Genomic DNA, 72089 nt, shown 5'->3' on the forward strand with positions numbered 1-72089 from the left:
CGAAAAACCTTGTTAATTTGAGTAGGGAAAGAGAAAAAAAAAATAAAAAAATAAAAAATATATATATATAGAATAATATGATTTTTCACTTATGGCCTTATCTTAAATTAAAGTTTTTTTTTGTTGGAGAAAAAGGTGACAAGTGCCTTTTTTTTATAGCATATGAATGCATATCAAAGACTTATTTTTAGTACCATTAACTATTTGAGCCAAGTATTTTTGGATAAATTAAGATTATATAATTAATTAAAAAATTAAGAATATTATAGTTTTTTAAAATGATATAATTTTTTTAGAGCTTCTCTCATTTCCCCGCACCTCAAATAAGGCAAAAAAAAAGTGATTTTTTCATAGGGATCAAAATTATTATTTTTTTATTTTTATTAAAATTAGAAATTTATTCAAATAAGGGAAGGATTTATCTGGACCTTCATTAACCCTTTCTTTATTTTACTCTCACTCTAAACACAATGTTAAGTAATAGTTACTTATAAATAAATTTATTATTATTATTATTATTATTATTATTATTATGATGTATGATGACAAAGTAATGGCTAACAAAGGAGTTTCAAAGGAACATGCAGGTACAATAATGCACTAGTTGTTAGGAACTAAGAATGTTATAATAAAATAAAAGAAAAAACACAAAGATTTACGTGGTTCACCCAAAACTAGGGCTATGTCCACGGTCGTCAGCTGATTTCATTATTTTTTTTTTAAAAAAACACTTTTTACAAGGATGAGTATATATGTATAGGAATATATATATATATATATATATATATATATATATAAGAGAAAAACCTAGTACAGTGGTTGAAAAAAACCCCTTCAAAATTTTCAAAAACACGACTCGGTGTTCAATATGATCAGGCTCCACACAACTCGACACTAGTTATGGTGGGTTGATTTATCATGTGAGACAGATTAATACACTTATCAATTAGGCTCTGTCATGTACGCTTAAAATAGTAACTATACAATGGTAAATCTCTCATGTCTTTGCATGGAGGAGTGAAGAATGCAATTCTTCCCACGGAGATCTAATAAACAGTAGATGAATGATACCGATGCAATATTTTTACAATATGCCTACAATATTTTTTATTTTGGGGTCAAAGAACCCCTTATAATCCCATGAGGGTAGGGATAGAAAATTTTGAATCCCTGTAATCACACGAGGAGAGGGATAGAAATTTTTTTTTCATGGTTCGAGGTTGGTGTTAAGGATGGTTCCATAATGTCAATGTCGTCACCAAAGAATAAACCTCCATCCAGTGAATCCCCATCTTGACATCGGATATTCTTACAAGTGAATTAGATGAGGTGTGTGTGTGAACTCTTTAATTATTAGATATGGGACTATCTGGGCCAATTTTTTGTTTTTTTATAAATTTGGATTTCATTGTAATAGAGTCTAGATTAAAAAAAAATAGATTAATATGACAGAGCACAAACATAATAAAAAAAAATTTAAATTTAAATTTAATTTAAATTTAAAATTAATTTTTTTTTTAAAATTCTAAGGTCTCCATTATCTCAACGTAACGTGTTTGTTAATGAAAATTACTTTTGTGGCCACGAGAAACTTGCCGTTATGCAACTCTTAGGATTAATTTTCATATAATAAATTTATTTGAAAACATTCATCAATGTAATACTTAATCAAAACAAAACAGTTTGAATCAGAGAATCCATTGGATAAAAATATATATATAAAAACCTTTTACCGATTTTAATCTATTTGTAATTTACGTACTCTTTTTTTTTAAAAAAAAAAAAACACAAAACAAAATCTCTTCAACATTAAAGACAGCCCAACCATAACTTCAAAGGATAATTAATTGATGATTTTTAATTTTACATATAAATCAATATTATTGCATTTATTTTGGTTTTATTTGCAACAATAAATTTAAACTCTAATGCCTAAACTAATATCCAATTATATATATAATTGTTTTTTTTAATAAACTATATACCTGACTAATAAATGCAAAGAAAAGAAGAAGAGAACGCGTTTCCCAAAGCAGATTGGAAACGGGAATCCCACACGAATGATCATCACGTCTGGGTTCAATCCATGCAAGCCCATGAACGGAGGCAACGTGTGCCACGTTGGTCCGTGGTTTGGGCCCCCACGACTCCCGTAGTTAAAAAGACCAAATTACCCCTCCAATGAAACTGCCATTTATATATCTCTGTCTTCAAGAACATGTATATTTCTATATTTAATCTTCTCCAAAATTCCCAATTTCTCATCTTTTTGCCTGTTTTCATCCTTTGGAATTCACACATTTCCTCCCAATCATCTTCTCATCTTTGAAATTCAATTCCTATTTCTTCTTCTCCTTCTCATTTTGCATCAAAGGTTGCATCTTTCTCTGTTTCTCTGAAAGAAAAAAAAAGTTCTCATTTTCTTCATCTGAATTCACAGAGGTTTCTCTTCAACCATATTATAAGAAATCTAGACAGAGATCAGAGTACCTTGTTTTATTTGCAAAGGTGGTATCTTCCGAAGAAGAAGAAGAAGAAGAAGAAGACCAATGGTGTCATTGATTTGGTTAATGGTGATGTGTTGTTCCTGTTGCTCTTCTTTGGTTGAAGGGCTTGGAGTGAACTGGGGAACAATGGCGACACGTAAATTGCCTCCACACACCATTGTGAAAATGCTGCAAGACAATGGGATTAAGAAAGTTAAGCTCTTTGATACTGACTATAATACCATGAGTGCGCTTGCCGGATCAGGGATTGAAGTCATGGTTGCTATCCCAAATGATATGCTCGCTACAATGAATGACTATGATTCTGCCAAGCTCTGGGTCAAGAAAAATGTCACAAGATTTAACTTTGAAGGTGGTGTCAATATAACGTGAGTTTTCAAACATTCTCAAATTGTTTCGAGTTTTGAATTAGAATCAGATGCTGTGCTCACAAAGCATTTCAGTTTGTCAGACAATCTCAAACTGTTTTCTTTTCAGTCAATGCAAATAGAGTTCTTAATTCTAGGAATGATTTTCAACCAATTCATGACATTATTCTAGGTTCTCAATTCTGTAATGTTTTCTTAATCTATGATTTCTGCAAACAAAGAAGACAATTTTGGATTCACATACCTTTTGCTGATGTTAATGCATTTGTCCTGCAAAAATTGCAGTTATGTAGCTGTTGGCAATGAACCCTTTCTCAAGTCCTACAATGGTTCCTTCCTGAAGACCACCTTGCCTGCTTTGAAGAACATACAAAGTGCCCTCAGTGATGCAGGCTATGCAGACACAATTAAGGTCACAGTTCCTCTCAATGCTGATGTCTATGAATCCCCGGCAAACAACCCAGTTCCTTCAGCTGGTAGATTCCGAGAAGACATCAGAGATCTCATGACTCAGATGGTCGAGTTCTTTCACCAGACTGGTGCTCCATTCACTGTCAACATATACCCTTTCCTCAGCCTCTATGGAAACCCCGATTTCCCTGTGGACTTTGCCTTCTTTGATGGTGCTAGTCCTCCAGTAATCGATGGAAATATTCAGTACACCAATGTGTTTGATGCCAACTTTGACACGCTAGTATCAGCCCTGAATAGCATCGGCTTTGGTGACTTACCAATCATTATAGGTGAAGTTGGCTGGCCAACTGACGGCGATATCAATGCCAACACAAACTTTGCTCAGAGGTTTTACAATGGCCTTCTGAAGCGGCTCGCTGCCAACCAAGGAACTCCTCTCCGGCCCAACACATACATTGAAACCTACCTCTTTGGTCTCATTGATGAGGATGCCAAGAGCATTGCCCCAGGTGCATTCGAGCGACATTGGGGGATCTTCGCCTTTGATGGCCAACCAAAGTACCCGCTCGACCTCTCCGGCAGCCCTACACTCACTGCGGCGAAGGATGTCCAGTATTTGCCACAGCAGTGGTGTGTGTACAATCCAAACACAAAGGCAGATGTCGGCAGTAAACTCATTGACAACATGAACTTTGCGTGCACCTACGCAGACTGCACGGCACTCGGCTATGGGTCTAGTTGCAATGGCCTAGATGAGAAGGGCAACGCTTCGTATGCCTTCAATTCATACTTCCAGACACAAGGGCAGAAGGATGGGAGCTGCGACTTCCAGGGGCTGGCAATGGTGACCACACAAAACAATTCGCAGGGTAAATGCAACTTTCTTGTCCAGATTGTCGGTTTTGATTATTCTAGTGCTTCATCCGCATCCTTGTCATTGTTGGAAATGTCTGTTCTGTTATATGTATCAGTGATGCTTCTCTTCTTCTAGTTTTAAACCCTTCTCATGTAGCTCTGATCAGATGCTTATATATATATAGTTGTTGTTTGTTTGGTCTGCACATGTTTAATGATTGTCATCAGACGAATGTTCGGTGTCACTGACAGAAGATTTCAGGCCTTTTACTCTTTCAATATTTCATGAAATTAGAAAACCTCCAAACAAATTTTTCCATGGAATCAGAATCTCCCACCATTTCTATAATTTGCAAGCAAAACAGACACTTTCCCAAGATGGAATCTCTTCATTTTTTTAATAAGCAACTCAGCAAGATCAAATTTTGACAACAAAAATGTGTCTACCAACTAGAATCAAAGCAATAACACAATTCATTTTCTTTTATGGAAGGACGTGAAATATTCCTACTATTTTCTATCATTTGCAAACAAAATAGCTATGAAATTCTTCATTTCTTCATGAGAATGAGAAAGCATAGACAACACACATCTGTATCAGCAATCATCAAGGCTGAAAAATAAATGGAATGCCAATGTTTGTTTCATCATTTTTCAGCAAAAATAAGAAAAAAATAAAAAATTTGCCAACACATCTATACCAACAAGAATCAAAAGTTTAGATTCATTAACACTTCTTCAGTATTTCAGAAGAAAAGAACAAACATAGAAATCTTTTCATCATTTCAGGCAAATTTACCAAAATTTTGACAGAATATATGTCAACTACCTAAAAAGACTTCAACCACATGATATCACAAGCAAAACAGACATGCAATTTTTCCATCTTTTCAGAACAAACATCAGATTTCAACACATGTCTCTGTTTTTACCAGTTTTCATTTCCCAAAATTTTCAATCAACATGAAACTTCAATCCATTACTCATACAAAGAAAAAAAAGTATTGTTTGATCTTACAAAAGGGACGATCTCGCCTCCAGCACTCCCCGTTGCCCTTATTCTCCGACGAGAAGCTCTCTCTCTCTCTCTCTCTCTCTCGCTGTAGCAGCCAGATGATCTAAAGACAAAGTGTTTATTTTATTTTATTTTGTTTTATTTTTATTTAATTTTAAATCACAGATTTCCATATAACTCAAGTAAATAAAGTATTTACTTTAAAATGAAGTATTTATCCACCTTTTAGTAAATAAAGTATTTGTGTCCCGGATTATGAAATTTAAAATGAAGCCCATACGAGATAAAAGTATAGGTGTTTGTTGAATTTTTTCCGCTTTTGTGAATATCTTAACACATGTTTGTTACTTTTGGTTATAAAAAAAAATTTATAGATCAATTAATATATTTTTTAAAAAAAAATTAATAAAATAATTTGAATTTATAATTAATAATAATAAAATAACCCTTATTTTTTTCAATACATTTCAATATATCGTATTTATTACTGTATGTATAATCTACTCCTAGAACGTTTCAAAGAACAATTTTAGTTTTTCTTTTAATAATATTTAAGTTTTTATTTATATTACTTATAATATTAATAATTAAAAAACATTAATTACACATAATTATTTATGTAATAAATATTCATAAGACCTTTGAAATCCAAGGTATAAAATACTCCCTCCATTAGTTGTCACATTTTAAAGCTCTTTTTTTTGTTCCTTTTTACTTGTTACATTAGAAACTTTGTGCATCATTAAATAATTTGTTCCAAATTTACCCTTTAATTTAATATACTTGTACAATTTTTAATAAAATAAAATCAACTAAGCATTAAACTATATTCTGAGTTTTAAATAGTGGTAATTTTGGAAAGTAATAAATTTTTTTATAAAATATAGATAATTAACCAATTTTAACCAACTTTTCTTAATATGTGAATTTATTAAATGTGACAACTAAAAAGGAATGGAGAAAGTAGTTTTTATGGTAGGACTGTAGGAGTTGTTTAATTATATTATTTTATATATGATATTGCCTCAATACTCACAAAATTTTAAAAATTTCAATGCGAAATAGGGAAAAATTCCTAGTTAAATATAAAGTTAGGTGTATAAAGTGAATATCAATAATTTACAAAATTAAAATTTAAAATTAATTGGGGCAAGTCTAAAGTGTCAATTATTAAGATGTCTAGCTTTCCCTTTGGTATTTTTTTTTTTTTGCCTAATTTAGAGCTGACACCTAAATAAAAATAAAAAAAATTAAATTAAAAAAACCTTTGCTGTTTAATTTACATTTGTATATTAACCATGGAGTACTTATTTCAAGATTATAATAACAACTAATTGATCTCAATTTTTTATATAAAATTAATTTTCATAATTCTTTTCCTTATTATATTGCAAGCCATAATCTTTAAGGGGAAAAACATATTACGCTTCCACTCTCATATTATAAAAACCTATTACTATTAATCATCCAAACAATTGCATTGTCATAGAAATCCGCAACATTGTGATGAAAGAAAAAAATCTAGAATTGGCAAAATAGCATGGATGAACAAGAAAGAGGAAGGAGAAGAATTATCGTCAATATTAATTTTTTTAAGGATCAAATACACATACATTTTATACTTATATTTACAAGATTACAAAAATACATCAAATATAAAACTATTGAAACTAAATAATAGAATCAATCTCTTACAATAAAGATAAGGAGAAGCGGAAACCAAAACAAGAATACAAAAAAGAAAAAGAAGTTCACCATAAAGTTCTTGTTATTTCGCTTCAAGAATCAATGGTCTAAATTACATCTTACAACACTGGTATTTAGTTGTATAAAGTGGAAATATCATATTCGCATGATGTGATAATTTGGACAATATTACCTGGAATGTCATTACCAACTCAATAGGTGGTAATCTCATATTTTCAATATAATATAATTTTTTCCCTATTATACCCTTCAAATTCAATAGAATCTCAAAATATCAATTTTTTAAAATTTCAAAAACAAGTAAAAATTAATATTTGTTTTAAATAGCTAAGTTTGGCTTAATTAATATTAATAAAAAATAACTATATTAAAATTAATTTTTTTAAAATAAAATAATTATTAAATAATTTTAATATTTACTCCAAAATATTATTAACTTTTATATATTTTACTAAAAATACAATTTGTCATAAAAGATTTCCAACTACCCAAATATTACATCTTGTTGCCCATATTTTCTTTAATATAATTTGGGAATTATATTCTTAGCAATCTTAATTTTCAGAGGTAATATAATATTTTGTGAACCAAATGGTCCTTTGGGTTAGTTTTGATATTTCTTTAATTGTTAGGTTGTATGCCTCTTCATCTGACGTCTTTTATTATATTTAATAACTTGCATTCAATACTATAAATAATATTTTTAAAAATAAATATATATAATAATATGCAGTAATTATTTTTTCCTTCTAGTTTAAAATTATGTTAATAATCAACTGACGTTACTTCCGATTTCCTTCAATATCTTATAGATTTTCATCATTTTTTTTATTTTATTATCATGTTGAAATAAGTAAACACCTAGAACTCTCATATCTATATAAGAAGTTTTATTGGTTAGATTAAATGAGTTTTTTGAGATTATGTACATTATGAATGATTCAATGTATTTTTCTTGTGACTACCTCAATTATGTTTTAGTCCAATGAAGCCGTAATAAACTAATAATATGGAAGCCACCGATCATTTTTTTTTATAATTTTATTCCTTAAAAAAATTTAGGTTACGTCAATCTCCTTCAATATCTAAAGCTTTTAACGAATACTATTTTTATTAAAATGTTTTAACAAGTGATACACTTTAGCAATTTTATCATTATAAATGTTGAAATGATATGATGTTAGCAGGGATTGCTTTGGCAAGCAGGTAAAAAAAATAGGATTCTATAAGTCATTTGGTGATTTTTAGGGATTTTTTTTTGTCACTTTGAAACTAATGAGGGTCCGTATGGTCATTTTCTCTATGTATAATAGTTTATGTATGGAAATTATATTTGTTATTGTATAAATTAGTAAAATATAAATTATTTTTATCTTACTCTTAATAAGGAAGTATAAGTGAGTCTAAATGTTGTACAATATATTTATAATTCAAGATCAATGGGTGTTGGATTGGTTCGTTCAAGTACATGATTTTGAATTCAAATTTGTATATATATTAAAAAAAAAAGTTGGACAAGGTGTGCCTACTTATAAAGCTTTCAGTATTTCGTTTAAACTAGTTTAGAACATGTGATTGTTAGAAACTAATGGATCAAAAATATAAAAATAAAAACCAATAAATCTTCATAGTGACAAGTCTCTAGTTAGTTAAAGAGCATGCATGGAATTAACGTCACTTGCGTCCTCATCTTAGGTTATTGGGATCCATATAGGGAATCCAAATTATCACACGGAGTTATTTTCTCCAATATGAATTTTGAACCCTCTACTGCTTTCTCCCTCTCCCAAGGAAGCTAGGATAGTACCACTAATCATTCGAATAGGTTGGCTTTGGAAAATCAATAAATTTTAGATATTTTTTCATGCAAAAATAAATCAATCAATCAATTTTGATTTTTTTAATTTATATTTTTCTAACATGTAACACTTATTTGAAGATCATAACAATAACTAATTGATCTCATTTTTTTTATTTTAATGAAATTAAACTTCATTATATATATATATATATTTATTTATTTATTACAGTCTCCTTTTCGTTAAAAAAAAACCCAATTGGAGGGGAAGATTTCTTCAAACATCAAGGAGTTGAGGCAATTATTTAATAAAATGATAATGAGCATGTTTTCCATTTTTTTTTGGACAAAGAGTACATGTGCCGCGTCACAAGAGTTGTCAAAGGACATGCATGTATGATGATGCACTAATTACGGTGATTTTTTTATATATAACAAAGCTATGCAGTAGCTAGCAAAAACAAATTACGGTGATTTATTAACTTTTTATGGATTTATTAACTCAACTAGATGTCATATAAGGCGATTAGAGTATACTATAAGAACCAAACCAAGGTAATAAATCCCTCAGCGATGCAATCTTGGAGGGGAAAAAATGACATCCTCCTACAAGGGATCCAATAAATAATGAATGAACAATACTATTACAGTGTTTCTACAGTATGTACAATATTACAATAATACTACAAATCCAGAGATTTGACCCCTGGTCTATCATTTACCATTCAAATAACAATCAACTTTACTAAGTAGTGATTTCCATCTAGAAAGTCGTATGCTGTAGAAGAAGCTTCTACAATTTGGGAAGGGTTTCTCTTAATAAAAAAAAAATTTATACTTCAACTCATATTCATTTCATACTTATGAATAAAATAAATGTATGGAATTGGCTAAAAATTTATGTGATTTAGTAAATAAAATATGTGTTTCATCATTTCTAGATCGATTCATATGGCTTGATGAAGAGTGAGGAATTTTTCAATAAAGATGAAACTTAAGATTAAGATGATTTGTGACACAATACCAAGATTTAATCAGATCCAATTTAAGGAATTTTGTGAGTTCATTTATTAAGGCTTGATAAAAGAATTTCATAACTTTTCAAATATTAAAGATACAGATCAAAAATTTAATTTCAATAATTTGTGAAAATATATCAATTGGTAGAACCTTGATAAAAGAAAAAAAATTAAACATCCCCATTCTGTTTGAACATATGAGCACTCAAAGCTCTCAGTTAACCTGGATATAAAATATTTTTAATCATTTCCATAACTTCGCAGTGGACCCAAACAAAAGTTTTGGTAATTTTCTAAAATCCCTTAAGGGGAAAAAAGGTAGATTGTTAGTGTGAAAGATTTAGAAACTATAATTTGGGGATATATGCTCTGTATGTTTACTGGGTGGAATTTGACATATCATAATAAAAACCTTTGCATGGCCATCCTTAAAGGAGTAGTTATTTTATAACAACCAAGAAATAAAAATTCAATGTAAAAAAAAAAAAAGGTAAGAATTAAGATATATATAATTCTTGAGGGAAAAAAACTACTATTACCTATTAATTAATAATCCAGCATCATCAAACTATACAAGATCTGGGGATTGTATCTCATCTCATATTGTGATAGTCATGATTTTAATTTTCTTAATGAGAACATTCATAATTTTGATTATCATCATCCCTACTTTTGCTGTAGGTCATTTCATTTCTTTAGTTTGAAAAATTTAGTAATTCATTTGCCTTTCTTTTACCCGTGGATGAACATTTGTCGTCTTTTATGATATTTTATAACCTAAATTCAATATACTAAATGCCATTTTTTAAAATAAATAAATATATAATAATATATAATGATTACTTTTTAATTTCATCCTCAAGTTTAAAATTATATTATGAAGTTTCAACAATCACCGAACACTACTTTCAATTTCCATCAATATCTTAAATATTTCATCATTAATGATTGAAATTATTATCAAGTTTCAATAAATAATAAACATGTAGAACTCTCATATATATATATATATATATATATATATATATTTGAAGTTTTATTGATTAGATTAAACATGAGGAATTGGCTTTATAATAAATAGGTTTCTTGAGGTTATGTACATTATGCATGATTCAATGCATTTTTCTTGTGACACCTCAATGATGTTATGATCTAATATAAAATTTCATTGTAAAATTTAGTATATATTACTATTATTATTATATTTATAAAATTAAGTAATCTCTACGCATTGTTGTTATAAAAAGAAAAGAAAATAAAATTAAGTAATCTCTACGCATTGTTGCACTAATATTGAAAACTATAGATATACAAAGTTTTTTATTAATACTATTTTTATTATAATGTTTCAACAAATAATGATTTACCTAACAAATTAATTTGTTATCATTATTATTTTTAAAAAATTATGGAAAAAACAATTCAAACATTCTCAAATTGTTATAGTTAATTTTGAATTACAATTAGACACTGTGCTCACAAATCAATTCAGTTTGTCAAACAATCTCAAACTCTTTTCTTTCAGTCAATGCAAAATGAGTTCTTTATCCTGTAATGGTTTCTTAATCAATAATTTCTGCAAACAAAGAAGGCAATTTCAGATTCATGGCATAATTCACATACCTTTCGTTGATGTTAATGCATTTATCTTGCAAAAAGAAATTACAGTTATGTAACTGTCTGCAATGAACCCTTCCTCAAGTCCTACAATGGCTCCTTCCTTGACTATGTATTGATCAGCCATGCATGTTCAATGAATGACCCTGATTTCCCTATTGACTATGCCTTCTTTGATGTTGGTATTCCTCCTATGATCGACGGAAATATTTAGCATACCAATGTGTTTGATGCCAACTTAATTTGACACCCTAATATCAGCTTTGAAGAGCATCGGCGTCGGTGACTTACCAAACATTATAGGCGAAGTTGGCTGGCCAACTGATGGTGATATCACTGCCAACACAAACTTGGGCAACACAGCCTTGATCACAGGAAATATTCAGTACTTATTTTCCTTTTATTGAGAAGTGAAATAAAAAAAAGGAGGTCATATAATCCTCTTTTCTCCGAACTTTCCTAAATTCAAAATCCTTTCTTTTCAGCGAGTTAAGTTCATAACAATTATGAAATAAGTCCTAAATTTTCAATAAAAAAAATTACTTAAAACTAGGATTTCTAGATCATCCCTGTAGTTCGATCGTATAACTAGTTATTTTAGTTTTCTGCTGGCTGCTTTAACTATAACCCTGGCTCTATTAATTAGTTTGAACATGATACAACTAATTTGAAATGAATTGAATAGCCAATTCATAAAAATAAATATTTCTCCAAAATTGTGGTTACTGTAAGATTCCTTTCTGTATAAATTTTCATTATTGAGATTCATGAGTTTTGCCACAAAATTAGAATCACCTACAACTTTTCATTTCTCGATGGAGTTGCTTCATTTTTTTTTAAAGCAACTCAGCAAGATCAAATTTTGAAAACAAAAATGTGTCTACAACTAGAATCAAAGAAAAGAATTCAATCACACTCCTTCATTTTCTTTTAATGGAACGAGGTGAAATATTCTGATTATGTTTTATCATTTGCAAGCAGAACATATACGAAATTCTTCATTTTTTTCATAAAAATCAGAAAGCATAGGCAATATATATCTATATCACATATCATCAAAGCTCAAACTCCTATCGATATCATTTGCAAAACAAATAAATAGAATGCCCATGTTTTTTTTTCTCCATTTTTCAGCAGAAATAAGGAAAAAAAAAAATCAAAATCAATATTTGCCAATACATATATACCAAATAGAATCAAAACGTCAGATTCATCAACACTCCATTATGCCAAAAAAAAAGCACAAACATATATACCAACTAGAATCTTTTCAAATTACCAAAATTTTGACAACATATATCTCAACTTTCCTATATCACAGTGTTTAGGTAAAGATGATAGTAACTCGTCATAGGATACTTTATCATTTGCTAACAAAACAGAAATGCAATTTCTCCATCTTTTCAAAGCAAACATCAAATTTCAACACATTTTCTCTGTTTTTACAAGTTTTCACTGCCCAAATTTTCCAATCAAGCTGAAATTCTACTGCATTAAAAATTAAAAAACAAAACCAAATCAATAACTTTCACTATACAAAATAAAATAAAATAAAAAATCATTAAAAAAAGGTGAAGGACTTAGTGAATTAGGGGGTTCATTTGTCATTCATTTACCTGTCAGAAAACCAAATGCGCTCTTTTAACTCAGCCAGTTCCTATTCCTCAACAGATATGGGAGGATATAGCCATGGACTTTATTTGTGGGTTGCCTATAGCAAGAGGTTATTCAGTGATATTTGTCGTGGTGGACAGGCTTTCCAAGTATGGACATTTTATTCCTCTTAAGGAGGATTTTACAAGCCAATCTGTTGCTCAGGTTTTTATTGCAAACATTGTCAGGTTACATGGAGTTCCTAAATCCACTGTAAGCGATCGAGATAAGGCTTTCACAAGTAAATTTTGGCAAGCACTTTTTCATCAAATGGGTACAACTTTGGCCATGTCTTCTTCTTATCATCCGAAAACTGATGGCCAAACAGAGAACTTAAACAAGGCAGTTGAGCATTTCTTAGGTTGTTTTATAGCCGATAATCCTAAATCTTGGGTTGATCTCCTTCCTTGGGCAGAGTTGTCATACAATGCTGCTTTCCATACAAGTTTGGGAATGACTCCTTTTAAAGCTGTTTATGGATGAGACCCTCCTGTCATGGTACCCTATCAACTTAAGTCTGAAGATCCAGTTACTGTGATGGATCTACTACAACAAAGGGATAAACTATTACAACAAATGAAGGCAAATTTGTTGAAGGCACAAACTCGAATGAAACACTTTGCTGATAAGAAGAGAAGTGAGGTATCCTACAATGTTGGAGATTGGGTGCTTGTAAAACTACAACCATACAGGCAACATTCCCTTTTTTTGTGAAAGAATCACAAACTCAGTATGAGATACTTTGGTCCATATCAAATTGTGTAGCAAGTTGGCAAAGTTGCCTATAAATTAGACCTGCCAGAGAGAGCTCGTATTCATCCTATTTTTCATGTATCAGTCCTTAAACCTTACAATGCAGGGGTGCCTGGTAGTATCTTATCTCTTCCTTGTTTAACTGATGAACGAGGTCCTATCATACATCCTAAATTTCTATTGTAAACAAAGAACAATCCTCAGGAATTCTAGACCAATTCAACAGATACTAGTATCTTGGTTGGGATTGCCGGTTACTGAAAATTCTTGGGAAGATCTCAGCTTATTCAAGAAATAATATCCTCATTTGATTACAGACCTTGAGGACAAGGTCTATTTTGATGGGAGGGCAAATGTCATGTTACCTTACAGGTTCAAAGCCAGATCATTAGAAGAAAGCCACATGGCAGTCAATTCACAGGTGGCGGTCAAAAAGAAAGGTTGTGAAAAGGGCTTAGTGGGAGGCAATGCAAGGTTGGTTACTGACAATGATATAAATCAGGGAGACATCTCAAGGATTGGTGATCGAATGAGGAAGAGGCCGTTGGGTGGAGCACTCGAGCGAGAATCGTCATCTAAGTATGCATCGCCAATGACAGCTGGGGAAGTTAGTGGCCACGTGGACGGCCAGAATAAAATACAAGAAAGCAATTCAACGGTGCTAGGGGTATGGGACAGGAAACGAAGGCAGAGGAGAGCAAATACTCGTTCCCGAGGTTACTTTTGGGGATAAAAGGAGCTGGAAGAGCAGAGGGAGGGGGTATTAGAGAAGAAGAGTGAAGGCCTTTCTCAGAGGAGATCGGAGAGGAATTCGGCGGAGGTTCTCTACTGGGTTTGTTTACCTTACTGTGTTGATTGTTCATGCTTTAGAGTTGATGTTGATGAATGAATTTCTGTAGAACTGTTAATCAGTCTATTTGTTGTTTGTTGATCTGTGAAAACCCTAGATCTGAGCATAATCTGCTGAATTGCTTGAATGTATTTCAGAGATTAGGATCTATGAATTTCCGAGAAATATAGAGAAAAACTCTGGTTATAAAGATCTGATTTAGAGCTTAATTCTCTGCGAATTTCTTGAATTTACTTGGAGTGTTGAATTTGGAGCTAGATTTCATTGGTTTAAGTAAGGATCATTACATTATGCTCCTTTGTCCACCTAGCCATTAATCATCCCTTTTATTGGTTAGGATAGCATCTTTAACCCTTGCTGACTCACTAGATGTGCTTCCTCGCTTGTGCTGTGCTTGAAAATTAATTGAATTTGGCTTGAATGCCTTCCTTGCCATCATATTACTCCCCCCATTAACATCCACCTTGTCCTCAAGGTGTAGGTGTGGAAAAGAATGTTGAAGATGGTCTATATCTTCCCATGAATTCTCATTATACTGCATTCCCTCCCATTGGACCAGCACTTGTTGAACTGGCACTTGTTGTCTGAGAATTGTTCTATGTTGTAAGATAGCAGTTGGTTGTAATGTTGGTCCCAACTCAGTTGTAATTAGTGGTAATGGAACTTGATTTGCCATAATGTCGGGATCCCCTTCACATTTTTTAAGCAATGATACGTGGAACACTGAATGGATGCATGTTTCTTCCGGTAATGCTAATTGATAAGCAACCTTGCCAATTCTCTTCACAATTTGAAATGGCCCAAAGTAACGCATGCCAAGCTTTTGATTTTTTCTTAGAGCCACAGAGTGTTGTTGGTAGGGTTGCAGTTTCACAAATACCCTCTTCATTCTTTCCTGTGCTCTAAGCAAATTCTGTTTCAATTTTTGCAAAACTTGATCCCTTTGTTGTAACATAAGAGTAATGTTTGGAGGATCATGTTCCATTGAAGAATAAGTGATCAGTGATGGAGGTTCTCTTCCATAGATGATCTGAAAAGGAGTCATACCTGCATTACAATGATATGTAGTGTTATACCAGAACTGAGCCTAGGGAAGAAAGTCCTGCCAAGTCTTAGGATTTTCAGAGACAAAACACCTAAGGTACATCTCCAAACATTTGTTCAATGCTTCAGTTTGGCCATCCGTTTGTGGAAGATAAGCGGAGAACATTTGCAAGGTAGTTCCCATGGCATGAAAGAGGGCTTTCCAAAATCTACTGAAGAACACCTTATCTCTATCAGTGACAATAGACTTAGGCATTCCATGAAGTTTAACAATGTTCTGTATGAATATAGCAGCAACTGTTGAGCTAGAAAAGTCAACCCTAAGTGGAATGAAGTGTCCAAACTTGGATAATCTGTCAACAACCACTAAAATTACTGTGAATCCCTTAGCATTTGGAAGACAATAAAGTCCATGGCAATGTCCTCCCAAATTCTTTGAGGAATTGGGAGGGGTTGTAACAATCCTCCAGGGTTAATATTCACAATCTTTGCCTGTTGACAGATGAGACATTGCTTCACAGATTCAATAACATCTCTACGCAATTTTTTCCAATAAAACTAAGCAGCTATCCTCGCAAATGTTCTAAGTGATGCTGCATGACCTCAGCACTTTGTGGCATGATACTCCTATAAAAGCTGCTTTTTAAGATTGTCATCTTCAGGAACCAAAACTCTCCCATTATAGCATAATATCTATTGTCTTAAAGAATATTTTGGATCAACAGATTGGCCCTGACACATTGCTGTGAGGATGCTGATACATTGAACATCTGCTTGTTATAATTTTTGAATCTCATCAATCAATGAACACGACATGAAAGATAAAGCCATCATAAAACATCTTGAGAGAGCATCTGCTGGTATATTTTCTCTGCTTGGCTTATACTCACTAGAGAAATCATACCCCACTAGTTTAGGAAGGCATCACTGCTGTTCAGGTGTCTGAATAGTCTGTTGGCACATGTGTTTTAGAGATTCCTGATCAGTTCTAATAATAAACTTCTGGCTTACGAAGTAGTGTCTGAATTTACTAACAGCCTCAGTTACAGCATACATCTCCCTTACATAAGTTGATTGTTTTTGCATTGCTTGGGTTAGTTTTTTTGAGAAGAAGGTAATTGGATGTTTTTCTTGACTCAACACAGCTCCAATTCCTACCCTTGATGCATCAGTCTCTAAAACAAATGTCTTGGAAAAATCTGGCAATCTCAAAACTGGAGCAGATACAATTTTATTCTTCAAATTCTGAAAAGATACTTGTGCTGTCTCAGACCATTGGAAACTATCTTTTTTAATAGTTATGTAAGTGGATGAGCTATAGAAGCATAATGAAGTATGAACCTCCTATAATATCCACTAAACCCGAGGAACCCTCTCAATTGTTTAATGTTGCTTGGTGTAGACCACTGTAGAATTGCTTCAATTTTGGACTGTTCCATCTTCACCCTTGCTGTAGAAACAACATGTCCAAGATATTCAATCTCCATCAACCCAAAACTACACTTAGATAATTTTGCATAAAGCTTGTTTGCTGATAGTGTAGATAATACTGCCTCTAAATGTTTCATGTGATTGTCCCAATCCCCACTGAAGATTAATATGTCATCAAAGACAATTAATACAAACTTTCTCATAGCAAATTGGAATATGCCATTCATAAGTGCTTAGAAGGTTGCTGGTGCATTAGAGAGGCCAAATGGCATTACTAGCCATTGATAGTGACCCTGATGGGTCCTAAATGCAATTTTGAACCTGTCTTCTTGATGAATTAAGACCTAATGATATCCTGACCTCAAATCCAGTTTTGAGAGAAATTTTGCTCCATTCAACTCATCAAGTAACTCATCTACTGCTGGGATAGGGTAAGCATCTTTGACAGTAATAGCATTTAAAGCCCTATAATCAGTATAAAATCTCCAGGTTCCATCTTTATTTTTGACAAGTATCATAGGAGAGCTAAAAGGGCTATTGCTTGGTTCAATTAAACCCTCTGTCAACATCTACTGAACTATATTCTCAATTTTTGATTTTTGACTGTGTGGATACCTATAGGGTTTAACTTTTCCAGGAGCTGAGTTTGGTTGTAGGGGAATCCTATGGTCACACAATCTTGATGGTGGCATCCCTCTGGGAAGTGCAAACACCTGTTGATACTTTAACCAAAAATGTCTTAAAGTATCAGGCAATATAGTTGGAATTTCTATAGATGAATCTGTATCCACTGCAATTGTTTTCACTGCTATTTCTGATCTGGAATTATTCTCAAGTGATGTTATGGTCATCTGATAGCATTCTGCAATGGATTTAACAGAACTAAGTCTGTGCAATTGATGTACAATAGCAGCTTGAGGTCCATTTCCTTTTTCTCCATGCAATGTCACAAATTTTCCCTCAAAAAAAATTGCAGAGATAAGGAACTATAGTCCATGATATGAGCTCCTAAAGTGGACAACCAAGCAGCTCCAATAATAATTTCAGCTCCAGCAATTGGTAACAAATAAGCAGTAAAGGTTAATATGCAATCTTGAATTTTAATTTGCAATGACTCTACCTTTCCCTCCACTTGCAAAGAGTTTCCATCTCCCACTAACACTTTAAATGGCATGGTTGGTTGGATGTCTAATTGGAAAAATTTGGCTACTCTTGGTTGTATAAAATTGTCATCGCTTCCCCCATCTAATAATACCTTCACTGCCTGTCCCTTGATACTCCCCATAAATCTCATAGTTCTTGAAGCAACAACGCTTTTCATAGCATTCAAAGATGATTTTGGGTCCACTTCTACTTCTTGCATTGGAGGTTCAGGTTGTAGTTCTACCTTAAAATCATTCTGCTAAGGTTCTTGACATTTGGGGGCTCCTCCTCCCATTGTAGCAACAACAGTCTCCTATTTTGACATCTGTGATGGAGAAAATTTTTCATCGCAGTTAAACACACAAACCCTTAGCCTTCCTTAACTGCATCTCATTAAAACTGATTCTCCTTGGTGGTTGTGGTGAATTATTCCCACCTGTTGACACTGCTTGAGTATTTTGCACTTGAATTAGCCCAGTAACTGCCTTGTTTAGATAATTCCCCATCTTTGTTATATTTGTATTGCTATTAATATCAGGAATGTAAGCCGGCTTCTTAACATTGTTCCTTGTTACTGGCATGTACTTGTCTTTATACAGTCTTGCTAATTTAACTGCCTTGGATACAAAATCTGGCTTCAATGGAATGATATCCCACTGAATGTCTTTCTTCAACCCACTAATAAATCCTGCCAACATTATCTTGGGTGTGAGGCCTTCCACTCTGTTAGCTACTGCTGTAAAATTGTCATAGTAATTGGCCACTGTGTCATCTTGATTGAGTCTAAAAAGAGCATATCTCGGGCAATCAAATAAAGATGGACCATATGTCTCTTCCAGAGCCTCCACCAATGTTACCCATGATGTAAGTCTTCCCTCTTTTTCCAACATGTGGAACCATGGTACCACCCTGCCATCAAAATGAATTGATGCTAATTCCAACCTGTAGACATCTGTGACACCATAGTATTTAAAAAATCTTTCTGCCTGAAAAAATCCATTGCTCCACATTTTCTCCATCAAACCTGGGAAGATCCACCTTGACTGATCTGTTATAATATGGTTGGGGTCTTCTATTTTCAGACTCATCTCTGAAATCCATGGGATTTACGGTAATTGAGTCTTCAGTACCAATAACCTTGGGATTTGGATGATTCTCAATATAAGTAGAAATGTTCAGCAACGATTGTTCTAAACAGCTTCATCCTCTCATCCCTTTGATCTATTACTTACATCATCCTTTCCTCCCTTTCGTCCATTAGAATCATCATGGTGTCAATTTTCGCAGCAAGATCCTTCATCCTAGTTTCCTCTGCCATGGTGTTTCTCTCAACGAAAGCACCAAATTATGTAATGAATTGTAGTCTCAGAAGAAATTCAATCAATTCTACAATCATTCTCTACTCAGAATCCCATTCATCAACCAATGAAACAACAATTTAAGAGCAGATTCTTCAATCAACCAACAGTAATTGAGTTAATCTCAAGCTACACAACATAACAACTCACAGATCTTCAAAGAACAGTAATAGGGAAATAAACCTCACAGATCTATAGATCTGCTGACGATGAGCTGAAAAAACTGTAAGATAATTGGGAGTCGCCTCCCTCCCTTCTGGGTTGCCGAAAAGATGACCGAAAAACCAAACCAGGCCAAACTTTACTCATCTCGCTCGTGCTCTGCTTGAAAATCAATTGAATTTGGCGCGAACGCCTTCCCTGCCGTCACAGATACTCACAATGTTACACATAGCATTTGCTGTATAATACTTGAGATAATTTATAGCCAGCCTAACTTAGGCAAACTTTGTTGCATTTGACATCTTTTGTAATATATTACAACCAGGATTCAATCCATCAAATATCATTTTTTAAGATATATATATATATATATATATATATATATATATATATATATATATATATATATATATATATATATATAAAATAATATGTAGTAATTATATTTTTTAAATTATCTTCAAGTTTAGAATTGTGTTAATAATTAACAAATTTTACGTTCAATTTTCTTTAATATCTTATAAATTTTTGTTATTTTTAAATTTTATTATCACGTTCAAATAAGTAATAAGCACGTAGAACTCTCATATATATGAAGTTCTATTGGTTAGATTGTAGGGTAAGATTGGACTTTATAACAAGTAAGTTTTTTGAGGTTATGTACTTTAGAAATGCTTCAATGTATTTTTTTATGACTACCTTAATATGATCTATTATAAAAATAAAATAAAATATAAAGCTTAATAAACTAACAACATGAAGAGCACCTATCATTTCTTATAATTTTATATTTTAAAAATTTTAAGTTATGTCAATTTGCTTCAATATCTAAAGCTTTTTTAACAAATAATATTCTTATTAAAATGTTTAAACAAGCAATACATTGGCAATTTTATAGAAAGAAAGAAAAATATAAAGGTAATTTTATCATTATAAATATTAAAAAAGATGATATGATGTATGTTGTATTGCTAAAAATAGGTAAAAGTAGGATCTTGCATGTTACTTGGAAATTTTTAGAGACCTCTTGATCACTTTGAAACTAAGATTTATAAGCTCATTTTCCCTATGTTTAATAGTTTGTGTATAAAAATCATATTTAGTACCACATGTGATATTATTAAATATAAAATTATTTTGATTTTATTCTTAAGCATAACGAAGTATAAAAAAACAACGCTTAAGCGCTTTTGAATTTAAATTTTTTATGTATGTAATATAAAAAAAAAAGCAAATAAAACATTTGTTGTAAGAGGTCTATCCACTTATAAACCTTTTGGTATCTCATCAAAATTAGTTTAGATTATGTGAAATAAGTGCATCAAAGATTAAAAAAAAACTCAATTAATTTCACCTACTTTTTCAAAACGAAATTAAAATTTTTTGTTGTTTTGTTTCTTTTATATTTTTTGTAAGCATATAACAATTATTTCATGATCATAACAATAACTAACCAATCTCCATATTTTTTTTTTATGAAATTAAGCTTCATATTCTTTTCTTTATTATATTGTTAAGAGAAAGGTGTTATTTTATATCAATCATAAAAAAAATTTTCTGTAAAAAGAAAATAATAAGAATGAAGATACCATCTTTAAGAAGAGTGAGAGAGAAAAAAAAAAAGTTATTTTGATTTTTTACTTAAAAAAATGAAAATTTATTAAAAACTTAACTTGCACCTCATGGGAATTAAACCCATGACCTCTCATACATCAAAGCAAAGTTATGGATAGATCACCCAGGTTTTGTTAGTGTAAGCCCTAGCCCCAATACATTCTATAAACTCTTATTATTTGGATAATTTTTATGAGGCATCTTTTTATCTATTATTATTTTTGTGCATTGTTAATATGATAAAATATCCTTGAATATTGGTTATACTCAAGTTATCAAATGCGTGATTTGGATAGTAAAACCTTGAAGCATAAACTAGAACAATATTCTAAATATCCCTAGTCGATTATTTTTATGGGAATGAAAATAAATTAAGACTAGTATGTCTTTCGTGAGATGACCTTGTTTTACGGGTCATAGGATATGGGATATCAATCAAAGGACATAGATACATGTTAGGGAACAATGTACCTGGATCGATCCGCTCTTGAGAACACTACATGGCTGTAATGTTATAAGTGTTTTTCTCAAGCAATTCTTGTAGTCGAATCCTTCGACCTGAAATCACTATGGATCTCAGATGAATCCTTACATGCTTTAACTTACGACTAACGTCATTCGTAACTGAGTGATAAGTACGGGTATGTTTGGCATGTCGCGATTCATGCTGAGAGACATAAGTGAAGGGATTGTCCCTCTCTGTAGAGAGAGTGAATATCACCGGCCACTTGATTAGTGAGACTGAGTAGTGCATGGCCACGCCCAAGGGAAATAATAAGAGTTATCATTTACTTGTCCTAGTTAGTTCACTAAGATATCAAGAAATTAATTAGCATTAAAATAAAGGTGACTAGCTCCATGCCGTATGCTAATTAAGATATTTAGTGGCAAAGGATTGTATGACGTTGCGATAGGTTAGGTTAATTCTCGAAATTGACCTTCATTTAATATTGGGTAATCGTATTATCTTGCTAGAGAATAATTATGATTTATGAGAATTAAAATTGTTTAAGCTCATTGCCAATGTTAAATGGACCCATTTGATCGTACACTAAGAATGCCAAAATTAAGGTTCAGTATTTGTTACTTATTGGACCACCTATTTAGCTTTTTGGTGAAAAACCAAAATTAGGTGGAACGAATAGCTTATTCGGGTTGGGCCTTATTAAGTGTTAATCCAATCTAATCGATTTGGTTAATTAAAATTGTTTAATTAATCAAGTAAAGAAGAGATTCCTAATTTGATTATGAGTGAAGGGTTTTTTCGTAAATTAGGGTTTTGGGTTTCTAATATAAATAGATGGTCTAACTCTAAAATGAAGTAGAGAGAAAAATAGAGTGATTGAGAGATTGTCTCTTAAGAAACCCTAGCTGACACCCACTCTTCTCCCTTGGCCGCCGCCGTCGGATCCCGCCGCCGCTGCGCCTACAACCCCTTTTTCTCTTGAATCTCGAGTGCTTGCTATTCGAACCAAGAAACAAGTGTTGTTTCTTGAGGTACTACCATACCTGTTTTATTCCTAGAGGCGTTCGTGTGTATGTGATAGTAGAGGGGAGTCGCGATTCACAGTCCCTTTTGATTTCGAGGAAACAAGAGTGCATTCAGAATCGTCATCAAAAGAAAAGTATAACTTTTAAATATCTATTTATTTAAAATTTAATCCTAGTTCTGGCATGCGTTAGGGTTTTATCATATTTACTTGCCGTTAAAAAAAAATTTTGTTATCAGCTTCATTTTGGCATGTATGTTTTTGCATGATAATTCCCTTGTTAGAGTGATAAGATCCCAAGATAGGTCCATAAGGCCCTAAAGACTTGCTTTTGCTATAAATTGAGTGGATTCTTTTAACCAAGCCATTGCTTATGAGCCGTAGATAAATAATTCTTGGAGGGTAATGCTCTCAAAAAATTGAGATAGAAAGATATGAAGTTATGAAGCTATTGACTTCTTTTACCTCAATGAGTACATAATGAGGACAAAAACAACATTCTCAAAAGTTCGATATTGAAATCAAAGCCTGAATAGACCTTAATGGTAACAAATAAATGAATGAATAACAACTCTGATCCAAAGTACATTGCCAAAAAAAAAAAAAATTTGTACCCAGACCTCGCGGGTTTGATATTCCCATGCCCTTCTTTAATCTCCTATATTATCATTCTTCGCTGCATAATTGAGTCAGCCCAGATGGATAACATCTCCTTGTTAGTCTTCAAAGGCCATCATCTTCCTCTTTTTGGTTTTTATTTGAAATTAAAAAAAAATCTCAATTTGGAATTTTTTTTTAAATAACTATTAACAAAAAAAAAATAAAAAATACAACTTGTTTGGCTTAGACCAATACAACCTTAACACCCTCATTGAACCCTCTCACAAATCAAAACCCACCTTTTCTTAATTAAAATCATATAATAATCGATAATTAAAAAAAAAAATCACAAAAACACAACAATCATCAATACTCACCTAAAATCAAGTTTAGCAATCCCTCAATTTTCAAAAATAATTAAATAAGCTCTCAAAGATAGGCGGAGATGGTGGCTCAACAAATTAGGCCTGACAAAATATATTTGCTAGGCCTCCTGATCAAATTTTTTTTTTTAAATTACTAAAATTTTTGTAAAAAAAATTTAAATTTTTTTTATAAATCTTATTTAAATTTTAAAATCCTAGTAATTTTTAAAATAAAAAAATAAAATGTAAAAACAACACATGGACCAAAGAGGATTTGAACATAGGTAGGTCAAAGTCACACGCTTTAAAGAAAAAGCCACTAACAACTCAAACACAACTACATTACACACTTCTATGTGTCTAAATATTCTATTTTACATTAATTGTAGTATAGAAAAACCGAAACAATGGGTGCCGAGGAGGGGCTTCAGCATCTACTAGCTTCGCTTTAGTAATTCATTTGCTATTCTTTAGTCTGTTTGTTAGATGAGTATTGCAGTTTCATTTGACATCATTAATGATATTTTATAACCTAATTTCAATCAACCATATAGCACTTTTTTAAAAATATATAAAATAAAATGCGTTAATTATTTTTTTAAAAAAATTTATCTTCAAGTTTAAAATTATATTAATAATCAACTAACATTATTTTCAATTTCCTTTAATATCATATAGATTTTCATCATTTTTTTTAATTTTATCATCATGTTCAAATAAATAATAAGTATGTTGAATTTTCATATTATATATATATATATATATATGCAGTTTCATTAGTTTGATTAAAGAAGAAAATTGGCCTTTATTATAAGCAAGCATTTTGGGGTTATGTAGAATATGCATGATTTAATGTATTTTTCTCATGACTACCTCAATTATAGTATAATCATGTCTAAAATATATATATAAAGTTTAATAAACTAACAATGACTACATAATGAATGAATTATTTCATGTTGGAATTATTAAAGGAGGAATTATTTTAAATTATTTTATTAATGTTTTGATTATTATTAGAGTGGGAATTATTGAGGTTGGAATTATTTAAAATTATTATTAGACCAGAAATTATTTTAAATTATTTTATTGATGATTTCATTATTATTAAAGTGGAATTATTAAAGTGTGAATTATTTTAAATTACTATTATCATTATTATTGCTATTGGAATCATTTCACATTATTATCATTAATCCAACTATAAATATCTTCCTTTAACCCAAGACCCTCATCAGTTTGAGAATCTCTCTATCTTTTCATTGCCACCAACACTCCAATTTAATCTTCTATAGGGTCAAGGTTATCCATGACCCGAATTGAGAAAAGTAGCATAAACCCAACTGTATGTTTTGATTCTTACCATACTCACTTTGTTCAAATTCAAACTCTGGAATATATTCCTCTTGTTCAACTATGGAATATATCCCTATATAACGGGCTATGATACCACATTGTTGAGGATCCTAACTCCGGTGGCACCGTGAATAGCTCAGTAGATGAGAAAAAGGAGATGAGAAGAGAAGAGCAGAAAGTGAGCTCTATTAGTTAAAAAATAAGAGTAACAATGTTGACTGGAAAAAAGGGAATGCAGCAACCAATGAGCTCAGTGCTCATCTAACATTATATATTCAAAAACTAAAGTCAAAAAGTAACACAATCTTTGACACTAACCCCATTGGTTAGTCTACACCACTGACCATAACCCCATTGGTCCATAACCTTAAACATTGATATTATATTATAATACCCATACATCAAAAGCTTTTCTCCCATTCATTCAACTTCCACCAATACACCAGACAATAACCTGGTCTATCACTATGACCATACTGTACTCATGCTCGTTCACTCATCACCATGCTGTACTGGAGACGCAGGCCATCACTCACTTTATGCTCCTGCCGCCTCATCTCCGATCGTGCACTTCAATCACCGGTCACCATCAACATCAACACCCCCCTTGATTGAAGCTCCTTAACTCTGAGCTACTCTCTCATGGCCTTGTGCTTCTCAGTAGACAGGGGCTTGGTGAAGATGTCCGCCAACTGATCTCCGGTAATGAACATCAGACGATCAGTAATTAAACTTCAAATATAATGAAATCTAACATCAATATGTTTGGTCCTCTCGTGATACGCCGAGTTCTTTGCCACTGCAATGGTGGACTGATTATCACACCAAAGTACTGATGCCTTGTCGAAACTCCTCCCACAATCACCCAGAATTCTCCTTAACTACACCATTTGACATGCCGCTGTTGTGGCAACTACATACTCAGCCTCCATTGTCGATAGTGCCATGACATCTTGTTTCTTTGATCCCCAGGTGATTGCGCATGAACCAAGTCAGAAAAACATGCCTGAGATGCTCTTTCGATCACTCAAAGACCCACCCCAGTCACTGTCCGTAAAGCCCTCCAAACACTCCCCATTTCCACTAGAATAGAACAGTCCGAACTTCACAGTTCCAGCTAAATATTTTACCACCCTCTTAGCTGCACAGAGATACTTCACATTTGGTCTGCTTATGAATCTAGAGAGGAAATTCACTGCATAACATATATCAGGTTTAGTGTGCACAACATATAGAAGTTTGCCAATTAAACTTCTGTACACCTTAGAATGAACAAGTTCAGCTTCTTCTTCATCTAGAAATTTTTCATTAATTCCCATTGGTGTATCTACATATTTGCATTGCTTCATATTCAGATCTCTTAATAAATCTTCAATGTATCTTATCTGTGATATGAGCAACCCTCCATTTGACTGATATATCTCCAACCCAAGGAAAAATTTAATCAGTCCCAGGTCTACCATGTCAAATTTCTTCTTCATTTCTCCTTGAAACTGATCAATCAGTACCAGTGAGCCACTAGTATACACCATATCATCGACATATAAGCTAATGAGAATACTATTGCCACCTTCATCCTCCTTCATATACAGTGTGTGTTTTGTTTCATTCCTCATATAGCCAAGCTGCCTGAGATGCCCATCAATTTTACTATACCACACTCTTGGAGCTTGTTTGAGACCGTAGAGTGCCTTCTTCAAACGATATACCAGACATTCCTTCCCTCCGATGATATACCCTTTAGGTTGATCTACATAGACTTCCTCAGAGATTTCCTCATTGAGGAATGCTGATCTCACGTCAAAGTGATACACTAGATAGCTAGCTTGTGCGGCCAGAGCTAGAACTATCCTTACTGTCTCAAGCCTTGCTACCGGCGAGAAGACCTCCTCGTAATCTATCCCGTACTGTTGTACATATCCTTTGGCCACCAGCCTCGCTTTGTGCTTCTGAATTTCACCATTTTCTCCAAACTTCATCTTATACATCCACTTGAGACCAACTATTTTTTTCTCGGAGGGTAGCCTTGCTAGATCCCAGGTATCGTTGCCATGTATCGCCTCCAGCTCAACATCCATGGTGTCCCGCCATTCCTGGTACACCTGTGGATTAGCAACATGAAGAGAAAATGTACAAGAGTTATATAGGTCAGTCAAGAGCCTGGTTTTCCTTAGTGGAGACTCATCTCTGGACCCCTCCTGTGAGTGTGAGCTACTAGCACTTGATTGACCTCCATTTCCCATTGCCTCCTCTTGTATTCTTCCATCACATGGGTTTTGTTCGTCTTCATCATCATTAGAACATGAATCTTCAACAGTTATAACTGGTCCAGCTTCACTTGCTTTCCTATTCCACTGAGAATTCTCATGAAATATCACATCCATGCTTACAATTATCTTGGATGTAGTAGGGTTAAAGAGCTTATAGGCTTTAGACGTGGGACAAAACCCACAAATACACATCTCTTGGATTTGTCATCTAGCTTCTGAATCTTTTGTGATGGAATAAGGGTGAAAGCAACACTGCCAAACACTCTAAGATGTTTCAGATTTGGCTTCTCTCCATGCCACACTTCATATGGTGTTTTATCACCCAGAACATGAGTTGGTGAGCGGTTGATCAGGTTTACTGAGGTTGCAACTACCTCACCCCAGAACTCAGTTGGAAGATTACTGTCTTTGAGTAAGCAACAAGCCATCTCTACAATTGTTATGTTCTTGTGCTTCACTACACCATTCTACTATGGTGTATAGGGAGCCGAGAACTCTCTTCCAATTCCGAGTTCATCACAATAATTGTTGAACCCATGGGATGTGAACTCACCCCCATGATCACTTCTCAGTATCTTCAACTTCTTCCCAGTTTCTCGTTCCACCATAGTGTGAAAACTCTGAAAATGTTCAAAGGCCTCTCCTTTATTCTTCAAAAAAATATACCTAGCATTTTCTACTAAAGTCATCAATGAGAAGAAGGAAATATCTATTACCTCCCATTGAAGCTATGCTCATCGGCCCGCAGAGGTCCATATGGACCAGTTGTAGGCATGTTGTTGTTCTCCTAGACTTCCTGACGGAAATGCACTCCTTGCATGCTTACACATGGCGCACTCCTTGCACTGAGATCCAATCTTCACATCGGGTAGCCCATGAACACTCCTTATCTGTGCTAGAAGATCCAAGCTTCTATAATTCAAGTGCCCGAAACGCCGATGCCAGAGTTCAGATGTATCCTGACCTTTCACTGCTAAGTTTAGCCTTTTAACTCTCTTGAGATCAAGTAGAAACATGTTATTGTTGGATCTTGGCATTAAAACAACCTGCTTCCCTGTGCGATCATCACTAATAATACATTTGTTTTCTTGTAACACTACAGAATACCCCTTCGTGAGGAGTTGTCTAACGCTGAGCAAGTTATGAGCGAGCCCTGGGACAAGTTGCACTCCATGAAGCTGCTTCACCTCTCCACTTTCCATGCTAATAGCTACTGTTCCAACTCCTTGTATTACCATCTCCTTGTCATTACCAAGTCGAACGGTTACCTTTTGGGATTTATCTAGGCTTGTGAACAATCTTTTTCACCCGTCATATGATCTGAGCATCCCGAGTCCACCAACCAGACTGACCTTGAGATCTCTTCTACAACGTTGCTGGCCAAGAAGAGATTACTAGGTTCCCATTCCTTTCAACTAGGGACGTACCCTTCTCTGTCTGTTTGCTTCTCTCTCGACACTCTGCCTTTATACGGCCTTACTTCTTACACTGAAAGCACTGGACATTGGATCTATCTCCACTTTGCCCTCGACCACATCTTCCTCTTTCTCTGCCCCGAACGAAGCCTCTTCCTCGTCCCCGAGTTGAACTCCAACTGGAAGATGTGCTAGAACACCCTTTCTCCTTGACATGAGAGGTTTGGTTCTCAGGCTTCACATGCAAGGCCTTCTCACTAGCTTTTCCTAAGGATCTATTCACTCTAATTTCATGGGCTTGGAGAGACCCACACAGCTCGTCAAGAGTGAGCTTCAAGAGATCTCTGGACTCCTCCAGTGCAACTGCAACATAGTCAAACTTTGGTGATAGGCTTCACAGTACTTTGGACACCACTTCAATCTCCGAGAGCATGTGTTCAAGACCTTTCACCTAATTAGCAATGATGACAACTCTCAAGCAGTAGTTTTGAATACTCTCACTGTCCTCCATTTGTAGGGTCTCAAAGCTCTGTCTGAGAACTTGCTTCTTCACAGCCATTATCCTTGATGAACCCTGGTACAAAGTTTTTACTATCTCCTATGCATCATGTGCCATCTCTGCTTCTGTTATTTGATCAAGTATCGGCCCGTCCACCGCTTGTTGGATGAGACATAGGGATTTTGCATCCTTTTTCTTACTTTCCTTCTGCTTCACTTCGTCTTCTCCCTCTGCCATCCCTTTCTCAACAAGCTCCTAGAGTTCTTGAGATTGAAAAACAGTTTTCATTCTCAGACTCCATCTACCATACTCCTTGCCTTTGAAGACAGTTACACATGGTTATGTGAGGCTCATCGGACTTTCGTCTACCATGATAACCGGCTCTGATACCACACTGTTAATGATCTTAACTTCGGTGGCACCGTGAATAGCTCAGTAGATGAGAAGAAGGAGATGAGAAGAGAAGAGCAGGAAGTGAGCTCTATTAGTCAAAAACAAGAATAACAATGTTGACTAGAAAAAAGGGAATGCAGCAACCAATGAGCTCAATGCTCATCTAACATTATATATTCAAAAACTAAAGTCAAAAAGTAACACAATCGTTGACACTAACCCCATTGGTTAGTCTACACCACTGACCATAACCCCATTGGTCCATAACCTTAAACATTGATACTATATTATAATACCCATACATCAAAAGCTTTTCTCCCATTCATTCAACTTCCACCAGTACACTAGACACTAACCTGGTCCATCACTGTGACCATATGGTACTCGTACTCGTTCACTCATTGCCATGCTGTAATGGAGACGCCGGCCATCACTTACTCCATGCTCCTGCCGCCTTGTCTCCGGTCGTGCACTTCAATCACGGGTCATCATCAACATCAACAATAACTAGATTAAACTGTATGAAATATACCCACATCCAACATAAACCACCAACTTGGCTCTTTTCTCATTCAATCTCTATCTATATAAATACATAAACACCAAACAAACATCATCTAAAAATACCTAAAAAAAACAAAGAAAGAAAAAGGCAGCCATGCCTTGCACTCCTCCAAAGTTTCCAACCCAGCATCACCAACTCGCCAACACCACCACTCCAATGGCCAACCCTCCGAGTTACAGTGGAGATGAATGATGGTTGGAAGAAGGTAGGTTGTGGGTATGAGAGAAATATGATCTCATAACTTATTCATTTTTAATATTGTTTAATTATTTGCTTAATAATATTATAATTTAAAAAAAATCCACATAAGCCTAAACAAACGGCAAGAATAACCTCTATTATCCAAGTATACTTTATTGACTAAATTAATAAGGTAAAAGACTAAAAAAAGATCAAATTAGAATAGAGGGACTAAACATACAATAGAGAGGCCATTTAGGGTATTCTACCTTAATTTTTTTTTAATGTAAAACCAATTTAATGCTCTTAACAAAATTAATATTATCAAATCCATTTTTATTAACAACGCCATATTTCAAAAAAGAAAAATACTTTAAAAAATTTTAGGAAAGTTTTCACTTTACAAAACTATAGGTTTCCATTAGAAAATCTTATTAAATACTCCTTTGATCCTTTTTACTTGTCCGTTTTAACTAAATCATATGATTTAAGAAAAGTTTATTAAAATTAGTTGGTAATCTAAAATTTATAAAATTATATTAACATTTCAACATTATCCTTATTTAAAATATGTTTTAAAAAGTATGTAGTTGAATATAATTTATTGGAAGTCATAAAGTATATTAAATATAAACGGTAAATTTGAAAAAAAACAATATTTAATACTTTATAAAATTCTAAATAGACAAGTAAAAAGGAAAAAAAATTCTCTAAAATGTGAGTATTTAATGTAAAACCAATTTAATGTCGATGATGAAATTAATGCTATTAAATATTTTATATTCATAATACAAATTTAATATAAACTAATATTTAAAAAATAAATTTTTAATTATCAAAAGGCTCGGAGTAGCTTTTACAACTATATATATATATATATATATATATATATATAAGACCAATTGATATTGGTGCAAGTTGTTGAGTTCAAATTCTCATATTTGTAATAAAAAAAAAGGTTGGAAGAGTTTTACTCACTCATAGGATTAGGATTTATTATTATTATTATTTGTTTGGTTTGCCCCGCTATCTTATCATAAAAGAAGATGGCTCACCGACAACTAACACAAAAAATAAATAAATAAAAAATATTAGAAACTAATGGAAAAAAATGAATTAGTCTCAATACTTTTTATGCAAATACAAATAAAAAATTCTGTTGTTTATTTATTTATTACAATTTTTTAGCATGTTACACCTAAAGATCATAATAATAACTAATTGATCTCTCATGATTTTGTTATAGGATGAAATTAAGTTTCAGTATTAAATTGTTAAGATAGAAGTTATTTTATAACAACCAACTAATGTAAAAATAAAATAATAAGAATTAAGATATAAACATTAAGAAAAGAAACCCTATTTTTTATTAATTAATTATGTGTGCAGTTGCATCATCAAAAGTCCTTCCTTTTTCATTTAATTTCTATAAAGCCCAATGGATGGATAACACCGTTATCTTTCAAGGGAAATTACCTGATTGCCCATTCAGTTTTAACTGATTTGAAAGCTTTGAAAAATGAGAAACTAACTTCTCATAAAATACAATAACTGTCACATCATTCCCCACCCTTTCTTCTTCTTCTTCTTCTCCCGAGACAACCAAAAGCTTTTCATCTTCCATTTGAGTTACAAGGGCATCTTAGCCGGAGTTGCACCCATTACCGCCGGAGACCGGAGAAAAGAAGAAAGCCACTTGACTGGACCATCTCGCTGCTTCCGTGCCATCGTTACAAGCAGGTATGAAAGCCCTATGATTTCCATGGTCAAAATCGTTTGTGTTCTTGGGTAATGTTAGGTTAGTTAATTTTATTGTGCATTCAATGATGAATGAAGCTTGGAATCATTTGGTGAATGATCTATATTTCTTCGAGAACATGTGATCTTGTAATTTCCATCTAATGGTTGGTTAGTGTGATTACTTTGTGCCATAATTTGCGATAAAACAAACAAAATTGTATATAGTTGTGTAAGAGAGTTGATTCCTGTCAAAAATCCTTGCAGATTGTTTGTTATAAATCACTAAATTCCAATCTTATTATGATGTGTGTACAGAATTTTGTCAAGATTCTGTGTTTGCAGAATTTTGTCAGTATGTTCTGTATGTAGATTGTTAGTTATAAATCACTGATATCAAAACTAGTGTATATTTGTGGTATGTATCTCATAATGATGAGTTATTGGAATTGTTTTATGTATGACAGTATTTTTAGCATTTAGTGTTTATTTTTGTTCTTTGTCGTTCATCAAAATATAATACTTAATATATGGAATAGATATGGTTGTTTTATGTATCCAATTTTGTACAAACATGTTTAGTGTCATTCAAAATAATCACCCGAATGTGTATATATTGTTTGTGCAATCAGAACAGTTATGGCTTGCCAGTTGGGAAATTTGGTGAATGGACGTTGTTACTTAGCACCACTCATAGACAGTGTACGCCAGTTGAAAGAGAAGATGACACGAAGACACTGGGAGTTACTCCGAGGGACGCCATTTAGTCATCTGATGGATATTGAGCCAATAGCACAAGAGCGTATTGTATTGATGCATTGATGCAGTGTTTTTGATACACGGACCAAAAACCTTCAATTTGGGAGACAAATCACTTACAATTCCGTCCCAAGATGTTTCAATGATACTTGGACTAAAAATGTGACTAGTATCACAATAGATTTCTTAAGGAAGAAGGAACGTTGTACACTCGAGGAAGAGTTCTTAACGAAAGGAGTAGACCGAACAAGGAAGTGCTTGTTGAGGACTTTAATGAGTCTGGTTGGCAAGAAAGACAGCAAGAAAGAAGAAAGTTTTGTAAAACCTTTTCTAGTATACATCATGGGATCCTTCCTTTTCCCCACCACTTCATGTACATCTCAAGCATGATTAGCCTACTATGTGGAAGACCTGTCAACGCTGGATCAATATGCATGGGCCCAAGCAACCTACAAGTGGATTATGGATGATTTGCCCAATGCAGCTGCTCGTGTGAAGGACATATGTTTCGGGAATCAACCGTGCATAGGGTATTTGCGAGGATGTACAGTTGCACTGACAATTTGGTTTTATGAAGTAACTGGGACTGGGAAGAAGATCCACTTTGGAAGAACACCACGCATTCTCTGTTATGGTGAAGCCAGTATCAAGAAAGAAGCAGGTGTGAGTGCCTTGATCAAGTCATTGGATGGAAAAGAGGTATGCAAATTAGAATCCATTGAGTATTTCCTTTTAATATTCTCCTTTTGTGTCATTTTTATTGCTTTTACTCATAGGTCGTTAGTATCCATATTTACCAATCTGTATCACATTTAATCGCTACATATTCACGGTTCTTGTTTTTTTATATCGATTCCCAGCTTTTAGTATCTACACATGTATTCAGCTTTTTATTAGATGTTCCTTTTTGAGAATAATGTGTATACTTCCATATTAATGTTTGTTGTTGTATTTGCTAGTTTTTCCCCGCTTATGCCGTAGAGACAATCGAAGTTGACCTCATTGGTTCGGGAAAGATTGAGCTCAGCTTTGCAAGGACAAGTTTAGTTCTATCCGTGCAACGAAAAGCACCAAAATTCATCAAGGCATTGAAACAAAAAGGTAAGAGGAAACAAGTTGGAGAGGCATCCCCGACAATGATCATGAAAGTGAGAAGTCGGGAAGCCCACCAAGAGAGTCCAAAAATCATCATGTTCGAGTCCGAAAGGAGAAAAACAGATGGAAGATAACAAATACGAAACATTGATGGCTGAAGTGATAGTTTTCGCATGGAAGCTTGCTATTCTTGAAGAAAAGGAAGAACACAAGCAATCGAGAAAGAAGATGTTGTACCACCTCCATTAACAGATGACATTGTCCCAGCTCCACCATCGAGGAGATCCAAGAGAGTGGCATCGAAGCCAAGAGCAACCAAACCTCCAACATCGCAAGAAGCCTCAGGCTCAGGGATCTCTCAGCCAGAGAAACGGGTCACTCGTGCCTCGAAAACTGCACAACCAACAAAAGTTGCCCAAGTAAAAGGTGCACTAGCACCCGTGAGGTAGGAAACGCAGTCGCACCAACTCCATCCCAATTAAGTGAAGTGGACAAGCAAAACAACAGAGGGCATCGATAATGCGATAGAATCGCTAGCACAGCTAAAACTCGGGGACTCTATATGCATACCCAAGGAAGGAGATACGTAGGTGAAGGTAGAAATTGATAGAATAACCTGCCCCACGAACCGATTTCAATCCAACCAATAAAAAGGCCTACCGGATTTGGCCGGCTGCAAAAGATACACCAATTGTCACTAAGTGTTTTCCTTAATCGACAAATTGACGAGTAAGCACATCGTTCAAATGTTCTATATTAGAATTTTAAATATGCAATTCGGAGTTGCAATCCACTTTTCTGCTAGAGTAATCAATATTTGTATTTACTGCTGTTTATTGATACATAATATTTACTTTAAGCATTAAGCGTATAGTATTCTGAATAAATGCTCATTATTTGGGATACAACATTAGTTTTCAATCATATATGTGCACTATCATGAACATGTATCACATTGTCAGCTACCTAATTAATTGATTGTTGTATATTACATCAACACAATGGTCTGGACCAGCGAGAAGGGTCACACATCCCGTTATCATCTGCATGCATTGATTGATGGCAAACAGATGGTGCCAGACGATGTAGTTGACGTCTTTGTTCTCATGTTACTTGATACTTTGAAGAAATCTCCTAATGTGTATAAGATGACCGCTACAATCACCCGCCCAATGGCCCTTGCTTTATCTAGGCAAGAACATTCGCCCTCTGGAATGGAAAGAATGATGAGCCCTGCGGTAGAAGATTTCCCCGCTATAGAATTAATCCTCATGCCAATAGTGTGGAACAAACATTATCACTTACTTGTTCTTGACAAAGTTAAGAATGAGTACTTGCACTATGACTCAATCGGTGGACATGTTCATGATCGAGATGCAGTAGCCATGGTAATAACAAGATTTGATCAATTTGGTTTTTAATTTCATTTTTAAATGTGTGTGTAATATCTTTCCTTCTTCCAGCGTGCACTGTTTGAAGAGCATTTGCATAAGCAGCTTGGTATTAGTGAAACTGTGGCATACACACTAACTCATGTGCAAGGATGTCCAAAACAAAAGATGGATAGTGTGGATTGCTCAGTTTATTTAATGCGGTTTATGGAGCAAGTGTTGAATGATGGAGAGTTGTATCTCCCCCAATCAGATGTCCCGCACGTGCGCCTAGAGTATGCTGCACGTATCATGGAGGATGGTATTATGTGAAACCCTCAAAAGATGGAGGCAATAGCCGAAGAGGTGCCTGAAATTGACTCAGAAGTTGTGCCTGCAAATGAGCCCATACACAAAGATGGTAGTGCAGATATTTCAGAGATTATGATTGGAACTGCGCCAACAACTAAAGATGCCAGCAATGACCCAGTAGAACCCCTGCTCAAAGATACAGTCACTACTCCACATATGCAAATAGATCCACATAGCCAACCGAGTGAAGAGGCACCTGCACCTATTGATTTGGCCCCAGCTTCAGACAATGGTTAATATAGGACATTTTGATTTACCTTGAACATTGTATGGAACTTCTTCAGATTTGACTTTTTTATTTACTGTTTTGTGCTAATTGACAACAGATATACTATTTTAGTATTTAGTGGACTTACTTTATATTTTAATACAGCTAAATGTATCCAGTTTTTAGTTGTGGTAGCTGATTTTGATACTTTACATTTACTATTCATAGATCATCTTCACTACACAATTTTAATCTTCAGGTTTGATACTTTGAATGTACTATTCTTAGGAAACCTTCAATTTTTAGTGTTACCCGTTCAGTTTTTGTACTTTGAATTCACTATTCATAGATCACATTTAGTTTTTAATTTTGTTTTTTGGTTTTTTGTGTATCCGCTTATTATTTGAGGAACCTGATCAAATTCATGTACTGTCAAACAAACTTCGAGAACTTTATATGCAATATATATAAGTATCAATCATTCAACATACGATGGCAGTGGTCAAAAAACAAAAGAGACGGGTACAAAGGATACAGTTAGTCTGCGATTACTTCATTACATGTGGCTCTGTTATGCCCAACTTCGTGGCATCGACTACAATGTAAGTCACAAACACTAAATGCTTATGATTCAATCCTCCTTTTTTCTTGGTCGTCCGGGTCTCTTCTTTGAGGTAGGTGGACGAATATGGAGATGTCGACCCGCATCCATCAGTTTGTCGTGATCTGGTACAGGGAATATTGGACTCTCATATGCTTCTTTGTACACTGCGACCGTGTAGTAGCCTTCCACGTAACGATGAATGTTTACATCAGTTTGTAAGATTGCGCAGCAGGCATGGTTACAAGTAAGACCGTACACCTCCCACCGACGACAAGAACAAGTTCTATTACGTAAATCGACATGGTTGCCCTGCTTGTCAACGACTTCAAAAATATCACCATCAGATCGGCCTATGACTAAGCATATGCTTTCTTCAATAGTCTTTTCAATCTTCTTGTGAATCTCCGGGCAAAGATGGGTTTCCCATTTCATGCTATTCTCGCGCCGCTTATACATTAGGTTCATCATCTTGAACCTACATTGGTGGGAAGTACACATGAGAGAAAAAAAACTACTACTGCGAATATAATAAAAAACCATGGCAAAGCTACAATATTAAACACTACGCATAAATAAGGAACACTAAATACCTATTGTATGCAAGAAATACAAAAAAGAAACAACAACCATAAAAACTATACACCAAAAACAAATACGAAATAACAAAAGCGTAAAGTACTCATTACGGTTTAAAACCACATGGTAAAGCCAAAACTCAAACATTTAATATAGATACTACATTAGAATGTTTGAAAGTAAATACATTCAGCTGAAATAGAACCAATCTCCAACACTCATCTTTTAATCCTTTCCCTAGGTGACCATTAGCCTTCAAAAAGTTTGCTTGGAGATGTCACAAACAGTAGCCATGTGAGGTAGAGGGGAAGACTTTGGCAATGGCATTAACAAGTCCCTTAGAACGGTCTGAAATGAATGTAATGATTTTGTGGTAGTCATCTTCACCATATATTGCATCACACAGAGTGGAAATGAACCATGTCCAGTTATCGTTAGTTTCATTATCAACAATAGTAAAAGCTAGATGAAATATACCTTCATTACCATCCTTTGCAGTTGCGCCTAGTAGGATGCCACCATATTTACCTAGCAAATGGTTGCCATCGAGGAATAGCATGGGTCTACAACCACGCTTAAAACCTTGAAGACATGCATGAAAGCAAAAAAAACCACGCTTAAAGCGTTCTCCATCCTTCTCAATGATAACGATGCTACCTGGGTTGGTTTCGGAAACCTTACTTGCATACCATATCAACAGATCATAACTTGCAACGTCGCTTCCATGGAGAATTCCCTTTGCCACCTCTTTACCCATCCATGCTTGTTTGTATGGTAGCCGGACACCATGGTCACACAATATATCACGTTGTATGTCTACAGCCCGGTATAGAGGACGATCTCGCAATTTCCTCATTACTTGCCTGCTAACCCATTTTTTAGAAGCCCTCGGATGAGATGTTGTGCCGATACCCCCACCACATGTATGACTATTTTGGGTTGTTTTGATTCTAAATGTTGGGAGGTTGCTATCTCTTGAGGCGTGGACACGCCATTGACATAACTCAGCAGCACATGTGACAGTAACTCTATCTTTATCATTTTCTATGAACCTGAAGTTGAAATTGCAGTTGATGGCTAAGTCGCACAATGAATCCTTGAATTCTTGTGCATTTTTGAAGGGTTGGCCAACCATGAAAATTTCAGCTTCTGTATCTTGTAAAGAATTGCTTATAGTTATGCCTCCTCCATGTGTCATTGCCAGTGTATTTTGCGATGTTGGTACCCTTGTTATATACATTCGGTAAATAGTTAGTAAAATAAATAAACAACAACACTTTAAAACTGAATAGTTATGGCAAATAAGCTTCGGAAATAACAAAAACTAATGGCTAAAAAATAAAACTAATACCAAACAAATGATACTATACCCAAACAAATATTAATGACCACATATGCGAAACATAATTCAAATCCTTGCCACATTATACAAAAATGAGTGCAAAACCAAATAGAATAAGATATTTACAATGACATTGGTGAAGTACAGATGGCCTCCGTTGTTTCGTTCACAGTGTCTATGATCATGTTCACCACGGTCTTTTTGAATATACGATGAACATTACACATGTTCTGAAAGTCATCCTCTGAGCTAATGGAGCATATTGTCTTGTGCTCATCTGGCATTATATACTTTACTCGCACTGTAGAAGGTTCGAGAGCCCAATATGTGCATATCTCCTCAAATAATGTTAGCCATCCAGTCAAGACAGTGAAATCTAACACATAATCATAACCTTTATACTTCGCAATACCGTAAAACATGTCCATGAAGACCCTGCATTAAGAAAAGCTACTATAGATGAAAGACCGATGAACATGATAGCAGGAACCCTACATTAAGACCAAGATAAACATCTTGATGGGGATCTAAGAAATACCTTCACACATTCTTTGGGATAGAGCTTTGTGAAGTTAGCTCACCGCCGAAGAATAGAGATGGTGAGTAGAGATGGGTGATAAAATAGGAGAATCACTCCAAAACCAAGGCCAAGGAAGAAGAAAAGAAAATGAAATGAAAAAAGATGCAAGCTTCTCCAGCAAGACAAAAGGTAAGGATGAAGACTTTTGAGTGATGTCAAAGTACAAGCACCATGTTGTCTTGACATGACATGGCGCCAGATTTCCCTCCCAAAAGCAAAGGGTAAAGTGGGGTTTTTCAAAATAATAAACAGGCAAAGATGACGGTAGGGACGAAATAGAAATGATTCTAAAAAGAGGGACTGCAGGGTATACTATTTGGTCAGAGGGAATTATTGGTATAAATAAAAAGTTTCAGGGACTTATAAGTAATTTTCCCAAATATATATATATATATATATATATATATATATATATATATATATATATATATATATATATATATATATATATGCACCTTGAGATTGTTTCTCATCTCCTTGTTTGATTTCCATTGTCTCTTTTGTATAGTGTCATTTATTGGTGACAATTATTTTTTAATTTTATCTTCATTTTTAAATTTATATTACGTATTTTTAATAATCACTGAACACTATTTTCAATTTCCTTCAATATCTTAAACATTTCGTTATTAATGATTTTATTATGATGTTCAAATAAACAATAAACTAGTAGAACTCTCATATATATATATATATATATATATTTGAAGTTTTATTTGTTTGATTAAAGAGAAGATTGGCATTTATAATACGTGAGTTATTTGAGATTATGTACATTATGAATGATTCAATGTATTTTTCTTGTGACCACTTCAATTATGTTATGACTTATAAGATAAAATTTTATCGTATAATTTAGTTTACATTCTCAGATTGTTTTGAGTTTTGAATTAGAATCAGATACTGTGTTCACAAATAAATTCAATTTGTCAAATTAACAATCACAAATTGTTCTCTTTTCAGTCAATGCGAATCAAGTTCTTAATCCTTTGAATGTGTTTTAATTAATTCTTGGCATTATTCTAGGTTCTTAATCCTGTAATGGTTTCTTACTCTATAATTCCTTCAAACAAAGAAGACAATTTTGGATGGATCCACGGCATTATTTCACATACCTTTTTGTTGATGTTAATGCATTTGTCCTGCAAAAATTTCCTCAAGTCCTACAATGGTTGCTTCCTAAAGACCACCTTGCCTGCTTTGAAGAACATACAATGCCGCCCACAGTGACACAGGCTATGCAGACACAATTAAGGTCACAGTTCCTCTCAACATTGATGTCTATGAATCTCCGGCAGACAACCCGGTTCCTTCAGCTGGTAGATTCCAAGACGACATCACAGATCTCATGACTCAGATGGTTTAGTTCTTTCACCAGACTGGTGCTTCATTCACTGTCAACATGTACCCCTTCTTCAACCTCTATGGAAACCCCGATTTCCCTGTGGTCTTTGCCCTCTTTGATGGTGGTAGTCCTCCGGTAATCGACGGAAATATTCAGTACACCAATGTGTTTGATGCCAACTTTGACATGCTAGTATCAGCCCTGAATAGCATCAGCTTTGGTGACTCGATATCAATGCAACACAAACTTGGCTCAGAGATTTTACAATGGCCTTCTGAAGCGGCTCGCTACTAACCAAGGGACTTCTCTCCGGCCCAACACATACATTGAAACCTACCTCTTTGGTCTCATTCGAGCGACATTGGGGAATGGGATCCCCATTCCCATCCCCGCTTCCCACGGGGCGGGGATTCCCTATCTCAAAATTCCCCGCGGGGGAGAAATTCCCCCCACTTACTCCCCCGCGAGGACGAGGAATCCCTATCCCACTAAATACAAAATATTCCTCAAAATAAGTATTATTTAATGTATGAAAAAATAACAAACTAACGAAGTAATCGATGGTATGAAGAATTGAAGATGGGGAACTGCAGAAATTGGGATTTTTTTTTTTTGGGAAAGAGGAGCGGGGCGAACCCACTAAAGACCCAGGGACGTGCACAAGCCTCGGTGGAATAAATGGGGATGGGGCCGCGCTCACGTGGGCGCTGGAATCACCCATGCACAACCACTATTCACAACACCCAGAAATGTGCCCTCAGCCGAGAATTGAACTCTCATCACTCGGCGAGAGCTCTATCGGCGACCCGTGTACCAATAGACCCAAAGGTCGTTGGCCGAAAATTGGGATTTTATATGAGATGTTTTACTTAGAAGTTGAGATTTCAGAAGAGATGGTCTACTTACAAATTGAGATTTCAATAAATTTGATAAATTAATCAATTTAATCTTAATTTTAATATAACATATTTATCTATAATAAGAAATAAAAAGTTTTGATTAAAATTTTAAAACAATTTTTCATATAATTATCTCCAAGTATTACATTCGAGTAACCCTAATTTTTAATTTTTATTAGTTTGAATTTTAATTTTGTAAATATATTATATAATAATTTTATTAAAATAATTTAAGATTTAATTAAATAAATATGTTTTAATGAAATATATAAATATAGATAGTTAATAAGTTGTATGAAATAATTATGAGTCCCATTTTATAATATAAAGATAAATTAATGAGCACAAGTTTAATGGATTGGAAAAATAATATTTATCACTATATAAATAATATATAACGTTATTTCAAATTTATTGTTACAATTATATTTAAACTCAGTTATTTTAATTTAAGTTTCTATTAAATATGAAAGTTATATTTACTAAAACTTATTAATAACTAAAAATATTTACAAATAAATATTTATTGATTATATATATAATATTATATTAATGTTAAAATAATTTTTAATAAATATGTTAAAAATATATAATATATTTTTTTTTGGAATCCCCGCGGGGACACGGGGAATTCCCCGTGCCCCAAGGGGATTCCCCACGGGTTCCCCGCGGGGAGCAGGGTGGGGATCTCCGTGGGGCGGGGAAAGCATTCCCTGCCCCCGCCCCGCTAGGCGGGGAGGAATTTATCCGCACTCCCCGCCTCGCGGGGGGATGTTTCGGGGAATCCCTTTCCCGTCGGGGTGGGGCCTCGCGGGAAATGGGGATTCCCCACCCCACTTACATCTCTAATCTTCGCCTTTGATGGCCAACCAAAGTACCCGCTCCACCTCTCCGGCAGCCCTACACTCACTACAGTGAAAGGATGTCAAGTATTTGCCACAACAGTAGTGTGTGTACAATCCAAACACGCAGACTGCACGACACTCGACTATGGGTCTAGTTGCAATGGCCAAGATGAGAAGGGCAATGCTTCATATGTCTTTAATTCATACTTCCAGACACAAGGGCAGAAAGATAGGAGCTGCGACTTCCAGGGGCTGGCAATGGTGACCACACAAAACAATTCGCAGGGTAAATGCAACTTTCTTGTCCAGATTGTTGGTTTTGATTATACTAGTGCTTCATCTGCATCCTTGTCATTGTTGGAAATGCCTGTTCTGTTATATGTATCAGTGATGCTTCTCTTCTTCTAGTTTTAAACCCTTCTCATGTAGCTTTGATCAGATGCTTATATAGAGTTTTTGTTGGTTTGGTCTACACATGTTAATGATGAATGTCCGGCCTTTTGATCTTTCAATCTTTCATGAAATTAGAAAACATCCAAACAAACTTTTCCATGAATCAGATTCTCCCAAAAGTACAAAGTTATCTCTAGTATTTGAAAGCAAAACAGACATGTAATTTTTCTTTTTCCAGATGGAATTTATTCATTGTTTTTATAAGCAACTTAGCAAGATCAAATTTTGATAAGAAAAATGTGTCTACCAACTAGAATTAAAGCAATAACACTTATTCATTTTCTTTTATGGAAGGAGGTGAAATATTTCTACTATTTTCTATCATTTGCAAACAAAATAGATGTGAAATTCTTCATTTATTCATGATGTTAGCTATCATTAAAGCTCAGATTTCAATCTCTACCATTTGCAAGGCAAATAAATGAAAATGCCAATGTTTTTTCCTTCATTTTTTAGCAGAAATAAGAAAAAAATACTAAAATATGCCAACACATGTATACGAACTAGAATCAAAAGTTCAGCTTCATTAACACTACTTCCTTTTTTTTTTGAGGGAAAGAGCCACCAGAGTAGCTATTTTATTAAAAATAAAAAAGGTTCATACAAACAGACAGATACATACCACCAAGCAACAAAAAGAAAACAGATACAACAAAAACAACTAGAACTAAAAAGAAAAAAGAAATCATGTAGCAAAACCAGATTGATGAAGTAACTTCATCAGCCATTTTGGCTTCTCCATGCCCATATGAAAAAGAGAGAGTTGAGAAGCATGCAATCCATGGCCAGCCAAAGCAGCAACAACCCGATTCCAGTGATGAGGTATAATTTCGATTTGAGGATGATTCAAATGGAGAAGGAGCCGAAGTAGACAATCCATAGAAGCATCTTGATTCCAGGAAACCAAGTCCTCATTACAGTTAAGCTTCCTCCAAAGGTCCACAGAGCTGATGTAAATGTTAGAGCAGTGATCCTTTGAATTAATGATATAGTCAAGAGCCCAGCAGAGTGCCTTCAAATTCATATCCAAATTGTCGGCCAGACTAATTGGACAGAAACCTGCACAACAAATAATAATGTTAGTATTAATAATCATAAAGCCCATACCACCCTTACCTGTAGCGAGATTCCAGGCCACAGCTGAGAAAACACCCAAAGCACCAGGGCGAGGTCTGTTGCTCATCATATAATTCCGCATCAAATGGTTATTAGAGCTGATAGAAAAATCCTTAACATGAAGTATCACCAGATTAGCAATCTTGGAGATATCCGGGTTGTCTTGCCTGAAGATCTTATTACATCTGCTTTTCCAAATTTGCCAAAGAGTAGCAGCAACAATAGAGGCCAAAAATAAAGAGTTACCATAAGAATTGAAGTCAAGCCAATCACCACCAATATCCAAATTGAGAAGATTGACTTTAAGGTCAGCAAGACACTCAACTGTCTTCCAAACCTGAACACTAACATGGCAAGATTTAAAGAGATGATCAGAACTTTTTAAAACCAGACCACAAAACACACATGGATCAGGAGGACCAAGGTTTAGTCGAAACATATATTCATAAGTTTTAAGTTTGCCATGCAACAGCATCCAGATAAATGTTTTAGTTTTAGGAGCAACTCTAAGTTTCCAGATATTAGACCAGCCAATCCACTGCTGCTCACTCAATGAGTCCTTGTTAAGAAACTTGTAAATGTTAGAAGAGAGTTTAGTGCCTTGTGATTCAGGGGACTAGACCCAGTGAGTGTCTCCATCAAAAGTGATCTTACCATATGATATGATTGGAGAATTCCAATTGGAGCCAAAAATAAGATTGAGAGCTGTCACATTCCAATGACCAGTTATTTAACAAATCACAAATTCTAAGATCCTCAGCAGACATATCCATGTTAAAGAACACAGGTTTGAAGGCAATAGGTATGTCAAAAATCCAAGGATGATATAGAAAAGAAGTAACAGTTGGGTTGAGACATTTAATCCACAGGAAAGGTTTAAGAACATTGGCATTACCACAAAGACCTCAAAAGAAAGCCGAACAGTTCTGAGGAGGTTTCATGGTCCAAAAATTATGATCCCCATACTTTAAATATAAGATATCAACCCAGAGAGCATGATGCTTATTGAGAAAGTTAAGAAGATTCTTAGCCATGAGCGAGTGTTTAACCTTAAGGAGATTGCGAATGCCTAATCCCCCCTCAGATTTACTCAAAGTAATAGTGTCCCAATTCACCATGGGCATCCCATGGCCATGATCATAGTTAGCCCATAAGAATCTCCTAGCAAGCTTGGATAACTTATTGAGGACAGTGTCAGGAATGGGGTATACCGCAAGATAATAAATAGGGGTTGCCATAAGAATGCTGTTAATCAAAACTGATTTACCAGCCTTAGAGAGTTTAGACTTACCCCAGTTGGCCACAGCAGCATTAAGCTGGTTAATTATGGAATCAAAATGAGCAATGGCAAGGCGTTTAGGGGAGATGAGCACACCCAAGTAGGTAAAAGGAGTTTTGCTTAACTTAAACTTGAGAATAGTGCAAATACTAGTCGACACTCTTTTATTGAACCAGTGAGGAAGGAAAACCTCAGACTTATTCTGATTCGGAACCTGGCCAGAAAGCTGGGCATAAAGTCTTAAACAAAAAACAATATTTCTAGCAGTCTTTCTAGTGGCAGTTGTGATCAAGATCAGGTCGTCAGCATACATAAGATGATTAAAATTATGAGTCAAAAGATTTGAGTAACCGGGGATAAGGCCAAGCGATTGAGAATGGTTCATAATAGCAGTAAGATTTTGAGCAACCAAAATGAAAATGTAGGGAGACAGAGGGTCCCCTTGCCTAACCCCACGGGAAGGACTGAACCAACAGGAAGGTTTCCCATTCAAGAGAATAGAATATGAAGTAGCTTCCAGACAAGCCCTAATGTAATAAACCAAGATGCTAGGGAAATTCATTTTAATTAACATGGCCAAAATTATGTTCCAATTTAGGGTATTGTAGGCCATCTCAATGTCCACCTTGATAATCATCCTAGGGGGAAGGTCCTCTCCTGATTAATAGAGTGAACTATCTCCTGAACCGCAATAATGTTGTCAACATGAGAACGACCAGGCACAAAACCACATTGCTCATTACCAACCAAATAAGCAATAACATTTTTGATACGATTGGCAAGAATCTTTTTAACAATCTTATAAGCAACATTGCACAAAGAAATTGGGCAAAAATCAGAAGTAAATTTAGGGTGCTCTTTCTTAGGGATTAAAGTAATATAGGTTCTTCCCCAAGCTCTAGGCATCACAAATTTCTGAAAAAAAAATACTCAATAGCAGGAACCAAATGATTCTCAATGTCAGTCCAAAAAAATTTATAGAATTCAACATTCATGCCATCAGGACCGGGAGATTTACCATCAGGAAGAGAAAGAAAGGTAGAGTAAATTTCATCTTTGGTAACATTCCTAGTTAAATAAATCATCTGATCATTAGAAAGTGTGGGCAAATTTGAAGGCATTGCTTCCAAGACCAAATCAATAGACCTGGAATCAGAAGAATTCCAGAGATTGGAAAAATGATCCATAAAAGCAGTTTCAATTTGGTGAGGATCATTAAGGCACCTGCCATTGAGATTAGAAATGGTTAAAATGGCGTTATGGTGTTACGAACCCTGACATTTCTGTGAAAGAAAGACGGGTTCATATCCCCACTCATAACCCAATTTAACCTAGATTTTTGAGCCCACCTGTTGTGATACTGTCTCAACAAAGCTCTGTATCTGTTCTGTAAACCCCTGAAAGAAATCGGGTCAAAATTAGAGCTTAATCTATCATCGACTTCCAGAGCTTGGAGTTGACCCTCAATAATCTTAATCTTCCTATCAAGAGCACCCAGACCCAAATGCCTAATCGCACAAACACTACGTCTAACCTGAGCCAATATATGATAGAAAGCATGCATAGGATTGGAGTGGGCCGTGCTAGCTAAAGCCTTACGGATTTCCAAAATATAATTAGCACTCTCTAGCCAATAATTTTCAAAGCGAAAGATACCATGTGGAATATGATTAGCATCAGCAATATTAATAAGCATAGGCGAATGATCAGAAAAGATCTTAGGCAAATATTTAATATGAATAGAGTTAGAACAAGCTAACCAAAGGTCATTGACCAGGCATCTGTCAAGGCGAGCCCACAGCCTCGCAAGACCTTGTTGCCCATTACACCAAGAAAACGAAGCACCAGAATAGCTAACATCAAACAAGGCATTATCAGAAATAAATTTAGAAAAGAAAAACGCCTTTCTAGCATAGTAGTTAAAATTACTCCCCTTATGCTCAGACGACGAAGTAATAGCGTTGAAATCACCCAAAACAATCCAAGGAAGATCAAGTTTCGGGAGCAGCGCAAGTTCCTTCCAAAGTTTTCATTGGATCGCAACATGTTGAGCATTATTCACCACCAAAATAATCCAGGGATGATTTGCAGAAGAAGAATAAATTAGATGTAGGGCACGGTGAGAATGAGCTACAGGAGAAATCCTGCCAAGAGTTTTGCGCCAGAAAATAATAATCCTTCCAGAATAACCAAAAGCTGGAATTGCAACCCAATTCCAAAGCTTAGCAAACTGGCTACAAAGGTGGTAGATACGGTCTTCATTAGCCCTTATCTCCACAAGAGCAAAGATATTCACATGATTCTCTTTCATGATTCTTCGAATCCTGGTAATCTTGTCTTTACCCGTAGAGCCTCTACAATTCTAACCGATAATAGTAAGTTTACCAGTCATTAGGAACAAAGAAATCAAAAGAAAACTCAAAACAAAGATCAGGGAAAACAAAGCAGGCTAATGAGGCAAAATGAAGATAAAGGTTAAGAGATAGAAGAAGCGTTGCGGGCGATCCGAATAGGGTCTCCATCATCGCAGTCCCCGTGTCTTCCTTTCTTTGGAGAAATCATTTGAGAAGAGCTTGCTTTCCGAGCCAGATTTTCTTTCCTTAAACCCTCTTGAAATTGCCCAAGGGTCGTGGAATCATCAATGTCATCATTCATTACAATATCCTCAACAATGTCCTCCGAGTCTGCCAAAGAATCGCTAGAATCCTTAGAGCTTCCATCGTCTTCTGAGAGAATGGCTTCAAGACTCTCCACCGCCCTTCGATGTTTGTCACAGTCACCCGCAGTCATGGCCAATGGCTCCTCAATGCCCAGGAGAAGGGTAGGAGATGACTCGGGAACGGTTAAGTGGGGCATCGAGCCCCGAGCCTTCTCTTTTTTCAAAGACTGAACTGTGGAAAGTAGCTGGCCTGCAACCGATCCTGAGGTTTGTATTAATGATTTTTTGCCTTTTTTATCCTTCATCGAAGGGCCTGGGATATCAAGGGATTCTAAACGAGAGCCATTATCACACTCAAGCAAAGGAGGTGCCTCGTTAGTATCAAAAGCAACTGACGGAATGTTGGAAAAAGCAGGAGTGGGCAAACGGTCAGAACCATGACGTGAAATGCCACCACTACCCCCACTGCGTGACCTGAAGCCACCACGTGCCCCACCCTCTCTGCCTCTGCTTTCCACGTGTCGCGTCTCCCGCACAGCATCGGAGAGAGACACCTTGTGATTCGGTCGTGTGGTTGGGAGAGCATCGTCCCTGTCCTCCTGACGCACGTGAGAGCCACGAGCTGAAGAAAAACCAGCACAGCCACATCCCCAGCCTATGTATCACCGATGAGTAGCAATCATCCAAGACCCAAAGTCCGTCAACTGGTCCTCCTTTGGAAAGCCACCATGGTCCATGGTCTCCGCAGACCGAGCAACTACTGGCCTGACCTGTGATCTCTCCGGATGAACGTTAGATGACACCTGGGGGTCACCACCAGATCCAACCGTGGCATCTTCCATCATCTGGTCCTCCAGAGAGCCTCCAGGTCGGCGGCTGCAGCTGGTAGCGGCATGACCAATCAAACCACACTGGTAACAAAAAGTAGGCAAGCGCTCATATAAAATCACCACAAACACTCTAGCTTCACCATCTTCAAGCCAAAAACCCTGTTTAAGGGGTAGAGATAAATCAAGCTCAAGGCAAACTCTAGCATAGCGGGCCCTGGAAAGAGACAAAGTGAAATCATCAATTTTTAGAAGTTTTCCGATGGGTTCAGTAATAGATTCCAAGGTTTCACCATCCCAGAACTCAATTGGGAGATTGTGAAGCTGGAGCCACACCATGGCTCTCGAGAGTTTAGTATCTTGTTGGTTCAAAATAAAAGTGCCCGAGGGAACAAGGCGCAAAGGTGAGGCCATTGACTGTCCAGGGGCCATTAAACAGGAGATGTTGCTTGGTGGACTCAGTCTCACAATGAATGAAAAGGTAGCCGTTCGGCATATCGGCGATTTGAGTGATGCCATATTGTTTCCAAAGACCTAACAAGGTTGCCTTCACCGTCTCGAAAGGGGGAGATTTCCCAAAAAGCTTGCCATAGACGACTAAACTGAAATGCCGATGCACTTTCTGTTTCGCTTCCGCATCCACCCGAACAGAATCGGATATGGTGGCTTTAAGTCTAGCCAGAGTTGTTTCATCCAGGAGAGCCGAACCCACTGACCGCTTATGGACCGCACTTGCAATATCCGCCCAGGACGGAGGAGGAGGAGGTTTGCCAGTAGAGGTCATGCACATTATTCTCTCAAAGTACCGGTTCTTGAGCAAACAAGAAAACACTGGTACTACTCATCATGGGACCTTTCACCTTCAGTATTTAAGAAAAAAAAGAACAAACAAAGGAATATTTTCATCTTTTAAGACAAATTTACCAAAATTTTGACGGCATATATGTCAACTACCTACCAACAAAACCTAAGAGACTTCGATGGCATTAAATCACAAGCAAAGCAGACATGCAATTTTTCCATCTTTTCAGAACAAACAGCATATTTCAACACATGTCTCTGTTTTTACCAGTTTTCATTTCCCAAAATTTTCAATCAAAACTTCAATCCATTACTCATACAAAAAAAAAAGAAGTATTGTTTGATTTTACAGAAGGGACGAACTTGCCTCTGGTACTCCCCGTTGCCCTTCTTCTCCGAGGAGAAGCCCCCTCTATCTATCTCTATAAAAGGCAGATACATGGACAAAGGGCCCTTTTTATTTTATTTTATTTTATTTTGTTTTATTTTTTATTTAATTATAAATTACAGATTTTATGTAACTCAAGTAATGCATCACTATCCTCAAATACGTAAATCAACCAGCTACCTTTTAGTAATAGATCGGAAAAGATTCGAATCTCAAAATTCATACAAAATAAGAGAGTAGTTGTTTATTAAGCTCACTCTACTTTTATTCCCATCTCTCGTCCCTAACACGAGTTTGTTACATCTTATTAAATAAAATAAAATAAAATAAAACAAAACAATTAATATTTAAAAAAATTAAAAATAAATTTGATTTAATAAATAAATACTTCAGATATAAGTTTATGTTGATAATCATATTTATGACTGTATTTGCTATTATTAAATATGAATTTATTTTTTATATTATCCTTAAATAATGAAGTATAAGTTGAATATCAATTATTTACATAATTTAATTTAAAATTAATTGAGGTTGGTCTAAAGTGGCAATTCGCAAGATGCCTACCCTTCCCATTGGTATTTTGTTTAGCCCAATTTAGAGTCCACACCTAAACAGTAAAAAAATTAAAAATTAAAAAAATAATAAAAATAAATTAAAAAACATCTTTCCAGTTTAATTTATATATATATATATATAAACTATCAAAATTGATTTTCACTAGAGGGTTATGGTTGCTTTACAAGCACCTCAACCCACGCTTAAGCTTGCTGAGGAGGACCCTAGAGGACAGGCTCAGAGGAGGGCATGGATACTGACCAAGAGGAGACAAAGACTAATTTTGAAGATTCCATGACAATGGATCAAGTCCAAGACAGTATTCGCAAAGGCTTGTTAATATGGAGGGGTGCAACTCTCCCAGACGCCATAGTTTCTCAGATCATATAATCTTTATGGATGTTTTGTTAGCATTCCTTTGTTTTTTGTGTTTTCTTTATACTCATGATTATTATAATTTCCAAACCTAGTTTTAATATGATATGTTGGAATTGTAGGGCCTCACAAATGTTAATAAGTTTAACCATATTCGAGAACTGATCAAGGTGAACAAGCCATGGTTGCCTGTCTGGTCGAGACCTGTGCTGATGAAGATCGTACCCTAAATTATGTTCTAAGTTCAAGCGATTTTGAAATTGGGCGGCCATACATTCTCTTGGTTACTCCGGTGGCATTTTTGTCCTGTAGAAGAGCTCTGTAGGGCTTATCACCCCCATTGCTGCTTCTAGGCTCTCAGCTCATCTAGTAATTTCCTTTTCTCTCCCTGAAGTCCATATCCTGACTATTATCTATAATGGCCAGTCGATTAGGACTCAGCGGAATCTTTGAAAGGAATTATCTTGTTTATCTTCTCTTAATCTTCCCTAGTGTATTTTGGGGGATTTTAATGCTATTCGTTCCTCGGTAGAGCACAAAGGTGGTATTTTCAGACATTATTCTAGTAAGTCTTGTCTTTTTAATAATTTTATTACTTATAATTCTCTGGTTGATGTTAATTTTATTGGCTCTGATTTCACTTAGCATAACTGCAGACTTGGCTCAATTCGGCGTTGGGCAAGTCTTGACCGACACCTTATCAACTCTTGCTTTAATTCTTATTTTGTCATCCATCTTTCCAGAATTTGCTCAGATCACTCTCCTCTCCTCATTATATCCTGATTCAAGACTCAAGCTAGGTCTAAGGTTTTTTGGTTCAGTAATTATTGGCTGGAATACTCTCAGTACTTAGTATAGTTAGGAAGAATCTTATCAATTGGAGGAAATTTGGCATGAATTCTATAGACAAAGATATTAGGTTAGTTGAATGCCAAATCTTTGACCTTGATCTTCAAATTTAGCTTTCTTCTCCTTCGGATGAGGAAGCCTATGCTCTCTTTTCTTCTTATAGGAGTTTGCCCAATAAGTACTCTGCTTTGCTTAGGCAAAGCAATCTCCGCTGGGCTCAGCGTTCTAAATTAATGTGGGTGCTTAATGGTCATGTGAATTCCTCTTTTTTTCATGCTAGTGCTCATTTGAACAAATATAAAAATTCTGTCTTCCAAGTCATTGATCAGCAAGGGAGTATTCAGACTAATAAAGAGGGCATCAAGCAAGCTTTTATTAATTTCTACAGCTCTCTTTGGTTTGAACAGAACGCTACCGTTTTCTCCTATTTAGTCATGTCTCTTCCTTTTGATCTTCCTTCCATTTCTAGGGAGGATAGTGAGATCCTTGTCAAAAATGTCTCTAAAGGTGAAATTTATAGAACCCTTATGTCTATAGCTCCTGGTGAGAGTCTGGGTCCCGATGGCTTTAATGATGAGTTCTTTAAATTTTTCTGGAATAATATTTAGGATACTCTTTGTAACGCTATTATTTTTCTTTAGCATGCTACTATGCCTAATTCTTAGGGCTTTACCTACATTGCGTTGATTCCTAAAAAAGAAAGCCCCTTATTTGTTACGATTTATCGGCTTATCCCTCTATGCAATGTCTCTTCATTGTAAAAATCCTTGCTAATAGACTCAAGATTGTTCTTCCTAGCTTATTGGGCATGAGCAATTTGGGTTTATTCAAGGTAGATCTCCAGCTAATATTCTTACTCTTCAAGAAGCAATGCACACCTTAGATAAAGGCTATAGCTTTCCCTCTACGATGGTTTTCAAAATCAATATAGAAAAGGCCTATGATACCATAAGCTGGAAGGTTATTCTTGCAACTTTGGCCAAGATGGATTTTCCTACTACATGGCTCACTTGGATTCAGTCCTGCATTTATATCCCTTGTTGTGCTTTTCTGATTAATGGTCAGCCTAGCAAGTTCATTAAAACCTCCAGAGGTGGTAGACAAGGAGATCTTCTTTTGCCTTAACTTTTTATTCTAGTTTCTCACAACCTCACTTCAATTCTTAACCATGCTCTTGCTTCGGGCATGATTCCTGATTTTGACACTAGAATGACTAAAAATTTCAATCATTTAATGTATGCAAATGACCTTGTTCTCATTACTAAAGCCTCCAGATGTAGCTTAATCTTCATGCATCAACAAATCAAATTGAATTAGATTACTAGTTCTTCAGTCACTCAAGTGAAGGAGTAACATGATGAAATCTAACCAACTAAGGGAAACCTTCTTCCTTAATTTATTTAACAGTCATCCTTTTCAATATTGTTTGTTACTGATGTATCTTGGTTGTCAGATAATCATATTGGAGGGTGCGGCTTCTACATCTTTAATGGGTATAAACGGATTGTTATTGCCGGCAGCTCAAACCTTATTGATGACACTACTCTTGATGCTAAACTAAAAGCTTTGGAAATTGGCTTGAATGCTGTTGTAGATTGGATACTCAATATTGCAGTTATATTCATGGATAGCATCTGCGTCCAACAAGCTTTGATGCATTCTAATATTGTGACACTACAAGAAAACAGTCGCATCACTGACGGAATTTTTCCAACGGAATTTGTTCCATTGGTAATATCAATATCACTGACGGAATTTGTGACGGAATTCCAACGAACAATTTTTTACACATCAGAACATATTAGTGACGGAATATAATTTTATCACCAACGGAAAATTCCGTCGGGGATAATTTCCGTGGGTAATTCCGTTGGTGAAAAGAATTAATTTTATTTCTATGATTTAAAATAAGTTTTTAATATTTTGAAAATTATTATTATAAGATTGACAGTAACCCCGGTGCGGACGTTATCAACCCCTCCCATCCCACTATATTTTGTTATTCTTATTATTTAAATATTATATTAAAATTAATAAAATAATAATATAATCAATTATTTTAAATGGGAGATATAACCCCGGCGGCGGGGTTACTAAGTGCTAACTCCGGGGTTATTAACCCCTCCCACTATATTTTTTTTATTTCTAATTTAAATTATTATATTAAAATTAATAAAATAATTAAATAATAATGGGAGATAGAAACGCCGAATTAATTGTATATATATTTAATATAAATAAGTTTTCCACTAAAAATAATTAAAAAAAAGGCTTTTCTTAATTCATGGAAATCACGGTCTCAATTTTAATCGCTAATTTTTTATTTAGTTAATAAATTATTTACAAAATTTAGAAATATTAAAAATATGCAAGATAATTAATATAAGTTTACAATTTTAGTTAATTTTTATACTAATGTCCATTTAATTATTAATAATTTGCTAATTAAATAAATATGTGGGCTTCACTATCAACCATTTGATTCTTCTCCAAAATCATCTCTACCCTTGATTCAAAATTTCAAATCACATGAGAATCCATCACTCCATTAAATTAATGTAAACATTGATATACATAAATATTATTAACTTTCTTTCAAATATAAACTATTATTTCCTATTATTAATAATACTAATACCAATAATAATAATAATAATAATAATAACAATAATAATATTAATAATAATAATAATAATAATAATAATAATAATTTGTAATTTTTTTTAAATATCTAAAAACAAACTTTTGATTATATTTAGATTATAACAAAATATTTAAAAAAATAAAATATTACCACTATATTATATATAAAAAAACAAAAAGATAAGATATTGATCTAGAAAACAATTTTATGATGACAATTAGTAAGATATTAATTTATTTTTAATTATTGTTACTATAGATTTATAATATATCAAATTATCAAAAGATAATTATAAAATATTTTAATGTTCATCTATAAAATATTTATTTATTTTATTTCTTAAAATTATAAAAAAATATAATATGAATGAATATATAGTGTTGATTTAAACCTCCTAAATTTATTATTGTTATATTAGATATTTAATGAAGGATTAAATGATAAAATTATATTAAATTTATGGGTGAAATATGTTTTTTTTAAATATTTATGCTTGTTTATTTATTTAATTTTTAAATAACAAGATAAATTAATGAAACAAAAGATTATTGTAAAAATATGTTATTTTTAAGTACTAACGGATTTTCAGAGCAAAAAAAAAAAATGATTTATTGAAAACCTTTGCTTTGAAACCAAGTAAAATAGTTCTTAACTATGAATTCTATATATTGTAGGGACTCAAGGGCAAAAAGTTAATGACGACATGAATCTCATCTCTTTTTTTAAAATTAAGTAAAAGTACAAATTTTAATATGAATCACCAACAAAAGATTACATTTTTAATTTTATAATATACCAAGCTTTAATCTTATAGTTGTTATCTAAAAGATAATTGAGCACCATCTTTTTATAAAGACTTATAAAGATATATATATGTAAATATATAAAATAAATAACAAAATAACAAAATAAAGCCATCATTTTAACAATAAATAGATAAGAAAATTTTTTAATTTTTTATAATTTTTTAAATATTGTTACTACCCCTTTATATTGAGGACAATATAGTGACCTGTTACTAAGTAACAATATATATATTTCACAAAACTCTAGAATTAATCATTAATGTTTGATTATTATCTACTTTATTTAATTTAAAATATATCCCTGATTTTTCATTATTTTTTAATACAATTGAGATCCACTCTCTTTATTAACAGTAATGATAATTTTTATTTTATTTATTGATTTTATAAAAGACCTATCTCTTTATACAATTGAGGGCTTCTTTTCTTTATTAGTCCTCACCACCACCACACTCCTCCAGAGCACCCGCACTTCCTCTACAACCTCCACCACCACTCTCGGCTTGTAAGCACCCACACTTCTTCTGCAATCTCCACCTCCGCGCCTCCCCTGGCCGCCTTCGCCAGTGCCACCCTCGGCATTGTATGCCCTCTCATAGCCTCTTGCTTAAACCCTAACTTTTTTCCACCGCATCTGGCGATCATCTGGTGATCTCTTCAGCTCTTATCCTTCGATCTCCTGTGGATTAAAGCTGGGGTTTTCAGAAATTGAGGGTAAAAATCTCTTCCGATCCCTATAATTTATAGTTGATCTTGTAGATTTCTTCGTGTTTTACTTTTTCCTATTGATGAGATTTCTAATTTATTTTTGTTTGATCTCTTGATGTGCAGGATATTCAACCGATACTTGCCTTCTCAGTGCTGGCTGTGGTGGTTAAGTTATGGTGATTTATTAGGTTTAATCATGTTTATTATGTAGAGAATTTTGATTTATTTTGTGATTTTATCTAGGATTTGGATTTCCCTTATGATGGTTCTCAATTGGTGGATATCTTGTTGCCAATATATTTTTGAATCTTGTTTGATGAATGTTTGGGTTGTTGGTCAATGAGCATTCATTGGTATTGATTGTTTTATATAATTGTATCTAATCTAAGATGTGTAGTTGTTTCTCCTCGTTTTACAATGCAAATGCATTTTTCGGGTCTGGTTAACCATGATCTATGATTAAGACCGTGTTGGGCAATTGGATTTACAAGATACGGAGAACAAATCACTATTCCCCTCTCATCCCTCATTGTGATATGGATAGCCAACATCTGATTCTTTTCAAGCTTTTAAAATTTATGACATGTATTTTCAATTTTTTTTAATTTACAATACGAATTCTTAGTATTAGAAAAGATAATAAGATTTTTAAAAGATATGTTTATAAATAAATAAATAATAGAAGGATCATTATATATATATATATATATATTTATATACGGTGTTGTAATATTGGATGGTAATTATCTTGGTTGATATCATGATAAGTACTACTGCTTGAACTTTGAATGTAAATGGTTAATTAAAAGTTAAGAGATCATACAGGTTGGTGTCATATGGTGGAGTATATGATCTTTGTTGGGCATCTAAGAGTCATGATAATGAGATTTGGTGATATGTTAGTGATGAAAGTGGAGGATGATCAGGAGGTTCTGATTGCTATTTAGGAGACATGAATGTCAAAATTAAATCTCATTATATTTATCTTCAAGTTGTCACTAAAGTCTATTAGTATTTTATCTCTCCAAGCACTACTCTAGAATGATAAAAGTTACTACTTAGCTTTAATTCCTTCATTATTTGATTCCCTATATGTTGTATTTTATATGGTGTATGTTTTTTTTTCCATTAATGTTTTGAAGTAGATGTACATATTATTTTTGACCAAGACTTTTTAAATGAATGATTGCGAGTGTCTGATAATATTTTTTTTAATGCTTTTCTATGATTGTTCTTTCAATGAAATAAATTCCTATGTTTACTGTGAAAATTTGTTTGGACACCACCTTTCTTTCCTTTTATTTTACACAATGCATTTCTATAATTTTAAGTTGGAGCTTTGTTGGAAGTCGACACAAAGATATCATGTGAAGTAGATTGTTCTCTAGGTTGACTTACATAAATCTTAATGTCAGAGCTTTTCTTGATGCTTTTCTTTTGGAGAAGGGGCCGGAAACCAGTGTAAGGATCGAGAGTTGAAGCAGTTCACTGAGCTTTTGAGCATATTTGGTATGTACTTTTGATTTTGACTCTTGATTGGTCCTTTTGTGCCTTCTGATGTATTCATCTACTAGTTAGGATTACATGTAAATATCATTTTATGAGCTCTAATTTGTGAAATTCTTGCAAAATCAAATCTCAGTTGAAGGGGAGTTTAATTTAATGCTATGTCTTATATAGTTTGGTGGTTTTTTGACCTTCATGTTGTGTCTTATACAGTTTGTGCCTTGTTATATGAGGAATATTCTGATGCTCTAGCAAAACTTAGTTCTTTGCAGAACCTTTACTCTTATAAACTAATTCAATTTACCGCCTTTGTTATTGCTGTTATTTGTTAATGGTGAATATCTTATGTGAAAATTATTGCACTTTGTTTTGAAACTTCTTGTGTAGTCTTTGGTGGCACTTATTAAAGTATAATAATCTTCCTAGTTATGTACATTTGTTTGCTTGTCTAATCTTGTTATCATGTGCATGCTGGAAGTGACTTGGACACATCTATATGAGTATCTGTAGTACTTAAAATCTTCATGTAATATCCAGCTTCAATAATTTGCCGCCCTGATCTGTGTTATGTAATTCTCCCAGGTTCATTTATTTTTATTTCATCAAGGAAATTTGCAAGCATTGGGAAAAAGGTGAACTTCATTCAAGTTTGAACTGTGTTATGAAACAATCATGTCTAAAAAAGTTGACATGTTTTTTGAAAATTTCAGTATATCGACTTGTGTAATACTTTCTTTAATGTCATGAATGGTGAATACTTCTGTGCTCGTTTACTTCTGGGTGCAAAAATGTCTCTCTATTGGTATATAGGATTTGATTACTCTTCGGCTTGTTATCTTGAAACTATTTAATGCAATCTAGAATAGGAACTAGAATGGATTTTTATAAACTAGATTTTGATAACATGTGAATCAGATGCTTATAGCCCCATACACTTATGGTAAGAGACCAAAGATTATAGTTATCTAATGATATTGATGATGATTCACAAACATACGAATTATTGGTGGCGGTTCTCAAACCATAATAAGGTATTGGTATTTTCATTAAATTCTTGTATTTTTAAATTAATTTAAATTATTAAGTTTGTCTATAACCATGCATGGAAAAAATGCAAATATAGATAATTATTTTCAATTTCTTTATAAGATAACATAAGGCCAATGTGCATGACCTTAACTATATATTAATAGCTAGTTTTGAGTTATATATTGGTTGATTAGGTGACTATAAAGTTTGTTTTTTTTTTTGAATAAACTATAAAGTTTTTTGAAATTAACTAACTTCATCAAATAAATTATAAATTATATGGTTGAAATTAATTAATCTAAATTAATGAGTTGACTCTTTGTTGCCTAGAGTAAACTCCACATAAATCATTTTTAATATCTAATCAGTGATTGGAGTTGCATTCTCCTCATCATGAACTCATACTTAATTTAGTGAAAAATCCGGACTTCTCATGTGGCGGTACATGATGGTGAAAAATGACTTTATAAATGCAGTTGTTAATGAATACTATTATTTAATTTTTCAGGTCCTAATTTATCATTTCAAGCACAGAGGTTGATCAAGCATATTCAAAACTTGAGAAAGGTCATCTACGCAGACACTAGATTGTAATTTGAAGCTGCATAAGGTATGGGTGTTTCCACAACACCCATTTATTTCTATTTTTAGTGACCATCTACATTATTTGATGAAGTGTGTGGTTTTCTCTTAGTACTCAGTCTCATGTTTGTACACTCTATTTTTGTAATTGTTTCAGATTTTTATTGAGAGGAACCCATCTGTGATTCAAGGTATGTTTAACTATTTGTTTTATTATTATTTTTGGTATTTTTCATTTAGCATGCAATGCATGGAAAGTGTGTTTTGTCTTGTGTATAAATTTTGGTTCATGAATTTAATGGCTTTTCAAAGAAATATTGATGCTAAAAACAATGGTTTCATGCTATGGTAATTTTGTTGATCACAAGCCCAAGAATGTCTGTGAAAGTGTATGCTCGTTTAGATATGCACTTTCTTTCATATATGCGACTTCTTTGATTAATTTTAATGCTATGGTAATTTTGATCAATAGATTAATGGGAATATTAGGCGTGCGAATCATGTCTCACTGAAAAACAGAATTTTGCATTTTTTTAGATATTCTGAAATGTCTTGTTCTACTTCTGCAATATGATAATCTAATGGTGAAATTTTTACCCATGTCTTATTCGGTAGGGAAAATTTATGTGGCCTATTGAGAAAGCAAAAAAGTTGCTGAGAGCAATTTGGGAGACTACGTGCAAGGAACAATATGCATGGTATGTTGGAAGAAAGGAAGGGAGCAATGAGACATTCTTGGTGTTAGTGAAATTTCAAAGTGCAAAGGTTACAATGTAGGTTGGATTCGATTGGACATTTGGGATCGATTGGTTAGTGATGTGTGGACTACGGATGCATGGAAAAATCGATCAATTAATGGCAAGCTGAAAATAAGATGACTAGAAAGATGGAAGCGATCACCAAGCATACCAGTGGATCGATCCCTTTATGGTCCCATGTGGAGAGATGGTATGTACACAATTCATATTTTTAAATTTTACTAGCACGTGTCTTTATAATCTCTTATTTAATATTGTCATGTATGGGAAAAACAACTAAACCGAAATAAACCAAAGCTATGGAGAATTGTTCAAACCGCACCTACAAACGTGAGAAAGGTCAAGGTGATTTTGTTGATCATAAGTCCAAGAATGTCTGTGTAAGTGTATGCCTTTGATAATATGCACTTATTTTCTTACGTGGTTGTCTATGTTCTTAATATTTCTTTTCACTTTATTGGAGAATAAATGTGCTACTTTTTTTTAGAGATAGTATTTATAGAATTCTATCATGGTGTGTTTTCCATCATGGCCATATAGGAGAATTTACATATGTTTTCTTACAATTGCATGTATTTCTATTTGTGCATGCTTCTTGTGCCAAAAACTGAATATGCTTCTTGTATGGGGATTATTACATCACAATTTTTGTTGTCAACTTTTTATTGTCATGTTATAATGTAGGATCATTGATATGTATATTGATGAAATTGCAACTAGCTAGTTTATAAATTAATTTTGATGTATATGTTGATCTAATTGGTTTGTTATTTTTTTATAGGAATCTTATACTTCTTCAATGAGTCAAAAGTATGGTCCTGATGAAGCCAATCATCCTGAGTTTGACCCAGAAGTTTGGTGTGATGCAATTGAGGGCAAGGTACTCACGCACTCATTTCTATGGGTTTGGAATCACGCCACGTGGTAAGAATTTCATATCTACTTCCATCAATGCTGGAGATGCATCATACTCGGCTTGTAGTCGTCCGAATCATGAACGTGAACAAACCCAAATTGAAATTGACAATTTACGTGAAGAAGTGACTCTTGTGAAAGATGTAATGATCAACTTGGAGGATAAAGTAGAGAAGCAAGCGAGCGATACGGGACGGATATCAAGAAGTATCTTGAACAAATGATGGATATGTTTAATCCTCAGCAGTATGTTTACAAATGCTTCAGTAGGGACCTTCTCACCTACCTCGCGAGGATAAAGACACGGGTGGACCACCACTTTTGAATATTAAATGATTAATATATGCTATACATATGGTACTGTTTCTTTTTTATGTTTAGTACTTGTTAAGACTTGTTAATTATCAGTGATGTATGTACACTAAGTATGGTACGGGAAATTATTTACATGTTGACAGTATTTAATATTGTGTGTTTGCCATATGAATTTTCTTATATGTATTGGTACAGGGAAATCAAGCAGGATAAATATAATTAATAATATAATATAAGAGCTTTAGTGACGGAATTCATTTGGATGTAAAGGGACTGATTCCGTGGGTGATATTCTTTTAGTGACAGAAATCCGTGGGTAATACACCACATCAGTGACAAAATTCCGTTGATGTTAAAAGAACTTTCCTGATATAATTCCGTGGGTGAAGCGAGTATCTGTGACGGAATTCCGTCGGTGATATACACTACCAGTGACAAAATTTGTTTGGTGGTGAAGAGAGTAAATACCTAATTCCGTGGGTGATAATTATTTATTGACGGAATTTTGTGGGTAATACACAACATCGATGTGAATTCGTTGGTGTTAAAGATCATTACCGATGGAATTCCGTAGGTGAAGTGAGTATATCTATGATGGAATTTTGTTATTGATATACACTATCAGTGACGGAATTCATTTGGTGGTGAAGAGACTCAAATATAGATTTTCGTGGGTGATAATTTTTTAATGACGGAATTCCGTGGGTAATACACCACATCAGTGACCGAATTTCGTTAGTGTTAAAGATCTTTACCAACGGAATTCCGTGGGTGAAGTGAGTATATCCGCGACCTGAATTCGTCGGTGATATGTATTTTTCTTATCATTAATTTCAGTTTTTATTTTTGGATTCACTCATTGAATATTCCGCCGGTGATACTCTAGCATCACCCACGGAATATTTCGACGGAATATAATCAGCGACACAAAATTTTCCGACAAACGTTTCCAATGGACAGTTCCGTCGTTGTTGATCATCAGTGACGGAATTGTAGTTTTCAGTGACGGAAAAGTCCGTCAGTGATGCGACTATTTTCTTGTAGCATGATGGCCTGGAGATTGAACCAAAGAATTTTCAACATTAAGAGAATGCTTAACCTTAATCAAGTGAATATTGAAGTCATTCCAAGGGATTGGAACAATTTAGTAGATAAACTAGCAGCTCGTGGCAGATAAGGACATGACATCTCTTTGTTTCATCAAGCCAAGGACCTTCCAAGATGGCTGATAAAGTGGCTTAGGAAGAACATTTATTATCTCAATTAAGTTTCTGTTTCCTTACTTCTGTTTCCTTTGTTTTTGTAGCGCCTTCTCCTTTTCCAGTTTTTTAGCTTTTCTTTCATTTGTAGCGTTTCTTTGTTCTTTTAATAATTCAGCTACTAAGTAGCACTTTCTGTTCAAAAAAAAAAAATTATTTGTACTAACACCTATAGTGAAAATGTAAAAACTCCCCAACACTTCGTTACTGCTTATTTATTTATGTCTCTCTAGCATTTCCACTGTTGTCAATTATGGACGTTCACAATTGACGTATCCATAATTGACGTATCCTAATATATATATATATATATATTAAGGAGGAGTATTTTTTTCAAGATTAATTATAACAACAATTAATTCATCCCAACATTTTTTATTTGATTGAATTAATTTCATATTTTTTTATTTTATTGCAAGAAATAATCTTTAAGGTGAAAAAACATATTACAAATATGGGTTTCTTTCCACTTTAATATAAAAAAACTTATTACTTTTAATCATCCAAACAATTTCTATTTTTTTCACTTTAATATAAAAAAATCTATTACTTTTAATCGTCAAAACAATTGCATTGTTGTAGAAATTCACAATATCATGATGAAAGAAAATCAAGAATCAGCATGATGGCAAGAAAGAGTAGGAAAATAGAAAAATTATTATCACTCTTAATTTTGTGGAAGCATAAAAATACAAGATATATTGTATACTTGTATTTATAAAATTATAAAAATACATCAAATATAAAACTTCTAAAACTAAGTAATATAATTAATCTCTACCCGTAATGATAAGGAGAAGAATAGAAAACCAAATCAAGAACACGAGAAAAGGAAAAAAAACAGTTCATTATAAAATCTTTATTTTTTCACTTCATGAATCAATGATCCAAATTACACCTAGCAAAACTGGATTTACCCTTACATAAAATCCCATCTCAAAAAATATTTCATCCAAACAACAGCCAAGTTAGTTTGTTATTTCTATGACGGTTAATTAGGTTAATCTGCTATTTCTTTTTACTGTTAGGTTAGCATGTCTATTGATTTGACATCCTTTATGATATTTAATAACTTGGATTCAATCCACTAAATAGATTTTTTTTAAAATAAATAAATAAATAAATAAATATATATATATATATAATAACGTGCCTTAATTATTTTTTAAAATGTTTTCTTCAAATTTAAAATTATGTTAATAATTAATAAACATTAGTTTCAATTTCATTCAATATCTCATAGACCTCCATTATTATTTTTTTATTTTATTACCATGTTCAAGTAAGTAATTACCTAAAACTCTCATATTATATATATATATATATAGTCTATTGATTTGACATCGTTTATGATATTTAATAACTTGGATTCAATCCACTAAATAGATTTTTTTTAATATATATATATAATAATAATAATAATAATAATAATAATGTGCCGTAATTATTTATTAAAATGTTTTCTTCAAATTTAAAATTATGTTAATAATTAATAAACATTAGTTTCAATTTTCTTCAATATCTCATAGACTTCCATTATTATTATTTTTTTATTACCATGTTCAAGTAAGTAATTACCTAAAACTCTCATATTATATATATATATATGAAGTTTTATTGGTTAGATTAAGTGAGCTTTTAAGGTAATATACATTATGAATGATTCAATGTATTTTTTTTGTGACTACCTCAATTATGTTTTGATTTTATAAGTCATTTAGAATTTCAAGGGACTTTTGGTCACTTCGAAAATTTACCAAAGTTCGGGTGGACCTTTTCTCTATGTCTAATAATTTATATATGGAAATCATATTTATTAATTACATAAATTATTATTAAATATAAATTATTTCTATCTTATTTTTAATAATGAAGTATGAAGTGAGTATAAATGATTTTCAATACAATATTATTAAAATTTAAGATCAATGGGTGTTGGATTCGGTTGCTTAAGTAAGCGGGTTTTTTAATTCAAATTTTTATGTAAGTATTAAAAAAAAGTTGGAAAAGGCCTACCGGTCATAAAGCTTTGAAAATATAGAACTTATGACTATTAAAAACTAATGGATCAAAGATACAAAATTAAAATCATTATTTTTTTTTAACAAAGGAGATAAGCTCCTGTTTAGTCAAAGAATATGCACAGTTAATGCCTCTCCGCTTTCACATTGGGTTATTGGGATTCACACAGAGATACCAAACTCCTATGAAGTTATTTCCTCTATATGGATTTCAAACTCGCTACCGTCTTTTTTCTCCCCCATAGCACCCAGATTAGTACGGCTAACCACTTGAACCAGTTGGCTTTAGCAAATCAATAAATCTTAGATACGTTTTCATGCAAAAATAAATAAAAACTTTTGTTGTTTATATATATATATATATATATTAACATGGAACACTTATTTCGAGATCGTAACAATGACTAATTATCTCCATTTTTCACTTGATGAAAGTAAACTTCATTATTTATTTATTTATTTATTATATTGTCACTTAGGGTTTTTTCAATTTTCAACATGGCAACAAATGCCGCCCCACAAAAAGATTGTTTAGAGATAGATAAATAGAGTGGTGCATTAATTACGGTGGCATATTAACTTCTTAGGGAATTATTAACTTGGCCAGACATCACATTGATTGATTAGAATCCTACCACATAGATGCCTAAAAGATTTTTAGAAATAAAACCAAGCAAATAAATCCCCATGCCATGTAAACCAAAAGAGGAGGGAACGGCATATATCCTCCCATAAGGGATACAATGTACAATGAATGAATAAGACTAGGTAGTGGTTTCTATCTAGAACAATAAATGAATAGTACTTTCGACCTAGGAATTTGACTTTGAGTCTGCTATTCACCATTAAAATAACAATCTATTGCACTAAGCAATGGTTTACATCTAGAAAGTTGTATGCATTGTAAGAAGCTTCTATAATTTGGGAAGGGTTTTTATTGATTAAAAAAAAATCTACTTCAATTGATATTCACTTCATATGTATGAAAAAAATAAATGTATGGAATTGGCTAAAATTTTATTTGATTCAATAAACAATATATGAGTTTCCATCATTTCTAGATCGATTCTTATGACTCAGTAAAGAGTGAGGAATTTTTTTCATTAAAAAAAAAAACGTAAGCTTAAGATGATTTGTGACACAATACCATTTAATCCGATCCAACTTGAGGAATTTTGAACGTACACGGATCATGGCTTGATAGAAGAATTTCATAAGTTCTCAAAAATTGAAAATACAAGTCAAGAAATGAATTTCAAATATTTGGGAAATATATCAATTGGTAGACCGTTTGATAAAAGAAAAGATGAATGATTCCAAGAAATAAAACATTAATGTAAAAAAAATTCTAAGAAATAAAATATAATTCCATAATACAAAATATATTTTTATCTGGGCGCTGTATTTATCTCATACTGATAGCCATGGTTTTGATTTTCATCTTACACTACATTAATATCTTAGGGTGTGTTTGTTTGGGTGTATTTGGTTTTACATGTAAAACCAAATACTTTACTTTATGAAATTCATTGTTTGTTTGAGTGTATTTGCAAATCCTGATGTAATTGGGATTACATCACAATAGCTTTTTTGGTGTATTTGGTTTTACGCCCAAATTGGGCGTAAAACCAAATCCTGTGAGTTGAAAACCAATGTATATATATAAATACATGCATACATACACATACATATACACATACATATACATTTATATATTTATATAAACATATACAGGTACTTTTACACATATACATATACATACTCATATACATATATGTATATATACATATAGTTATACAGATATATATATATTCATATACGTATATATACACATACATACATATATATATATATATTCTCATATACATATTTTTACACATACATATATATCCATATATGTATATGTATATATGCACATACATATATGTATTATGTATACATATACTTATACATATATATACATATACTTATACATATATATATATACTTGTATACATATATGTATATGTATATACATATACTTATACAGCTATATATATACTTATATATGTATATGTATATACATATATATACATACATATACATGTACTTATACCGATATATATTTATATACATATATGTATATACATATATATATATATATATACATGTACTTATACAAATATATATATACTCATATACATATATGTATATATACACACATATATATATATATGTATATTTATACATATATATACTCATATACATATATACATATATGCATATATACACACATATACACATGCATTTTCCAATTACAGATTTACAAATCCTTTCAAACAAACATAAAATTTTATAATACAGTAATTTCAGTTACATCTAACCAAACACAAGATTTGACTGCACTGTATTTTGAAAACCAAGGATTTCTAATTACAATGTAATTAGAAATCCACTGCATTTAGAATTACATCCAACCAAACGCCCCCTTAATGAGTCTCTATATTCATGATTTTAATTTTCAGCATCTACTATGCACTACTTCCTCATTTCTTGGTGAGTACAACAATACACAGAAAATTTTCGTGGTGCATTTGCTTTTCCTTTACTTTAATGAACATATGTCAACTTTTATGATTTTTTATAACTTGAATTCAAAACACCAAATGGTATTTTTTTTAAATAAATGTATATAATAATATATAACAATTATTTTTTAATTTTATCTCCAAATTTGAAATGCTATTATAAATTTTCAATAATTGTTGACACTGATTTCAATTTCTTCCAATATCTTAAATATTTTATTAATAACTTTTTTTTATCATGTTCAAATAAATAATTAGTATGTAAACCTGTAATATATATGAAATATATATAAAATTTTATTGCTTAAATTAAAGATGACAAATAATTAGCTTCATAATAAATGAGTTTCTTGAAGTTATGTAGATTATGAATGATTCAACGCATTTTTCTTGTGACCACTATATTTGATTGTAGAATATAGTATATATCATAATTATTATTATTATTATATTTATAAAATTCAGTAATCTCTACATATTGTTGTTATAAAAATAAAAATAAAATAAAATTCTAAAATAAAAATATCTTAATATTGAAAACTAGTAAATATATAAAGCTTTTAATTAATACTATTTTTTATTAAAATGTTTCAACAAATAATGATTTACTTAACAAATTAATTTATTATCATCATTATTTTTCAAAATTATGAAAAAAAAAACAATTCAAACATTCTCAAATTGTTTCCAGTTTTGAATTACAATGAGATACTAGCTGTATTTACAAATCAATTCAGTTTGTCAAACAATCTCAAACTCGTTTGTTTTCAGTCAATGAAAAACGAGCTCTTAATCCTGTAATGGTTTGTTAATCTATTAGTTCTACAAGCCAACGACTAAATAGTTTATTGGTACACGGGTTGCTGATAGAGCTTTTCACCGAGTGGTGAGAGTTTGATTTTCCGTTGAGGACACATTTCTGGGAGATGTTTGTGATGGTTATGTACGGGTGGTCTCAGCGCTCATGTGTGCACGGGCCCCGTCTCCACTTGCTCCACCGAAGTTTATGCACGCCCCTATAATTTAGCAGGATCTTAAGGCTGTCTGTTTCTCTTGTCAAAAACATAAGTTCTGCAAACAAAGAAGGCAATTTCAGAGCATTTATCTTGCAAAAAAATTGCGGTCATGTAGATAAGTGTCAGCAATGAACCCTTCCTTCCTCAAGTCCTACAAATGGTTCCTCAAGTCCTGCTTTGAAGAACATACAAAGATGCAGGCTATGCAGACACAATTAAGGTCACAGTTCTGCTCAATGCTGATGTCCATGAATCTCCGGCAGACAACCTGGTTCCTTCAGCTGGTAGATTCCGAGAAGACATCAGATGGTCTAGTTCTTTCACCAGACTGGTGCTCCATTCACAGTCAACATATACCCCTTCCTCAGCCTTCTTTGGTGGTGGCAGTCCTCTAGTAATCGACGGAAATATTCAGTACACCAATGTGTTTGATGCCAACTTTGACACCCTAATATCAGCCTTGAATAGCATCAGCTTCAGTGACTAAGATTTCGACCAAATTATATCACTAGCAAAATAGACATGCAATTTTTCCATCTTTTCAGAACAAACATCAGATTTCAACAAATGTCTCTGTTTTTATCAGTTTTCATTTCCCAAAATTTTCAATCAAGATGGAACATTTTTTTTTACTCATACCAAAAAAAAGTGCTGTTTGATCTTACAAAAGTTTTTATTTTATTTTGTTTTATTTTTATTTTCTATTTAATTTTAAATCATAGATTTTATATCACTCTAGTAATGCAACACATCGCTATACTCTAATACCTAAATCAACCGACTGTCTCTTACCACCTATCACGTCTCTTATATAAAGTATTTATTTAAAAAAATTAAAGTTAAACCCTAAAATTTATATAAAATAAGAATATAAATATTTATTGAGCTTACTCCACTTCGGTGTTATCTTTGACACACGTTTTTCATATCGGGTAAAAAATATAAATCAATTAATATTTTTAAAAAAATTTAAAAATAAATTTAATTTGCAGTTAATGATAATAAATAAATAATTCAGATATAATTTCCCCCCTTTTTTTTGTTGCAATAGATTTTTTAAAATATATTGTCATGCATATGATTGACAGTTTATGAATGATAATCATATTTATTATTGTATTTGTTATTATTAAATATAAAACTATTTGCATATTATCTTTAAATAATGAAGTATAAAATTATAAACCGAATAACAATTATTTACGTAATTAAAATTTAAAATTAATTGAAGTTGGTCTAAAGTGTCAACTATCAAGATGTCTACCTTTCTCTTTGGTATTTTTTTAAAATTTTTTTAGCGTCTAATTTAGAGTCCACACCTAAATAAAAATTAAAAATAATTAAAAATAAAAATAAAAATAAACTTTTTGATGAAGCGATAATCTTGACAGTGTTGATCCGCACACGAATGCTAATAACAAGTCTTCCAACCTGTTGATTAGAAAATTACCAGGATTGGGCCGAAATTGGAGTAACTTTATTACTTGTTAAAAAAATTATTACAAAACCAATCTGCACCTTATCTCATAGGTTTACAATAAATAGACCCAAAGAAAGATATGAAAACAACCCAAAAAAGAAAAAGATTCTAAAATTTACCGGAAATAGCAAGTTTACAAATTTTAGCAAGAAAATAAAGGACTTAAAAAAAATAAAAATTAATGCCGAATACAACGTACAAATTTGAGATTTCTAGTCCAAGATATAATCAAACAAATTATTACCATAAATAGCAAAATTATTGTTTTCGAGGCCAAGATGATGAAATTTGGTTAAATTTCAGTATGCCTCACAAGCTTTGTATAATAAGCTGGTGACTTGTGTTCGTTGACTTGTTTTTCATCAAGTCGGACCCATAAAATAATTTAACTTCATTGCCCAGAGAATTACCAAAATGCCTCCTACTAGTTTAAATCTCATTTCTTCATGAACGCAGAGGTCAGCTCCTCAATACGTCCTGCATCACCTTTGATGTTTAATATATATATATCAAGCATGGAGTACTTTTTTCAAGATTGCAATAACAACTAATTGATCTCAATTTCTTTTTTTGCTGAAATATATTTTCATATTTTGCTTTATTATATTGCAAGATATAATCTTTAAGGGGAAAAACATATTACAAATGTCGGGGTTTTCCCACTCTAACATATATATATATACATATATATAACACTTATTATTACTAATAGTCCAAACAATTGCATTGTTGTAGAAATCCGCAATATCAAAAATAAAAAATCCGCATGATGGCATGGGTGAACAAGAATAAAGGAAGACGCCGCTGTTAATTTTTTAGAAGTGTGGGCTCCTTTCTTTCCACCCGGCCTTTAATTGGGATTAACCGATTGAAAAGCATGGATCACAAATCAAAATTTAATTTTTTTTATTTCAGATGATTGCGGGTTCATAACTCCCATTAGGGGCAAGCCCCTAATATTAATTACCCCAGACAATGTCATGGGAACCTCCGATTAAGAAACAAGTGTGAATGAGAAGCAACTGAATCATCATGATAATTTTTTATATTTAATTTCAAAGATGCATGCGAATACATGATCATAGACAAGAATACAAAAGTAGAGAGCTATTCTCTAAGAGAGCTTAACAAGAGATTTTTTTAGAAAGAGCTATTTTTATCATGCTCTTCAAAAATTTATTTTTTTTTAACTGGCGCTCTTAGCTCCTATACTAAAAGTGTGTCAGAAGATCCTTTTAGCTTTGTGGATGTAGCTCTCCTCGATTTCTTTTTTTTATGTGGGTTTGTGTCTTGAAACATAGCTTAGTCCAAGCTGCGGCCACTCTACATTTACGAGTTGCCTCCTTGGCCTCTTTTGCTTCTTTTATCACTGAAGACTTTGGCTCTTTGCGCTTGTAAAATCTCCAGCTCCTTGACTTGTGAAACTCCTCAAGTTTTTGGCTTCTTGGTGCCTTAAAACTTCAGAGTTGCATTTGTCGTTTACATGATGCATTTAGGTCTTAGCTCTTCAATGCTTTTGAGCCTTGACCATTTGATTTTTAAGTCGTGACCTTTAGCATGCTTAGGTCATTAACTTGATAATTTTGACTTGACTTTAAAATGAACCTCAAACTCATTTTTGAGACCTCATAATGAGCTTAGGAAAATCTTTGCCAACTCAACTTTTTCAATGAGTGTTGACGAGAAACATTTTTTCTTCTTTTTATGAAAATTTTCATTCATTTTTTTTATTATCCATCATCATTTTTTCTCTCTGTGAAATTTTCATTTTTTACTCTTCCTTTCATTTCAAGAAAAGATTTTTTGTACTTTTCATTGCACCTCTTTTCACTCCAACGAGTATCAAAAGACCTCCAAGTGAGCTTCAAGAAATCTTTGTTAACTTTTCTCTTTTTTTATAAGTGTTGATGAGAGATATTTTTTTGTGAACTCTTTTCATTTTTCTTTTTATATTTTTTTATCACTTCAAGAAATTTTTTTATTCTCCTTTTCATTTCACTTTTTTTACTCTAATGAGTGTCAAAAAGACCCTCAAAAGTGAGCTTCGAGAAAGGGTTTGATTTTTTTATGGAAAATTTATCTTTACCCCAAGAGTGTCAAGACTCCAAGGTAGAATTAAAGAAATTATGAAAAAATTTCTCGTTACCCCCTAGAAAATCGAGACTTCAAGGTGGAATGAGAGAAATTTATAGAAAATTTCTCGTTACCCCAAGGAAGTCAAGACTCCAAGGTGGAATGAGAGAAATTTATAGAAAATTTCTCGTTACCCCAGGAGTGAAGACTCCAGGCGGAATGAGAGAAATTTATAGAAAAATTTCTCGTTACCCCAAGAAAGCCAAGGCTGAGGTGGAATGAGAGAAATTTGATAGAAAATTTCTCGATTACTCCCAGGAAGTCAAGACTCAAGGGTGGAATGAGAGAAATTTATAGAAAATTTCTCGTTACCCCAGGAAGTGAAGACTCCAGAGGGAATGAGAGAAATTTATAGAAAAATTTCACATCTCAAGAAAGCCAAGGGCTATGGAATGAGGAGAAATTTATAGAAAATTTCTCAGATTCCTCAGGAAGTGAAGACTCACATGGAATGAGAGAAGTTTATAGAAAAATTTCTCGTTACTCCCTAGAAAGCCAAGACTCGAGGTGGAATGAGAGAAATTTATAGAAAATTTCTGCATTCTCTAAGGAGTCAAGACTCAAGGTGGAATGAGAGAAATTTCATGAAAAATTTCTCGTTCTCAAGAGCCGAGGCTACAGGTGGAATGAGAGAAATTTATAGAAAATTTCTCGTTACTCGGAGTCAAGACTCGAGGTGGAATGAGAGAAATTTCATAGAAATTCCGTTACTGCAAGAAAAAGCCAAAGGCTTCATGGTGGAATGAGAGAAATTTCATAAGATCCCATAGGAGGCCTTGCAAAAAATGAAATTACCAAAATACCCCCACTCAAATTCATCCTTTACTTTTTTTCTCATTTTTACTCTCTCTGTTTTTAACCCATCTTTTTCA

At 33.5% G+C, this 72089-nt stretch overlaps 2 protein-coding genes and 1 pseudogene across 2 annotated transcripts; 2 read left to right on the forward strand and 1 right to left on the reverse strand.

Annotated features, from left to right (window-relative positions):
• The first annotated feature begins 2393 nt into the window (after nt 1–2393).
• LOC120254774 (glucan endo-1,3-beta-glucosidase 8-like) lies at nt 2394–4329 on the forward strand. Its single transcript, XM_039262813.1, has 2 exons — nt 2394–2875; nt 3161–4329. The coding sequence occupies exons 1-2, from the start codon at nt 2550–2552 to the stop codon at nt 4278–4280; spliced, it is 1446 nt and encodes a 481-aa protein (XP_039118747.1). The 5' UTR covers nt 2394–2549; the 3' UTR covers nt 4281–4329.
• A 33110-nt stretch (nt 4330–37439) lies between these two features.
• LOC120254772 lies at nt 37440–38360 on the reverse strand. The gene has a single exon (XM_039262811.1). The coding sequence runs from the start codon at nt 38358–38360 to the stop codon at nt 37440–37442; it is 921 nt and encodes a 306-aa protein (XP_039118745.1).
• Nucleotides 38361–40215: 1855 nt separating this feature from the next.
• On the forward strand, nt 40216–52165 carry LOC120254773 (annotated as a pseudogene).
• The last annotated feature ends 19924 nt before the right edge of the window (nt 52166–72089 follow it).

This window comes from Dioscorea cayenensis, unplaced genomic scaffold (genome assembly GCF_009730915.1).
Source record: "Dioscorea cayenensis subsp. rotundata cultivar TDr96_F1 unplaced genomic scaffold, TDr96_F1_v2_PseudoChromosome.rev07_lg8_w22 25.fasta BLBR01000621.1, whole genome shotgun sequence".
In the NCBI taxonomy this organism is placed as follows: Eukaryota; Viridiplantae; Streptophyta; class Magnoliopsida; order Dioscoreales; family Dioscoreaceae; genus Dioscorea; species Dioscorea cayenensis.

Excerpts from the sequence above, each read along its gene's own strand:
- LOC120254774 (XM_039262813.1), top strand. The coding sequence starts at position 2,550 with ATGGTGTCATTGATTTGGTTAATGGTGATGTGTTGTTCCTGTTGCTCT. Across the intron at positions 2,876-3,160 it reads GAAGGTGGTGTCAATATAAC|TTATGTAGCTGTTGGCAATG; the intron begins GTGAGTTTTCAA and ends CAAAAATTGCAG.
- LOC120254772 (XM_039262811.1), bottom strand. The coding sequence starts at position 38,360 with ATGACACATGGAGGAGGCATAACTATAAGCAATTCTTTACAAGATACA.